The sequence below is a fragment of the Manacus vitellinus genome, unplaced genomic scaffold, assembly GCF_001715985.3.
Source record: "Manacus vitellinus isolate BGI_N305 unplaced genomic scaffold, ASM171598v3 scaffold_30_pilon, whole genome shotgun sequence".
NCBI lineage: Eukaryota > Metazoa > Chordata > Aves > Passeriformes > Pipridae > Manacus > Manacus vitellinus.
The window spans coordinates 1,266,834-1,337,398 of NW_021940291.1; the positions used below are offsets into that span (position 1 = coordinate 1,266,834).

At 45.6% G+C, this 70,565-nt stretch overlaps 2 protein-coding genes across 5 annotated transcripts; both read right to left on the reverse strand.

Moving 5' to 3' along the window:
- Nucleotides 1–17,362: 17,362 nt before the first annotated feature.
- INS (insulin) lies at nt 17,363–28,113 on the reverse strand. 3 transcript variants are annotated; one of them, XM_018076010.1, is made up of 4 exons: nt 28,003–28,110; nt 27,238–27,478; nt 20,470–20,707; nt 17,363–17,554 (listed from the first exon to the last, which is right to left on the reverse strand). In XM_018076010.1, exons 2-4 carry the CDS (start codon nt 27,340–27,342, stop codon nt 17,418–17,420), a joined length of 480 nt encoding a protein of 159 aa, XP_017931499.1. In that variant the 5' UTR covers nt 27,343–27,478; nt 28,003–28,110; the 3' UTR covers nt 17,363–17,417. The 3 variants fall into 3 exon arrangements, with proteins under 3 accessions (XP_017931499.1, XP_017931500.1, XP_008920278.2); XM_018076011.1 differs by having other exon boundaries at nt 27,238–27,458; nt 28,003–28,106; XM_008922030.2 differs by lacking the exon at nt 27,238–27,478 and having other exon boundaries at nt 28,003–28,113.
- Nucleotides 28,114–38,665: 10,552 nt separating this feature from the next.
- TH (tyrosine hydroxylase) lies at nt 38,666–55,937 on the reverse strand. Of its 2 annotated transcripts, XM_008922032.2 has the most exons (13): nt 55,813–55,937; nt 51,040–51,243; nt 47,897–48,071; nt 47,182–47,270; nt 46,898–46,965; nt 45,133–45,183; nt 44,108–44,253; nt 43,583–43,718; nt 43,379–43,448; nt 43,021–43,077; nt 42,333–42,428; nt 42,032–42,165; nt 38,666–39,162 (listed from the first exon to the last, which is right to left on the reverse strand). In XM_008922032.2, the coding sequence occupies exons 1-13, from the start codon at nt 55,900–55,902 to the stop codon at nt 39,003–39,005; spliced, it is 1,476 nt and encodes a 491-aa protein (XP_008920280.1). In that variant the 5' UTR covers nt 55,903–55,937; the 3' UTR covers nt 38,666–39,002. The 2 variants fall into 2 exon arrangements, with proteins under 2 accessions (XP_008920280.1, XP_017931464.1); XM_018075975.1 differs by lacking the exon at nt 42,032–42,165.
- Nucleotides 55,938–70,565: the final 14,628 nt, after the last annotated feature.

Sequence of the window (70,565 nt, forward strand, 5' to 3'; positions counted from 1 at the left end):
AAAGACAGAGGAATGTAAATAGCTGCAGAAATGCAGTGGTCCTGGGCCAGGGTGGATGTTAGCGATGCTACCAGGGAGATGAGCCAAGCGGATACCTTCAGGGAAGGGGACATTTACATGACTTTTCCCTTTCTCTCCACCTATAATCCAAAGAGGGGAAAGGTCACCTAATCCCAGCCAAACTAAGATACCCCGTGGTGTTCATTTGGTCTATTTCAAAATTACACCACAAATGACAAGAATGGGGATTTGTCCAGATCTGGGCACTGCAGTTTGCGATGTCCAAGATGAGACTAAAGGAAGGTGAGGCTGGGCAGTGGGTTTGGGTCTCCTTTGATGATGACTAGAAGTAGTCATTCCTAGTTAGAATGGAGAGTTATTAGCCAGAGTCCTATACACAGCTCTTTAATGGCAGAGGAATAACCATACTTGGCCCAGAGCATCTTTCAGTAGCTTTAAGAAAGCGATACTTTTTGCTTTGTACAACCCAGGAACCTGACAATAACACCGTGTCCTTGCATGCTAAGATATATTGATCTTGGGGCACACTAAACTGTTGGAACAAGAAAGATTCATTGGCAAAAGGGTATGTGGATATATGGAAGGTCTCTGAATAAAATTGAAGTCAAAGAACAAAGAGTGGGAGAAATAATTCACCTGGGGCCTCTGATCAACAAGAAGCAAACAAGAGCAGAGGCTGGGCAGGTCTGTTTAGGACTCCTGGCACTCCTAGGTGGAGAGAACATTTTGAGGTTGTGCTCCTAGCCCAGAAGGTTTCTGCTGCAGGATTGTTATATGGGCAGGAAAAAATGGGGTTGCCCTTAAGCAGGGAACCTTTTTTTGGCATGTTCAGAGAGAAAGAGGGACTCCTATATCAACTCCTGCCCAGGTCTACTGATGCCTTGGAGCACTTGTTGGACTTAGGTGTTCAGGAGAGTTGTTGGCATATGGATCCTAAGGACCTGGAGGACGCTGAGCAAAGCAAAACTGAAATTATTGTACGGTAAGTTATTTCACTGTGCCAGAGGAGTTTGTGACAGTTGTAAAAGGCACAAGTGTAGTGTTTTCATCCCTGTTTATATGGAGGACAAACTATGGATTTTTTTATAGGCTGGACAGACTTGGTACTCTGGTAATGTCTTTTGAAATTATATATCCCCAGCGATTAGAGAAAAGCTCCAGTCTGAGCAGTCTCACATGGCTCAAGAGGCTGCAGGAAGGAAGATGTGGGATAGGGAGATGCCACTGTGGCCAAGTGTGAGGGAGGAATTGAAAAAGTACAAATGCTGTTCAGCAAGTGAAGCTCGGTGGGTCTGCGTGTTGAGATGCTGTCTGCAGCATGGCCCAAAAGAAGGAAGCCAAGGGGTCCCGGGGTCAGATGACCCCAGAAATGGAGAAAAGTTCCTCCTTTCTCCCCGCCATCTGCAGAAAAGCAACCATCTCTTGGTCATCCCTGGTTGCCAAAGAGGACTCCAGCTCAGCTAATGACTTCCCCAAAAGGAGTTTCCAAGAAGGGTGGAATAGGATATATAAGGAGAAATGCCTGCCCTCTCCCCAGCTTCTTTTCATTGCAAAGGGAGCCCAGAAGGCTCCAAGTTTTGTCTGATTATTTTTTTCAAAAATGTGCAACAAATACAGTAGCAGAGAAGAAGATGAGTCTGTGCCTATATTAACAGTAAGCACATCACCATTTCCTGTTTTCCTTATTTTTTTTAAGCATTTCCATCAAAATACCCACTGGAATGTCACGGGAAAGAAGTGGTCCAAGATTGTTTAATGACCAGTAAAAGCTCTAGCAGGTACAATTAGTTCTTCCAAGCACCAGAGGACTAAGTTGGCTCTTTATAGCATTGTGCAAATATGGGTTTGTCTACAGAGCAAGCTCTGAGTCAAAACATCTTGCAAATGAAACACATTACAGGAGACAGTGGGAAATTTGGACTAGAAGCTCTTTTGGATGAAGACAGTGACCCACAACTGTGTTCCAGCAGCGGTGGCCTGACAAGGATGTTCCAGAAAGGTAGTGCTAGTAGCAGACAGCCCAGGGAGGAGCTGAGCAGCAGGAATCTGGTCTACACTTGCCTCTGAGCAGGAGCACACCATGTTCTCTAAGGGTGTCTGTGTGTCATCCTCTGGCAAGGCACCCTCATGCACCCTCGTACCACTTCACTCAGTCTGCACTTGGAAAACTCAGGGTTCACTCTTAGAAATGTCTTATCCTGCTCGCAGGAGTGTCAGTATGAACTGCTCAATCTGGCTGCATATTGCTGGATTCAGGGGGGGAAAAAGGTGAGCTTTTAGTAAGTTATTCTTTCTCAAAAAAAGAGACAGAGCAGATGTTTCTGAGGACCTCTCCAGCAGCTTCAACAGAACAGCCATTCACAGGGTGGCCAGTGGCAATGCCAGTGATGGGCTGTGCCAGAGATGGATGAAGTCCTTTTACTGATATTGCCTTGGTGAAGCTTCTTGGACACCTTTCCCCTTGGCCTCATGCAATCAGTATGCTCAGAAAAGCTGCCCAGGTGATTAGGGTGGTATGTCCAACCCTCTGCTCATGTATTTCAGATGCACACTTTGGAGGCACACGCTTTAAGCACCCATTCAATACTCTGCAGAAAATCAGGCATAAGAACCAGCTGCAAATACCACCATGTGATGGGTTATTTTTCCAAGTGGCCAAGGGAGGTGACGGCATTGAGTACAGAGAGTGACGCGTTTTAGACAATATATGTGGGGCCCTTATTTGCCGCAGAGAGGTGGAGTGGTGCAGATATGTCTCTGTTGTGTAATTAATGGCTTTGAAAAAAAAAAACCCAAGCCTGTTGGCTAAGCCCGAATACCTCTGAGGAGTTCTGGAATCCCAGCTATGTATCTTTCAGGCGTTTCTTCCTCTTTTTTTTTTTTTTTCCCCTTTCTTTTTGCATTGCTGCTGTGCTTCAGTGCGGGTCTTTGTTTGCAGCTCTCATTGTCTTCAGCCAGAGGGTTGGATGGCAGCATCTCCCCCAGGCCAGGGCTTCCCACCTTATCAGGGACCCCTGTCTCCACCTCCAGTTGCCATCACTTCTTCAGGTTGGGGCTTTTTGGGCAGGATAAATGTGCTGTCAGGCCTAGCAGTTAGAGTCCTCAGGTCTGATCTGAGCAGTGAAGACCCCAAAGGAGGATGTGGGGCTGGGGTCCCATAGGCAGGCAGCTGTGGGCATGGGGATCAGGGGCATCATGGGGCTCGTATAGAGCCTTCCTCTGCCACTGCATCCACACATCACCTTGGGCAAATCACTTAATTTCCCTCTGGTTTTCATCCTCATCCGCCAACTCATGACGGGAATAAGTCTATCCCCCAATGCCTTGTTGCCTTAGAGGCTGGAACTTTCGAAACCTACAGCTGGCAGGGGCTGTTTGCATTAAGGTCCCCACTCTTCGCACCTTCACCTTGTTCCCATTGCTGAAGCAGGTGACAAAGGGACACTGTACCCACCCATACTGCCAGCATGCCCTCCAGACTACACTGCCCTTGCCATGGATGATGACAAGGAAGGAGGTGCAGGCAGTTTGTTTTCTTGCTTAAACAAAACTCTGTCTCATAATCATAATGAAGGAGGGGAGGCAACAGCACTTGGCAAAGCAACTTACATTAAGTGCACTTCACTAGAAATGTTTATACTCAGCTGCTGAAAAATTCACCGAGCGTGGCAATAATGTGGCGTGGTGCTGGCAGAGCCAAGCTGGGGATTGCACCCTGAGCCAGGTCCCAGCCAGGGTGGGCTTGAGGATGTCACCAGCTTATAGAGCTATTTCACCTTCAAGGACAGCTGTATAGATGAGGGTAGCATCTCCAAGTAGTGTCACAGGGCAAGTAGCTATAACGCAATCCTGTGTGATGGGGAGGAGGATTTTTTATGGTGACAGCTGTGCTTCAGAAAGGCTCTGGTAAGAGAAGTAAGGATTTTTTAGAGATATCAGCACTTCTGGAGCAGGAGACGTCACACAGGGTAGGACCGTTGGGACTGCAAAGCTAATTACTAATTACTTGGAAGGTAACCCTCACCAAAAGACCATGCATGTAGTTTTTCAAAACAGCAGGTGGTATGCTTGCATAGCACGTGCAGGCGTGTGTGTGTGTATGTGTGTGTGTGTATGAGTGTGTGTGTGTGTGTGTGTCCAAATGTATTTTTGTGCTGAGGGGGAAGTGAGTGCTTGACTAAGTAGGTATAGCCAAATGGCAGGTGATTCAGATGCTACCCCCTATTTCCGGCACCACTTTGGTTGTGTCACTTGAGTCCTCATCTCTTCATCAGCCAAAGATAACAGGCTCCAAAAAGGCCCTCTGTGCAAGCCCTGAAGTCAACAGGCAAAGGGTTAACTGAATTCCCAAGGCAGGTGGGAGCTTAAGTCAGAGTGGGTGATATTGTAGACATGTTATTTGAAAAGCTAAGAAATTGTGGAATTCCTCACCTAATCCAACTTCCCCACAGTTTAAAGAAAACTGCAGTGCTAGATATCACCACAGCCAAGGGAGACCCCCCACGAACCTTTCCCTGCATAATCCATGTGTGGGTATAGGCACGGTCAGCTGCCTCCCGTAGCGCTAGGCTTCTAACCCTCGGTGAGTGTGTTCTGGGGAAGCTAATGGGATGCAGCCTTCTAGTGCCTTGACCTATATGAGTTGGAGGTATCTCCTCCATCCCTGTGACATTGCTGTGTGTGATGCAAGGCCCTTCCTAACCCTGCAACTGACCCCCTGCCTTTATCTGAGCCATTTGCGAGGACATGCTGCCGAGGCAATGGTAGCCAGAGAGTGATTGAAACACCTGTATGAGCAAATGTTCAATGAGACAACAAAAAAATAATTGGAAATAGTGCTTTCGACTTCATCTGGCTGCAGTTTAGGGCATCCCAAGTTATCAGATGTGTCTGCAGTGAGCCTCTGTAGCTATACAAGTACCTGGACGTAATTAATTATCAGCAAGTGTAATAACAGTAATGGAAATAGCATCCTAGGTTCAAATCTGCCTGCCTCTCTTCCATTTATTTTTCCAGGTGAGTCTCTTGCTGATCCACCTCAGTCCACTGGGTAGATCTTCCTGCAGAAGAAGACTTTTTTTTTTGCCTAGAAGTAAGTTGCATAGATTTTTGTTTAGAGTTTTTTGCATTAAAGGCAACCATTTCAAATATGTACAGATCACACGGGTGTTTTTTAGTCAAAACAAGCACAGTAACCACAGGAGGTGCCAGACTGGAACAACCTCTTCTCCACTAACCTAATCCAAAGGGGAAAAAAAAAAGATATTTTACAGAGATAGAATGAATTCCTTTGTATCTACATGTGATACGAGGAGAGAGAAAAATCTGGCAGTGGATAGCAGGCATCCCCTTTCCTTTTAGAGGAAAGTTGCTCTCCCTCCAAGAAACCTTAGTGTCAGAGGTGGGGAGTTATTTCAGGCCAGACCTGCTGGGTCCCACTCCGGAGCTCCTGTCATCGGAGACAATGAGTGCCTGCAACTGCTGATTCTTAGAAGCTGCTTTGGTTTCCCTTTCTGGGTGAACCTCGCTGTTTCCAGTGAGTCAGCCCAGGGGCTTCAGTTTCAGTTGGCCAGGCTGAGTACTACCCTCGCTCCCTAATTATCTCACATGAGCATCATCTTATATTTGTCTGAGTCATTGGGGTGTTTCAAGAGCTCCCATCCCAATCCCATGTTGAAACCCCACTTCGGTAGGGCAGCGGGTCCTGCCTGCCCCAAGCCAGAACAATTTTGGGGAGGGCAGTATTTCTGGGGATGCCTCACTGATCCCCCCACAGGGGGCACAAACCCCCTCCAGTAGCTGATGTTTCATGGCCGCTTTCTCCCACTCACCGCCACCCTCGCCGTTCCCAGAGACCCACATGAGAGCAGTAATAGCACTGTTGGGGTATACAAAGTGAAAGATGACTCACTGCTAAGCCTTTGCTCCCACCTTCGGGAGGCAAACAGATAGGGAGTAATCTCCTGGGGAAGGGGGGTGGAATTTAAGTCAGACTGATTTTTTTTTCTGAAAACCTTTCATTTAGTCTAAACAACCAGCTTGGGATGTTGGCACTTGCATTTTAAATTAAGCATGCTTTTTTGGGCACGATTCTGCCAGAATAGCAATGGTTGGAGCCAGGTTCTGGTCAGCAGAGTGGAAACAGCCCTGGATCTCTGCAATAAAATGGAATGCCAGTCCTTGAGCTTCAGTAATTGTCCTGGCTAATGGGTAGCATGGGAGGTGAGAACTAGGGAAGGGTGCTAGTTTGCAAGTGAGCTACATGGTCTGCATGAGGCCACTTCAAAAAGTTGGGACACTGGAAGTGATTTCTGCCATGCTTGGAGGGTTTTGAGGGTGGTTCTCATCATCTGGGCTTCTCCCTGCCACTACCATGTGGCCTCCAGCTACCAAAAATGCTGGCCCCCTGTGGCTTACCACTCTCTGCCCACCAGTTTCCAGCACCAGGATTGATTCTATGATGCTTTTGCAAGACCACCTGATGGGGGCAAGAGCCTCGTACGCTCTTAAACTCAGAGGGTGGATGGAGCTCCCTTACAGGTGGCAGCATCTCTGCATCCCAAACCCAGCTGCCCCAGGCACTGGGACTCCCACAGCTGTGGGGTGGGAGCTGGAGGTACAGGAGGCTGCAAGACCCACTCTGATCAAACACAGTGGGCTGTGGAGTGTGAGCACTTCACTTGGTTCAACCCGGCTGAGCTCTACCTGGCTTCAGCGTTCGATGCCTGCCTGGGAAGACACTGCTGCCATGTGCTTACCCAAACAGCGGCTGCTTTCCCACCTGCTTCTTGTCTGGCTTGGCCACAGCACAGGCTGTGGGGAACCAACCTCCCAGTCACAGTCATTTTTTTATAACATGAGCTGCTCCAGGGCTCTCTGACAGACAGCCCCCTCTCTCAAAGGCTATTTCTGAACTCTGCTGCCATGCTGCCATTTGTGACTTTGTCAGGAAGGTAAAGCAAAGCATGCAAGCCAGGATCCCACAGATGGAGAGGGGAAGGACAGTGCTATGATGAAGTTGGGGGACCCACTGCCCTGAGGTTTTCCTGCATGAAAGCACTGGTGTATTGAACATTGCTGTGCCCTGGCGAGTGCCCAAGCAGGGTGGAGCGCTGGAGCCCATGTCTCTGCTGGGCTGCCCAGAGGATACGCTCTCTGACATTCAGATATAGTCAAATAGCACAGTTTGGAGCACAGGTTACAAAGGCATAATGTGGTAGTCAAGGGGAAAGGCACCGCACCAGAACTCCCACTAGCCTGGGTGATGAAGTTTTCTCCTGCTTCTGCACCAGCCATCAGGTGTTGTCAAAAAGGGAATTTGTATTAGCACATGTGAAGGATATTATAGGCTAAAATTGACTTTAGAGGGCAGCTTATGTCTAAAATGGATTTGCTGACAGCTTGGTTGTTCTTGCTGATTTGGAGCTAATAATAAAAGAAATCCAGATGAATCACTGCTTGAGCCATTTTGCATTGACTTTTTCCCCCTCTTGCTTCACCCATCACAGGTTTTGCCATCCCATCTTCCTAAAGGCTTCTCAGTCCTATTTTGCTGTGAATGAGACAGGCTCAGGTTTTGAAGGAGTCACCCACATCTCAAGCAAGTGCTGCCTCTCCTCTCAGATTTATTTTGAGTAACTATAAACTGGAAATACCAGGCTGTCTTGGGTCAAGGCATCTCCATCTAAAAGCTGGGACCAACAAACAGCATATGACATAGTTGGCAGGACAGAGAGTGTCTTCTGCTGCAGAGCTGCATGAGATTTCTCTGGACCAGGGACGAAGATTTAGTTGGAAAGTGAGTGCAGGGAGGAGGGAACAATTCCTTCCTATGAATTTATTCTCTTCATTTGATCTTGGCTTTGGGAAGGGAACAGTAAGATCAGCAGGCTGCCTGGGCTGGTGGCAGGGTTCACTGCCACATCTCAGCTGTAAGGGAGTATGGCTGCAAAAAAGGTTGTTTTCTAACAGAGGTCTTTGCTGCCCATGGCTGTGCCCTCATCCATGCCCTGCAGAGGAGCCCCTCGCAGCAATTGCACCACTCCCCACTGACTCCCACATGCTCTTTTTGTAGGGTGTAAATACTCACCGCCACCCCACTGACACCCCTACATGTTCCCATTTCACCTCAGGGGCTGAAACGAAAAGAGAGACAATGGGTCTGAGGTGCCAGCAAGAGCATCAGGCATATGGGAAACCTCAGACACAGGTTTTGAGTGGACAAAGGGGGACTTTCTACACACCGTGGCCAAAGAACTGTACCCAGCTGCTCCTAGAGTAAGCACCTGATGTTGGGGTGAGCAACCAGGTCCCAAGGAACAAGTGTCATCTTACATTGATTCAAACTATACAAATCATCTGTGTCAATAGCTGAACTGTCCCACTGAATAATTGCTTCTTGCCCTCCAAACACCACTCCAGTACAGACGGGCTTAATTCCACTTTCTAGACGTTAAATCTTGTAAGGCACTTGGTCGCTGTGCACCATCAGGACTCTTCTCACAACCACCGTCTTGGTTGCAACCAAGTCTCTCTCAACCTTTTTTTCAGATAAATAGAGTGAGCTTCCTTGCTCTCCAGTAGAAAGGCAAGTTTCAGGCAGGTCAGATCATACCTGCTCCTCTTTTCTGCTTCTTCCCCCAGCTCCCTTTCATCCCTGATGTATTTATTAGTGAAAATGTGTCCCATTGTATTTTATCAGGCTTGCAAAAGGCTTCATGTGGGGTGTTAATCAGCCAGTTGTTGTGCTCACCATGTGCAACACCTTCCTAATGCTCAGCACTAGGCTTTCCCTACCTAACCTCACTCTGCAAGTGATTTAATGGTATTATCTCATCCACATCAGAATCCCGTCATGAGCTTCTCCTAACACAATCCCAGAGACACCTGACTTCATTACATTAGTCTCTTTAGTTATTGATCTGCTTAGAGATAAGTTGCAAAATTGCTCATTGGTGCTTGAAGTGCCTTAATTTAAAAACCTGAGGGATCCACACATTTAGGAGGGGACCAGACACCAATCTTTGATGATGTGTATTTGTGAAACTAATCATATTTCTAGTACTGTATGTGAGTGGAGAGGCCCCACCACCACTGAGGCATTTCATAGAGAATAATTTAGACCCTTTTCCTAACATAAGAGACTGTTATAGATATTGCCAGATGTTAAGTCTTTAATTCACTAAAGTTATACAAATTAGCTGTGTGTGCTCTGTTTGGCCTAAATTTAAATGAAACTCTGCCTAAAATGTTCATCTGGCGGGCAGAGCTGAGCCTGAGCTTCCCACAACTCCCAATTCACAGAGTGCTCCCTGACTCCAGCACCAATGTGAGGCACAACAACTGAGCTGGTGTTGTGATGGAGGTACAAATTGCTTTGGAAATAAAATGCTATAGAAGTGATTCCTTACTAATTGAGTTGCAGCAATTATTTCAGTTGGAAAGCCCAAAGCCCAAAGTTAAGAGCCTAAAGCCAGAACTGAATGAATGGGGGAATTTCACTCGGCAGCTTAGAGCAGTCTCTGCAAAATTACCCAAACCTAAGAGGCTTGAGCATGGCCCTCACTGTGGATCCTCATCTCTGGCTCACCCAGTGTGAGAGATCTCCAGAGGGGTTCATGGCACATCGCATTTCCCCATCCTCTCACAGCTGAGCATCACCAGGCTGGCAGCTGAGCCAGGGTGAACCCTTGTTTCAGCACGCTATCACTCTGACCTTGAGTTTAATACATTTTCTCGGCACTTTCCAAGCTGTCCCAATGCATCCCGAAGCTCTGAGCACTCCCTCTGCTGGCAATAGCATAGTTTCATAACCCCCATTAGGGCCTCATCCCTTGGGAGGAGACGCCGGCTGGGGTAATGGCTGTCCCCAACAGCAGAATGGCTGGTCAAAGCTGTGTCACGGCCAAGGAGGAGGGCCGTGATCCCATGAAATGCCTTGTGTGATGTGTGGGAGTGAGAATTTGAACACAAGCCCCGTGGCAATGCTGGGTGGGGAGATGTCTCAGCTTTGAAACAGTAATGTTTCCATTCAGGACATATATCTGAGCTCTTCAGTACTTCAGTGCCAGGGTGAGCGAGAAGAGCCCAGGGTGTTGTTGCACAGCATGGGTTCTTTGCAGCAGGAGGTTACTGCAGACCTAAACCTTGATCTGCTCAAAAGGTGATTTTTGACTTGAAAACACAGGCCCATGTGGCCCCAAACAGGCCATAGGTACCTGCTACATCAGAGGAAATATCAGGTAAGTTAAGTTTCCCCAGAGCATACAGAGAAGAGGTACACTTCAGGGTAACAAGTGAACCCTTGGTGAGGGTACCCTGGGGTGTGATAGCCAGGCTGGCAGTCCCAGCTTCAAGAGTGCAGAGATTCAGAATGGCAACCTAAATCTTCCTTGAAGAAATACCACCTTTAATAAAGAACAGAGCAAGAGCAGCACCAGCTGCAGCAGCAGCAACCCAACTCATCTTCACTGCAGGTCACTGGCCATGCCTTCACTGCAGGTCACAGGCATCATCACTGGGAGCTGCCTGTGAGTCAATGGACAGTTTGCTCTCATTGCTCTGGCCATCTCCCTGCTGCCCCAGCTCTGTTGGTCCCATGGCCTTGGTGCAAAGTCTAACTCCAGCATCACATCTTCAGTCCGTTTTTCTCCAACACCTTGCACGGTCTGTATTTACCAGTCTTTCTCCCTTATTTTTGCAGGTCCCTGGTGGCCGTGCCACCGTGCCCTGCCCTAGACGGTGCTGCCAGCTGTGGGTTGACCTGTGCTCCATCCCCTGGCAGCAGCTGGGACTGCAAGAGAAGGGAATGCCATCGCAGGAATCTGGTTTTAACAGATTCCCAACATTTTTGTGTTTTCCTATATTGGTGACAGAGCCACAGATAATTGCTTTGCTCTGAACAGATATGTGAAACCTCAGGATCTTTTCCAGGTTGTGAGGACTATGAAGCCCAACAGGAGAGGATGAATTCCTCAGGAAAGGTTCCAGAAACTAAAACCACACACAGACTAAAGAAAGAAATCAGGATGTAAAAGCCTTTTTTGGAGATGAAGGTGGCAGTGATGTGAGGTCAGCAAGGTCCAATGCAAATGGCTTGAAAGTTGCTCCCAGTCCTGTATTCCTAAATGGCATGCATGCCAAAATGGGGCAGTCAAAGCAACAGCTCCATGGGGTGAAGAAGTGCAAGCATTTTGAGAATGATATCTGGGCTCTGTAGTCAAAATCATAAAGGAAAAATGGGCATTATGTCAGTGCTCATTGCTGCTTGACGTTCCTGAGGTAAGGTCAGGGATCTTGCAGGAGCAAAGGAGCTGCTGCTGGAGGAGTGCTTACCAAGAGGGACTTCCATCTTTGGTGGTCCTCCCACATGCTTGGCATATGCCCGGCTGAGCCAGGTGCTCCCTCCTGACCCTGGATGCATGAGCTGAAGGGTGTCCTTGGCCCCTTCCTGTCACTGTTTCCACTGCAGAGAAGCACTCATGGTTTGGTCAGCGAAAATGCACATGGATGCACAGGTATGCACACTGGACACTTGCTTTGTAACATCTGCTTTGTCTACATTTCATCAGAATTTTATGGGGTCAGTTTTTTCATCGTTTGGGATTGAAATTCATTATTTCAGGACAAGGTGTCAGCATTTGGAAAAAAGTGGCCAGGTTTAGGTTACAGACATACTGAAAAAGCAACTTCAGAAGTGGGAGAGGAGCACACTGTGGTTTGCAACCTCGGTGTGCTTTTACTAGGTCTCGGTCTGCTTCACTGTGATTTCTTTCTTTTGTCACTGGAATCAGTGTAAGCCCAGGGGCTAAGACACCATTCATTTGGGATAAGTTTTAAAAATCCCCACAAATAGGTAGGAAAAGCTTGAGACTTGGGTGTGCAAGATCTGCTGGCAGGCATGTCTGCAGAACCAGGACCCTACTGGATCCCAACCTCTGAAGTGGAGGAGGTTTCTGATAAGGGGAAAAAAGGGTAGATTTTTTTCCATTGAAACTTCCACAGAATGGTTTATTGTCAGAGTAGGGTGGGTGGTGTCATTTATATTTGATTTCCCATTTTCTGATTAGAAAAGAGGAAGCTGCATTATTTTCTGACAAAAAGTTACGTTTCAGAAGTTGGCAGTTATGTAAAACACCCCCACTGCCAAATACCAGCATTACAAAGCCCAACGACAACAACCTGGAAATCAAAAGCCAAATTTATTTCTCTTATCCATTTGCTTCCAAAATCTGAACACATTCATGGAAAATTTCAGTGTGAGCAAACATACACATCCTGGAGATGCTGGCAATCCTGGCACTTACCAGGCAGGAAAAAAAAAAGCCATATTTTGACTGTCTCTTTCAACAACAGAAAGGAGGCTGAAGGAGCTCAAATGATTTGTCCACCTTTTGTTGACAGTCCTGAAGCCAACTGGGGATGGAGGGAAAGGATTGAGGCTCAGATCATTTTCTTGTGCTCTCTTATGGGTTTGCTTCACTTCCTCTTATTGTCCTGGATCTGATCCTGCCTGCTCTGCCCAACAGGACTGGGAGGGACAGGGGAGGGGGAAGGGAGGGCATGTGAGAGCCAGCCTGGCATTGGGCTCGGAAAAAAAACAGCCTCCTTCCTCCCCATGGCATGCAGGAATAATTCACCCAGGGACAATGTGCTGGCAGTGACTTTCCAGATCAATTTATAGCCTGACCTAAAGCTTTCTTCCTGCCCGGAATGAAAGGAGAAGGAAGAATGGCTAATTTTTGTTCAAAATAGGTGTCTTTGGTGAGGTTGGTCTACATCAGAGTGAATTTGAGGTCTTAACACTGAATCTGCTCAGTGCATGCTTTCCAACTCAAGTCATCACTGCAAGCCAGTTATTAAGGAATCACCCTGCAGACAAGGAGAGAGGCTGTAAGCAGGTTTAAAATTTCCTAAAAAGCTGATAAGATGGTTAAAAAGAAATAAAGCCCAGGGTATAGTCTGACTGTTTCTTAAAGTAAATCTATGAGTTCCCAGAGTAATAGAAAGCACTCTATCTGTGGTTTCCCGGAAAGGAAACAATACAGTGAGATTAACTCCGGGAAAGTGGCAACCTTCCCTTCCTCTCCAGATAAACCGGAGCAGCACAGCCCATCCAGCCACCTCGAGGACATGATCTGCCACCCAGTCACCAGGGACTGTAATGGTCAGTGCCCTGCAATTGCTCCCCTCCATTCCCACTCGTGTGTGCATCACTCCCCTTTCCTCAAATCTGGAGCAGTGCCCTTTTGGGTAAGGGTTCATGCACACGGCAAACAGGGGCAACTTTGGTCCTTTCTTTTCTAGGCAGTGTTAACAACTCAGCAGCTCAAAGAATTTTTCTTGCAATCCCCTCTGCGGCTCAGCTTTCTATTCTCTATTCAAGCAGCATGAATGAACTGAAGCCTCTATTTGCATTCTTTTCAAATTGCCCTCCACCGCTTGCATGAGACCTCTGGAAGTTTGTCGAAAGAGTAGCAGAGCCAAGATATTTTAGCCAGGCATGATGCCCCACCACTACTGCAAAAATCACTTCAAAGCAACTGCTGAGTCAGAGTAAAGGGGACTGAATGAGTTTGCTTCCCAAAGACCACAATGCAAACCCCAGAAAGAGGAGGAGCAGGAAGGCACGTCAATGGATGCAGCATTCCCTGTCCTTGAGTCACTTCTCCTGCAGGAATTCATAAGATGTGGCATCTCCCAAGCACATCTGAGAGAAGCATATGACCTGGGCAAGGACACAGGGCTTTGAGGGAGGCTTTATAAAGAAATCCCGTCCTGGATTACTGATAAGGACTCTGCTTAAGGCACCCATTCTAGAGTTTGGGGGGAGTAGGGGGCTAAAGATGCCTGCCCTGCCACAACACAGGGTCAGCAAGCCAGCAGCATCATGTTTGCAAGCCAAGAAGCCACCTGCTCCAGTGTGGAAAGTGCATAGGGTTGCTTCCAGGCTTCCTTCCCTGAGGTCCCAGAAAAAGGGGGAAAAGTACCTTTGTTCTTCTTTGCCTTCACCTTACTGCAGCTTTGAAAAAGGGAAGAGCTGCCCATTTATGTTATTTTCATTTTTGGAAAGCAAAGTGTAGACAGTTTTTATTTTGAGGCTTTCTACAGTTTTAAAACTGATGCAGTATTTTCCTCTGCACCTACTGGAGAGCAGTGTAGCTCACTGTATGCCATTTGTCTCCAGGACAGCTCATGCTTTGGGGAGGAAAGTCCTTCCCTGACCTTGGTGGTCACCACTCCCTCCTTTTCTTCTCTTCTTCATCTAGGTACTTTCTGATTCTTTTTTCCAAGAGACACAAGGGTAGGGGAATGGTGGGGAATGTCCATCATGGTCCCCTTCTGCTCCTCATCCTCTCTTCTGCTCCAGACCCAGGTAATCATCAGCTGGGCCCACACTGTGTCCAGACCCCTATCTCACCTATCATCCAAATCTGCCAAGAAATCATAATACTGCAACACAAGCTGGGTAAGAGAGGATGCTCCTGCCCCATTTTAAGATTTCAAAACAATTCCCACTCTGTGTTTGCTGAAACCTTCTGGAGTCTTTCAGCAGAAGGAAAAGTGTCCACCCTAGGGTAGCCCAGAGCCTGGTGGTTAGCATGTGAACTTTGGTAATTGCATGCAGAGGAGGAAGAACAGGCACCTGAACCTTCTGTGTCCCTTCATCCCTTCAAATCCTGCCTTGCTAAAACCAGTCTGGTCCTGCAGGCAGTGCTGATCTTGATGAATCAACATTTTCCAGCAGAAAAAGTGACATTTACAATTTCCCAACCAGTTCTAATTGAGAGCATTCAGAAAAAGCAAACAAACAAAAGATCAGACCAAACAATGGCAGAGGACAGGAAATGAGCTGGGCATCTCCGAAGAGCTGTCTTCACCTGAACATCACTGCCAGGGCAGGAATGCCAGCAGATAATCAGGTCTGGGTCAGATGCAAGAACCACCATGGTTGTGTGAGCTTGTTCTTGCTGCAAATGACTGCTGTGTCCTTCAGCTCTGAACACATGTAGGTTCTCTCTGCAATGCAAGATGCATCTCTGACGATTTCTAGACTGCTCTGGTTTGCACCTGTCCTTGGCATGACCCATATGCCCCCTTCCTAGAGAAGCCAGTGGAATCTCCACAGACTTGGATATACCCCTTTTCTTTTATCTGTTTCCATCACCACTGTGCAGCACTTGGAGAAGTGCTAGTACCAGTCCAGCAGTCAAGCACTCAAGGCTCCTCTTACACCACCTCTTTCTCTTCCAGTATTCATACTTCAACCTTTCTCATCAGCAGACCTATACAATTTTGCTAGGTAGATACAGATGGAAGCCTCAGATCTGCACTAGGAAGTCTCAGTCTTGTTTCAGAAGAGCTTCTACCCACTAGCTTTCCATGGAACCCTAACTCTGAGTGCAGGATCTCAATCCTAGGTGATGGAGGGCAAGTCTGTGTGACTCCAGTAAGTCTTGGGTTTTTAGGAACACATCTCTTGGATATGCCTTCCCTCCAGAACATGTTTGGGAGCAGGGTAGCATCTCCATGGGGTGGATGGATGGATGGATAGTTGGGATTGCTGGAACTTTGCTGCATGCCTAAATATATTTGTGGCCTTCTCAGGGGCAATAGCTCTGCCATTTTTACTGTAGAAACACCTGTCCTGATCTCATGGGGCATCAGGACAGGTAGGAGAATTGCTTCTAGTGAGTCCCCTTTAGAAACAACTGGAGCTATACACTGTGAGGTTTGGTGGGTGCCAAGTAGCTCAGAAACAGCAAACACCTTGCCATGCTTTCATAACCATAAGATTTTGACCTGAGGCTGCTTGTCACAGTTGAAAGCTCTGCTGCTGGGAATATTCATTGGGGCCCAGAGGAAAGGGCGATTGAGAGGGACGGAAGAATGGCCAGGAGGAGCAGGACTGACTGAGCAACACTGGTGTGGCACCTGCAGGAGGAGGCCCCTGTCTTGGGCTCTTGGATGCATCAAGGGAACCTGTATGGAAGGTCACAACAGGGAATCAAAAGTGCTTTCTGATTTCGGTTTTTATGTCTGTATCTTCTTTTCAGCAACTCCTTCAGCTGCTCTTCCAGCGTTTCAGTTTGTAGTGGCTGGTCCAGTTTTGTGCTCATGATAGGAGCAGGAGTAATGCATCCTGGCAGGGATGAGATGGCAGCTTCCATCTGTGTAGTTCCACCAGAGGCAGTCAGAACTGGTTTGGGAAAAGAGGCTGTTAAAACCACAGCCTCCTCTCAGACAAGCTTTCAAAATCTGCTACCAGCAAAGTGCAGCCCTGGCCACTGCTGTCACCTCTGCCAGGCTGAGCCCATCCCACAGGGACCTCCTGCATGTCTTTCACTAGACTGGCATGGGAGTCCCTCGGCAGAGGGAACACGCTCCTTCCCTACACTCTGTGACACTCTAGCTAGCTGGCATTGCTGTGGCAGTTTTTCCTCCCAGAAAGTGGTGATTGTGGGGCCAGATACTTGAAAAAGGTTTGCAGCAACAGGAGCAGGAATACTGCCCAATATGTGGCCAACAGACTCAAAACTTCACTCAAAATTCCTTTTGGATTGAATCTGCTTTCAGTACATGGCTTGTCATATACTTATGAACGATAAGCACATCCCACAGCTGGGACTCTGCCTGGGCCTTCCACAAGCAGAATGGGGACCTGGATACATTTTCTGAATTGGCCATGGTGGTCATCCATGGTTTTTCTGAGTACAGTTAATAGGTGATTAATTATTTGCTTAATCTGTACTGTTTCCATTATGTAGCTGAGGAAGTTCAGTCTCCCAGCTGCCTGGCTATACTTGTGCTGTGAACTGCAGGAAGATGATCAGTATGGCATTGTCCCAGATATTCCCCTGTAATGTTTCCCTAGCGAGGGAAGTCTTGTTCAAACCTCTCTGCCTTCTCCTCCTTGTCCCAAGCACTGGGGGTACTACCAGATGCTTGGCGCACCTACTCCGATGCTGCGTAATATCCCTCCTCCCTCATTCCCATGGAGTTCATTTCACACAAACACAGGATATTCTGAGTTGGAATGGTCTCACAAGGATCATCAAGTCCAACTCTTAAGTGAATGGCCCATACAGGAATCCAACCCACGACCATGGTGTTATTTGCACCATGCTCTAACCCCCTGAGCTAACCTCAGGGTTGTATGGCAGAGGGATAGCGTGAAGCGATGCCTGGCTCCAGGACCTTGTAAAACTGCCTTACCCAAGCGTGGACACTGACACCCTAAAGGAGACGCCAGTGGCCCCCTCCCCATGACACAGACACATGAACCAGCACAGTCCTTCCAATAGATCACAACATTTATTCAATTGCTTTGAAGGTGCAGTAGCATAAGTGCGTGTTTCTACCTGTGGCCTGTGAGCTCCCCACTGCCAGCCTCGCCACTAGTTGCAGTAGTTTTCCAGTTGGTAGAGGGAGCATGTGTTGTGGCAGCATTGCTCAACAATCCCTCTCTTCACTTTCTCAAACTCCTCCTGCTGGAAGGGCAGCTCTCCCACCTCACCATGCAAGGGACCGCTCACTGCCAGGGAAGAAAAGGAGAAGCTGAGGGACATCACACAGCATCAGGCCTCACTGCTGAGCCCTGCAGACCCCCCCTTAGCAGACACCAGATTGTTAAGCTTAAGGAAGGACATTGTAAAGGTTTCCCCAGGTTGATGATGGTTGGAGCACCTTCAGGTCCCTGTTTCCTCTTCCAAAATAATCCTGTGGTGTTCAGAATGTGCCAAGATGAATGGATATCAGCAGAGTGAAGGACAAAGGAACACAAGGGCTTTATTGAGGAAGGTGTTTGGAGAAGAAGAGAAAGTCTGCATCTTCCCTGGGGTGAGCAGCTAGTAAATAAGATGATAAAATGGGATGATCTGCTCTACAGGGATGAATTGTTTGGGACTGCAGCCCCCCTTGGGATTGTCCATAGAATTGCTGTGACAGTCCAGTCCTGAACCTGGGTGAATTTCCCAGTTGTTCCTGAACAACCTGCTCCAGTCGGCTGCCTGGATATAGCCCCAAGCCAATGGCAAAAGCATTTGTGTGTGTCCCTGTTCACAGCTGGGGGTAAGTTTTAGGAGCAATGATAAATTAGGGTATTTGGACACAGATAAAACTCAACAGAATGTCTTATTTACTGGAGAGAACTTGAAAACGTGTGCACAGATCTGTTCAGGTTTTAGTTGCACAATGAAAATATGAAAAATGGCAAATAAATCACTGATTTTTTTCCTGCAGGAAGAAAAGAGCCCCTAACAGCAAAGAGAAAATGCCTGGAAAGCAAGAATGAGATGTGGTTTCTAGGGCAATATGAAAGTACAGCACAGGATGCAAAATCCCCAAGCCCCCAAAGCGTGATGCAATGAACAAGGCACAAGAGGAACATGAAATCATTATGCTAGTGTGCTAGGAGGGGAATTTAGAGAAGATTTGGTCCAGCATTAAGCAGAAGAGGAAATAGCTAGTCAATGTTTTGTAATTTACTTGTTTTCATCCTTCAAGCCAGCTGTGAGTAGATTGTAAACACAACCAGTTTGTGTGACAAAGAGGTGGTGGCTCAGGCAAAAGTCCTGGAAAAAGAGGTAGAAAGTCCTCAAATACTTGCAATCTGTTTAGCCTGATCAAATTCTCTGCACAGTATTTAGGGAATTTGGCCAACGAAATTTCCAACCCCTTTGTGATGGTCTTCAGAAATAAATAATCAGAGAACAGAGCAAATAACATCACAACTGGGCATTCTAAACAAATCATGGCAAACCCTCTGCTATGACATTACCTGGTTTCACCTTACAAATACCTCTAAGACTATTTCACAGGATAGTTACATACACAGGAGAAGGAATTGGATACCAATGAAAACAGTATGTGATGAGAAGAGAAATGATGGGAGAGAGGTATTGTAGTGAGGGGAGGTTAAGTAATGGTCCATCTTGAAATGAGAGGGGTGAAATGGATGTGTTTGGCAGGGGTCTCTTCTGCATCTATTCACAGTCTTCATTAGTAGCTTGGAAGACAGAATAAAGATTGTGTTGCCGGGTTTATAGAGGAGCCAGAGCTGAGGAGCCACAGGTACCCATGTCCAGGAGAGATGACCTTTGCATTACAGCTGGACCATTACAGGTCCTGGCCCTATCTAGATACAAACACCATGCTGAAGGGCAGATCTCTGGACTGCCTCATCCCACCTGCATTGCCATACAGACACCATGTGCTCGACCAGGGGCAGTGACCCAGCACTGCTGGGGGGGCTGGCAGGGCTGTCTTCTCCTGACTCCTGGCTCTTGCACTCATCAATGGCTCAGGAATCCTAAGGAGGGGGAACTAAAGCAGCTCCACCAGCATTTTGCCACCATGAAATAAAAGACATGATAAAATGCCTCTTGAAGGGCAAGATTAGTACTCAAATTTACATTTGAAACTATAGAAACACAGAAAAATGACTTCAGTAAGCAACAGGAAAGACACTAAAGGTAGGCAGTGAGACTGTGTTGCACATTCAGGACAGGTACTGTGGTAGCAAACCTTCAAGGACTGCTAAGCCACCGAAGGAAGGGCCAAGATATCCCAGGGAGACAGCAGTCACTATCAATGGAAAATGCAGCGCTACTTTGAAAAAGACAAAGTGCCTGTGTAGACAGGAACAAGGTGTGAAACTTGAAATATTGTTCTTCCAGTCTAATCACTCTACATGGCACTGTCGAAACCTCAGCTGGGATCCAATGTTCTTCTCCAGGCTCCACCAGTCAGTAAGGATGTGGACAAATGCAGAACAACATGCATGGTTAGAGGTCTAGGAAATATGACCTAAGAAGGTAGTAAGGTTGTGTAGCTGAGGACAGGTTAAAACTAGACATGAGAACAGTTTTTAAATATTTTGAAAAGCAGTCATAAAGAAGAAAGGAGTAGACTCTTCCCCATGTCCGCTACTGAGAAGACAAGAAATAATTTATAGCATGGGATGTTCAGGTTAGATATTGGGAAGAAACACTCAAGAAGAAGGTCAGTTAAACTAGGGAACAGGTAGTTTCAGATGCAGAAGAAACTTTCTCTCTGGAGGTTTTTATGAACATACTAGGCAAGCATGGGTAAGGAATAGAATGGGGACAACTGATCCTGTCTTGGGGCAGATGGAGGCCTCTTGAGTTCCTTCCACCTTTATATTCTACGAATACGCCCAGGCCAGTGTAATGGCTGCACAAAGAAATAGATGAGTTTGAGCTATCAGGCACAATTCCTTTTGTCTCATAAATCCTCTTTCCCTGCCTGCCCTCTCATCTGCCTTTTTAGCTTGAAGAGCTTTTCACTGGCAACGTGATGCTGCTGGTATGCTAAAGGTATTCCTGGCATTCCCCACCAAGGACATTCCTGGTGTCACTGTCAAAGACAGGCAGTTGTTGCATTTCACATCACTTAGTATAGATTGCTTTCACAGTCAGCCTGACTTACCCAGAGGCTGCTCAACATCCCGTCGGGCTTTGGGGTAGTAGAAGAAACCCCGCTCTCCACACACCAGGTAGAGAGCCTCCACCAAGTGGGAGCCACAGAGGTGCTGGTTGGCAGCCCCGTGGCTGGTCCCAGGTCCGGAAAGAGCGAGAAGGGCCAGAAGAGGCAGCGATCGGATCCAGAGAGCCATGGTGAGCAGGGTGAGGCCTAAGGTTAAGAGCCAGAGGAGACACAGGGAGGTCTAGGAGGAAAAATTAGGTTGTAATCAAGATCCTTTGGCATGGAAATGAGACCAAAGCAGGAGATGTACCTTCTAAACATGCACTAGCTTGAGAGGAGAGTTTTCTGCATCAGGCTTTGCAAGTCACAGTAAATGACTAATGGTTATAACCATAAATCCATCTCCATCCACATGTTCACATCACTCTTCATCTCCCTGCCGTTTTGTCTCAAAAGGCCAAATTAGGCTGAAGAACCATCCCACCAAGCCCTATAGCATACATACCCAGGAGAGGGAAGATCAGCAGACACTTTCAGAGGAAAAACCCTCTCTGCCAAATCAGAAGGGTTTGTAATTCATGACGGCCCCAAACCAGCACAATGTGCTCAAAGGCCTGAGGAGACCTCATTTTCTTGGGCCAAGGAGCCAGTTACATCAACTTAAGAAAACAGCTCTGCTAAACAGATGGAAGCTAAAAGGGAGGCAATCTGACTTACCCAAAGAGGTGGCAGCAAAAGGTGGAGAGACGTTTGCTCTGAGAGATGATGATTGGTAGTAATATCCCCATTCGCTTGTTCCCATATTTATACTCTTTACGTTAGCCCAAGTGACACAAGAGCTATGAGTCCCACCTCCTTGATGACACTCTAGCCAAAATTTTTGCTACTTGTGCAAATTAACTTCCCTCTGCGTAACATCCATAGGTCTTTATGCATGTTAGGACAGAAGCAAGAGTTTGCAGTTTCCATCTCATTTAGTCCAACCTGTTTTCTCTTCCTGAAGCCATCAGTGACCCTTTTAGCAGGAGATAATGATGCTATTACAGCTGCAATGATTACTGATGACACTAATGCTGGTAATAGACACTGTTGGCATTGAGGTGGCTCAACATCTGTTTCTAAAATGTAAAATTAAAAGCAAACATGTTAATCTGTTTGATTTATATTACCTTGGAAAGTGTGCAGCAATGGGACCAAGTTATTGGTGAAATCATGCTAATGTCAGGTGTTAAAAGAAGGAAAACACATTATTGAGCTGAGGCTATCGGTGTCCCCACTCATTGGCCATGCGGTCCACAGCGAAAAACACGTGTCCACAGCTTGGGCAGGGGGAGGAATGACGTTTGCATTTTGCAGGAGACCTTAGATCATCATTTTGGCTCAGCTCAGGGCCAGAGTTTGAGCATTTGAAATTGTATATGTGGAAAAAAAGTGAGCCTTTCCACCTTCTCCTGTTGAAAGGGAGGTCCCCTCTTTCGCTTGCCCCTTCAAATTTCTGTTTGGGATTAAGCAGAGCAAAGATTCAGTCTCTGTCATTTGCAGGTGAGAGTTCTCAGCATCTTAGCTCTTCTCTCTGGGGCTGTGCCCAAAATGGTGTCTTTACTACAAAGAAATATTTCTGGCAAAGCCCAGTGAAAACCAGAAAATATCTAATTAGTCCATTCTGGCTGGTAAATTTGCTTTTAATAGGAGATGGTGGTCCAGGAGTGGCCCACTGGCTTTTATGGATCTGATTTTGGCAACAGATCTAGCTCTCTCTTTTTCACAACATTATCCAATTTTGGGGTACCTCTGTGCTCAATTTTTCTGCCACAATACCAAGCTTGTACCTCTTTCTGTTTAAAGGATGTTTTCTTTTGCTTTCTTTTTTTTTTTTTTTTTTCTTTCTTCCTGAGAAGGCCCATTTTAAATGCTGGGGATGAGATCATCCTCAAACTTCCCATTGCTCCAAATTTTGAGACAAATGCTCAGCACAACTGAGTAGGAGACATTTTCATTTGTTTGAACTGTGTTGCTTCTTTAACTTAGAATAAGCCTGATTCTTCATACACAGCATAAATCAGAAGGAAGTTCACTGAAATCAGCACAGTGCCTCAAAACTCGAATCAGAGCTTTGATTTCTTGAGTAGCCAAAGAAATTCCATCCATCAGCATCTAGGAGGTAGGAAGTCCCATATGCCCCTTTGAGTGTGAAGTATCATATGTTTGCTAAATGACTGTGACTGCAAAAAGGCTCATGAGAGGCACTAAATCTCTGATGAGCGCTCAGGGAGGGGACCCATTTGCTCAAATGGATGCAAGACAAGGTTATCAGTTACATCCCCTGCCATGTAGGTCTTTCAGCCTCCTGCTAATAAATCCAAGTTGTGATGCCCAACTACAGTTAATAGCACTTCTCCACAATGTGTAACACTATCTCTCTTCCCCTCAAAAAAGATATTGAATGTACTTGAATGACCTAGAGGTATATCCATGAAGAGGGGCTCAGGTTTCAGCAAGATATAAGTTCAGAGAATTCACTTGGACCTTCTTTTTACTGGGAAAAGATGGGGAATTAGCAGTTACAAAGGATAAAACCTGGCATTTTACCCCACTTGAAGTAGGCTGTCATAGCCAGGAGCAGAAGTCTTGTGTGACTCATGCTTTCTCCAGAGGAGGGACTCTGCAGCTGGCATCTCACACGAAGAGGACAACTTGAAGAATTGCCCTACAGATCCCCTTGGCGATCATTTTCCTGCAGTCATCACACGGTGTGAGGCCCAATGGACCTCAGTCCAGTGATTGCTTTGGAAAGGCTCCAGAGCAGGGTGTTCCCCAGGTTAATCACATGCCGAGATTTGCAATTTAGGGTTTTCCTTCTTGCGCTTTTGAATGTTACCTGAGGTCACTTGAAAGCACATTTTATTGACAGAGGGACTTTGTAAGAAGGCTCCTCTATTCACTATTGTCTCCCTTCTAGGCAACTTCCCTGCTGGACTCTTCCCTTTTCCTGAGGCTTACACCACTGATGTAGCAAAAAAAGCTGTGTTATTTTGTTTTGTAAGTGCCATGCTATCAGTCTGTTACTTCTCTTACTCTTGGTTAACCAAATCCTGGAGTTAGTTTCAAAAAGCTTGTGGCATTTCTGCAGCGTGCCGCAGCAGGGGAAGGGCTGACTGTACCCGAGCGTTGAGGAATTCCTCTTGTCTCCTTGTAGTTTGGGTACAGAAATAAGCCAGAAGATTTATTGCAGGGCAAAAAGATATCATGCTGGCTCAGTCCTCAGCACAGGCCAAATTTTTTTTGCAGAAGTTTTCTACTTTGATTTTTTTCCTCTTCCAAAATACGATCACTTTGATTATTTATTGGAAAATGTATTTTCTTACCATAAATGGTCCTTTGGAATAAGAAAAATGCTAGTAGTGATATAAATGGATATAAAATGGATATAAACTGTGGAAAGTTTTGTCTTAGAGAGAAAGCTCCCATGTCAGCAGTGAAGTGAGAGAGGGGGCCAAGAGGGGAGCCCATTTTTCTTCCTGAGAAGGCCCATTTTAAATGCTGGGGATGAGATCATCCTCAAACTTCCCATTGCTCCAAATTTTGAGACAAATGCTCAGCACAACTGAGTAGGAGACATTTTCATTTGTTTGAACTGTGTTGCTTCTTTAACTTAGAATAAGCCTGATTCTTCATACACAGCATAAATCAGAAGGAAGTTCACTGAAATCAGCACAGTGCCTCAAAACTCGAATCAGAGCTTTGATTTCTTGAGTAGCCAAAGAAATTCCATCCATCAGCATCTAGGAGGTAGGAAGTCCCATATGCCCCTTTGAGTGTGAAGTATCATATGTTTGCTAAATGACTGTGACTGCAAAAAGGCTCATGAGAGGCACTAAATCTCTGATGAGCGCTCAGGGAGGGGACCCATTTGCTCAAATGGATGCAAGACAAGGTTATCAGTTACATCCCCTGCCATGTAGGTCTTTCAGCCTCCTGCTAATAAATCCAAGTTGTGATGCCCAACTACAGTTAATAGCACTTCTCCACAATGTGTAACACTATCTCTCTTCCCCTCAAAAAAGATATTGAATGTACTTGAATGACCTAGAGGTATATCCATGAAGAGGGGCTCAGGTTTCAGCAAGATATAAGTTCAGAGAATTTTGGACCTTCTTTTTACTGGGAAAAGATGGGGAATTAGCAGTTACAAAGGATAAAACCTGGCATTTTACCCCACTTGAAGTAGGCTGTCATAGCCAGGAGCAGAAGTCTTGTGTGACTCATGCTTTCTCCAGAGGAGGGACTCTGCAGCTGGCATCTCACACGAAGAGGACAACTTGAAGAATTGCCCTACAGATCCCCTTGGCGATCATTTTCCTGCAGTCATCACACGGTGTGAGGCCCAATGGACCTCAGTCCAGTGATTGCTTTGGAAAGGCTCCAGAGCAGGGTGTTCCCCAGGTTAATCACATGCCGAGATTTGCAATTTAGGGTTTTCCTTCTTGCGCTTTTGAATGTTACCTGAGGTCACTTGAAAGCACATTTTATTGACAGAGGGACTTTGTAAGAAGGCTCCTCTATTCACTATTGTCTCCCTTCTAGGCAACTTCCCTGCTGGACTCTTCCCTTTTCCTGAGGCTTACACCACTGATGTAGCAAAAAAAGCTGTGTTATTTTGTTTTGTAAGTGCCATGCTATCAGTCTGTTACTTCTCTTACTCTTGGTTAACCAAATCCTGGAGTTAGTTTCAAAAAGCTTGTGGCATTTCTGCAGCGTGCCGCAGCAGGGGAAGGGCTGACTGTACCCGAGCGTTGAGGAATTCCTCTTGTCTCCTTGTAGTTTGGGTACAGAAATAAGCCAGAAGATTTATTGCAGGGCAAAAAGATATCATGCTGGCTCAGTCCTCAGCACAGGCCAAATTTTTTTTGCAGAAGTTTTCTACTTTGATTTTTTTCCTCTTCCAAAATACGATCACTTTGATTATTTATTGGAAAATGTATTTTCTTACCATAAATGGTCCTTTGGAATAAGAAAAATGCTAGTAGTGATATAAATGGATATAAAATGGATATAAACTGTGGAAAGTTTTGTCTTAGAGAGAAAGCTCCCATGTCAGCAGTGAAGTGAGAGAGGGGGCCAAGAGGGGAGCCCATTTCTAGATGGAAAAGCTTTTTCTCCTGAAAAATCTCAGCTTACTCTTTCCAGGCTGGGCTTCCCCATGATTTTCATGTGATTAGGCAATGATGAGCCAAGCACTCACCCATTGTTTCAGCTATGCATGCCTCCTGCGACCTCCCCAGATCCTCAGGTCCACATCGGGCTCATTTGGCTGAAGGGTGGGAGCATCCGGGTGGGAGTGGGTTGCTCCTGCCCTTCATGCTAAACCACCTCCAGACGTGACTTGAAGCCACCTCCTTCCCCCACATACCCCCGACCCCAAGTAGTTGCATCAGTGGGAACAAGATTTAGGCAATCCCCAGTGTCATGGAATCAAGTTTTACAGTCTGTTGAGAGCACAATAAAATCTTTACTACTGTAGATGTCTCACATTTTCAAACCCTGTCCTGAAAAAATAACAAGCCCATTACGGGAGAAATAGTTAACTATTACAAGTTTGTGAAAGTTTTAGTGACAGCAAAGGTCAGGAGGCAAGCAAGTTCTCGGAGAGCACCCAGGGACCCCAAAATGCCACCCACATCCCCATTGCTGCTCTGGTACTCAGCAGCCACCACCAGGACTGTTCTTCCCATGCCTGCTATGTGTTGCCCCAAAAGATTAGCAGAGAGCCACACAGCAATGACTGCATGGCTTCTCTTCCCTGAATGGTGAATTCAGTGGGTTGTGAAGCAAACAGCCCCAATTCACAGCTGTGCTGTGCCATCAGCCTGCCAAAGCGTGGCCCCAAGTCACCCTGAGGGATCTGCATTCCCAAGAGCAGCTTTTGGGGGTGACCAGCCCCTGGGCTGGGCATCTCAGTATGGCCACTGGTAGCAGTGGGGGTGTGTAGCTGGGACAATGCATCCAAGTACATGGGCCATTTTAGCTACAGCCTTTCACTCAGCACAGGGAAAAGGGACCAGCAGTTGTGCCCTCCAGGCTTTGTTCCCCTCCCTATGCAGGATGCATCCACAGCTGGTGACATGGTGGGGAGAGGTGGTTTCCAGATGCTCTGCTCCCATCAGTGTGTCCAAGCACATGTGCAGCAGCAGAGTGCAGCCACCCCATCAGTGGCACTGGTGCAAGATGAAGGGTAGGAAGGTGAACGTGGCGCCAAAGAGGGTGATTAATCCTGGGAATACTTGCAACCAAATCCTGCATTAATCCTGGGAATACTTGCAACCAAATCCTGAGATATCTGCAAAGTTATGCAGCAGTGGAGGCAGCCAACATGGCCTCAGGGGGAGAGGAAGCTGCTACAGCAAAGGGTGAGGTTTGGCTTATCTGGAGTCACACAATGAGAGATGCCCTTGCTTCAAACAGGGCATTGTGCAAGCAGACAAGGGGGATGCTCACTGGGATACACGTAATCTCTGCTGCTTCTATAAACTAATCTGGGTGGATGCCTGGGTGCAAGGCATGTGAGATGTCCCCATTGCCCCACCAGCCACCAGGGTCAAGGGAGATGCTCCCGCCAGACTGGATTTCACAATTGTCCAGGCTCTTACAGACTAGGGACATTATCCTGCTGCTTAGAGCAAAAGGGATGGATTCATAATACAAAGGGTGTATCCTGAAGCCCAGTGTAACCAACCAGGTCTGACCCATCAGTTTCCATCACCTTTGGGTTATCTGTGAAGTGCAGAGAGGGTTGTGAGTACAGTCCCACCTCTGGAGATACAGCTCATTGGTAGAAGATGCTTCAGGGAGCAATTCCAAAGAGCCCGTAGCTCTCATCAGAGAACAAGGGAGATTACCAGGTGTGCTGCAGCCTGCTGTGACTCAAACCCCCTGGCTACCCTCTGGCACATCAAGCCTCTTGGTAGGGAAATGATGATCTTTGGCAATCCCAGCTCACCAGACACCACAGAACCTGCAAATGAGTTTGGCTGCACCTCGCTGAAGCCCCCCTGGCCTCTGCAGGCTCAAACCTCTACACAAATACCCAAGCAAACTAGACCAAATTAAATGAAATCTAAAGTAAAGCTCCCGAAATCTTTCCTTGGACAAGCATATGCAAGGTTATAAATAGAGATGGAAAAAACAGCTAAGCTCCTTTTAACCCCACGAAAATATTACCAGACACATATTTTCTGAGAAGGTAAAGAAGGAAATAGCACCTAAGAGCTGTTAATAGTTCCTAGACACAGCTATTAGCAGACGCAGCAGAACAAATTAGTTTGTTTATCAATGATGAGAAGATGAAAACTGTGGCTATTAATGGCCCAAAAGTAATACTTGGCATAGATGGAGAAACATTAGAAGAGGTGATGACACCCTGCTAGAGGACAAGTACTGAGCAACAAAAGTAACAAATAACTTCTACAGAGTGGAGAAGCACTGGAAAAGTAGCCTGATCAGCACCAATCTAAAAATACACATTTTCAGCACTGATACCATGTCTGTCCTTTGTGTCATCAAGTCCCTGGGCACAACCAGAGAGGATCTTGACCCAGTTCTCAAGAAACAACCATGAAAGGGGCTGTTGAGTCCATCAGGGAGTTTTCTCCAGTGTCCACAATTGTAGGCACTAAAATCTCATGGTGCCACTGCCATAGCTTCAATGGAGGTGACATCACAGGTACACCTCGGCCCTGGAAAGCCTTTGGTAGAAGAGAGGAAAGAATGACCTGGTCCTTGGTCACAATGCTGGAAAGCACGGGCAGGCCACCAGAGACCAGCAGGCATAGCAGAAAGTGATGGGTGCTATAACTGAGTGCTGTGAGCAGCTGAGGTGGCAAGCAGACAAGGAGAGAAAGGCAAAAAAATGAAGGAATGGCTGGCTCAGACTGTACGTGTCCCTGCCGTAAAGTGGTCTCATGGATTGAAAATAAATTATTGTGTCACATACTTCTGTGGTTTTTTCCACTGCTCATCTCTGCAGCTGGACATATGCCACAGTTTCCCCAGTGATAAAATTGGGGTCTGCAAATGATACCGTAGGAGGACATTGAGGAGTGACGTAGTCATTCTCGCACCACGCTTTCTGCTGAGTTTAAATGTGAAGCTTTGAGACCCCATTTTCTAGAAGAAACTGTACTTTAAAAAACCCTGTTCTGCTATTAGGGTGCTCTTGGAGATTTTGGCTAGGGCTGCCCTGATGCCGCTGCCCTGAAGACCCACTTTTCTCCAGGATATCTGGAGGTGCCGCTTGTTCCTTTACCTTTAACACTTTAGGTTCCTCCAGCTGGACTGGGACGTGAGACAAGAAATGTGGGTTTTTTCCTCCTTTTCCCTCACTCTCACAGTGTCATCCATGTGGGAGTTGGTGTTTCACCAACCAGCACAGCTCTGTGCCAAAGGACCTTTCCTAGCATGGCATCTGGCAGTGAATAAAACTCAGCTCACTATTGGTTGCTCCCAGGCATCCATCTTCCTGGCATTATAGTCAGCTACACTGGTCATTCCTCACTCCTGGGATTCTCTGCTGGGGCCACGAGGTGCCAAGCACTTGAAGAAGGGCTGCCCCCTTTTGTGCTTGTGGTTGGTCAGGCCCCGCTGTAGAGTGGTCTGGTCTGCCCTGCCAAGGCATATGGGGACTCCCAGGTCTGATATAATTAATTATCTCTGGGTAAGTGGATTGTTTTGAGCACTTAAAGCTACTTTAAGGATTTGGATGCACATCGGTAACTAGTCCGTAGGCTTTCCTACGGGTTCCTAGACAAGGAGGTGTAAATCCTACTGATAAGGCTTGTTAGTGATAGGGGGCTGGGGAGGGGAAGGAGGGGGGCTGTTTGGAGCCAGGCACAGCGATCTCCGGGGGCCGGGAGGGTTAAGCCCACCTCTGCAGCCCCCCCCTGCTGCTGGGGGAGCCCCTGGCCGGGGGGAGGCACTGGGGTGCTGCGGGCAGTCAGGGTCAGGCTGATTTACAGCAGCAGAGGAACCGGAGCTGTTAATTCAAAGTTGCCGCTTATCGGTGTTTAGAAAGCAAGCTCCGATCTGTTGGTTAGCGATTTGGCCTTTGCTGTAAATAGAGGGGCCCCATGCTTTACTTGACATTTTTGTCCTTATTATCTTGTCTCAGCCTCTGAGGGAGGTGGGAGAGTTATTTAAGGCTGACCTTAGTGGAAGGAAAATGAACAACTCCCTTACCCCACCCTGTTTTTCTCTGGTAGTCCTGGATAACAATTGTTGCATTGAAGTATCTGTGCAAGACAATCCTCCACCATCCCTAAAAATATTTTGTAGATCAATTCACCCTGCTGTGCCCAGAGAAAATAATCACAAAGAGATCAAGTAGAACTAATGTCAGGAGTAAAAAAAATGGGGTTTGCATCATTATCCCTCCAAGATGGGCCTTGCACCCATCAGGCACTGGAGTTCATCACTTATCTTGTCCAGTCTTGCATTGTTGTAGTTCAGGTCTAATTCAAATCTATGTATTATGAGTTTGAAAAGCAGTTGCTTCGTCCCAAGCTAAATCTCTGAACATCAAATGTTCACAGAAACATGTGACAGTGGCTGGTTGGAGCTGGAGAGTTTTGTGGATTTGCGGAAATTTAGATTGAGACCCAAACCCTCTGCAGCTCTGGAGTAGAGCATCTCCCCCTCTGGAGGGGATGCACAAGGAATCTTTGAGGGTCCCATCCCTCTTGGGATGAGCATGGGTTTGGGAGGTTTGCTGTGCAGAAGGCAGTAAGTGCATGTGCTACAGCTGCTCCTGAGTGATACACACCTTATACAAGATGTTCAGAATGAACTGGTTAAGAGAGACACAAAGAATCCCTCATTCATTTGGAGCACAGCACTTGTTAGACTCAAAAACATCTAATCTCAAAATTCTTATTTTATTGACCTGCCACCACCAACCCTATCAGCTGCACAATGAGAGTACTGCAAGGCTACAGTAGCACCTCCGGGGTGGAGACACATAGGGTTTTTAATCCCTTACCTAATCTTTGCAAACATCTCTATTCAGTTAAAAACAACAACAAAACTAGAACAAAACAAAACAAAAATCACCACCAAAACCAAACCAAACCAAAACAAAACAAACAACCCCCAAACAAACTTCCTGATCAGTTTTCAAGGCATTTCAGATACTTTCTGCTTTCAGCTGTGCCAGAAAAATGTCAAAGATCATCTTTCCCCCTAGAAAACCTAGTATTTTTGCAAACATTGTAATGAACAAGTATTGGAAAACTGAAAACAAACTCCTTGCAGTGGAAAGTGCAGTACCCTTTCTGGTCCCTGGGGAAAAAAACAAGCCTGATTTGAGCCGGATTAGCAGTACGAATGACAGCTCAGGTCAGACGTAGCCTTATCCGAATCAATTCCCCTCTCCGGGGAGGCGGTGCGTGTGTGCGCGCATACCTGCAGCTACAGGATTTGTAAATAATTGAGTTCTTCTGATCCGTACCACCACAGCACAAGAAGAAAGATTTGGTCCTGAGGGGGCTGACAGAGGTTCAAGCCCCAGATCTGCCACTTAGACACTTCTTCCCAAAGCTGTTTAGGCATGTAATTACTTTTCCGGCTCTGTGCCTGGTCTGAGTCTCTGGTTCTCTACCTCCTTTTATCTGTCAGCTTTTTACAGGGACAAGAGCACTCTTCTACCTCCGAAACATGTCATGAAGTTGAATTCATTACAGCTGTAACATTTTAATGAGCACTGTGAAGATACAGGGTATCCTTACAAGTCCTAAATTAGGCAACTCCCTCTCAGAGTACGCTGGGGTGCCTGGGTGCATGGTCCAGATGTGTGTTGGCAATATATTAATCCACCTCTGTCCATGATTCTGGAAAGAATTTTAAGCAGAGGAAGAACAGGGTTTCCATGTAAAAACAAAGCTTGCAGTAGTGACTGGAATTAGTTTCCTTAAACATAACTCTGGAGTAGCACACAAGGAATACACCAGCACCCCTACTTGACTGGCACCGCTGGAACTGAACAGGAATAGTGAGAAATGCTGGGAGAGAATGCACGTAGTGAAGGCGAGTCCCCTGGAGTTTTACTGTTTAAAAGAGACATCCCAACTACTGTTTCATGCATAATTGTGCAATTGGTAATATCCTGCCAAAGAAAGGCTTAGATCATCTCATCTGCAAAGATGGGAGCATGTTCCACCCCCAAGTAAACATTTTGCCTGAGTGCAAGTTGAAGGTCTTCCACCATAACATTCCCCAAGTTCGATTTTGCACACTGCCCGTAGGCAAGGCAGCTGACTTGAATCTGGACAGAAGAAGGATGCAAGAGCCAAACTCAGGATGCTAGGCCAGAAATATATTTCTTTATTCTCAATATCGTGTCAGCAGCAGCACAATTCCAAAATGAAAAATAATTCTGTTTCATATTTCTTTACACAGACAGACAGACCCACGGCAGCAGCAGCAACAACAGCGAGACCGCTCAGCGAGGCACTGCGACACGCACACACCAGAGAGTACGGTGGGGCCTGGCTCTGAGGAAGGCTTCTTTCCTTTCTTCCTCCCTCACCAGCCCGTGCTTCATTTATGGGAGCGTTCAACTCGGGCTGACCCATCACATTGGCTTTGCCCAGTCACTTTTTATAGAGCTTGCAGTTGTGTTTGGTGAGTTCTGGGGAAATGGCATGAAGGTTTCAGTGACCTGCCAAAGGACTTGAGCTCGTGCTTAACTCTAAGCAGCCACATAGTCCTACAAATCTGCTCCACTGTCAGGAAAAGGGAATTCATAACATCTTTTGGTGGAGGGTGTGACTGGGTAGATCCTCAGAGTCTTTTTCTCTGAGCAATCTAAAGGCCAGGCTGGATAGAGCTCGGAGCAACCTGATCTAGTGAAAACTGTCCCTGCCCATGGCAGAGGGGTTGGAACTAAAATGATGTTTAGGGTCCTTTCCAACTCAAACCATTCTATGATTCTATGATCTTGTTCAAGGCAAGTCTACAAATCTAACCAGCCTTGTGCACAATACTTAAGGGATACCTTAAGACAAAATTGAAAGCATGGGAAAAATCCAAGACAACTCAGGAAAAAGCCTGAAAACAGGAATACTGGAGGGTTACAGGAAATCCCAACAATATCAGAGATTACAGCAAGGGCTGTGGGCGCCTCTCCAGCCCACAGGAAGCTGATGGGTGATAGAGACCAAATGTTCCCTGATATGGGAGAGTGGATGAAGAGACTCAGGGATGCACCGCCTCTAATAGTGGGACTGCTATGGGAAGCAGCAATAATCTGTACCAAGGCAACATTTGTGTTTTAAAAGAGTCTATCGAGTGACTTTAAGTAAGTTTGTCTTTAGAAAAGGAATACCATCTAGTGGCCCAAAAAGGCAATAAGGATGTGCAATGGCAGTTAAAGAATCAGAGGAATTTAGAAAAAGAGAAAGAAAAACTACAGAAGTAAAGAGAGATATTAACATATATAGTGCAGCGATTTGCCCTGGAGCAAGGGAGAGCTCGAAAGGGACCTGATCATAGTAAAACGCAAAGTTAAATTAGGCACTTGCAAGAGCAGATTGGGATGCAAAAATTAAAAATAACTGCTGGAGTAGCAGAAAGTGGTGGAGAGAACTGGATCAGGAGTCATCACAGGAATATGATTTCAGGGATGATATTGGCAAATGGGAAAAGAAAGAAAAGTTGAGAATAGCACATATCCCACAAAGACTACAAGTGCTGTCCGGGGGTAGATGGGTACAGCAAATTAAACTGCTGTAGCTGCTAAAATGAAAAAAAAAGTGACCCTAAGGTAGGTAAGCTAAAGCCACTGAAAGAAAGCACAACAGTAGAGAAACTGCTTCATATTTGGAATTATGAGGGGATTAAGTGGTAAATTGATTAGACCATGTGCTCCACTAGCTTTTATCCATTGTATGTCAGGCATTCAATTTTACCATGATGGGCATTTAATCAAATTCCCCAGCAGAATGGTAAGACAAGGACACAATTGGCAGCATTACTACCAGTCCATAAGCTTGAGGAAGATGGAGACTCTTTAGTAAACTGATAGGGAGCTGCTTGAATGTCAGAAGGGCCTGATACTGTGTACCAACCACCCACTCCCAGCGGAGCACAGGTATCTCCATTGTCCCTGGCAGTCCTGAGGCTGAGTCAGGCTCCTTGGACAGCAGATGAATTAGGAGAGCTAGTGGCACAAACGCACCTCCATGATTCACACTATGCTCCCATATGGCAAGATGCAGGGGAAGAAGCAATTTACGGAGTTGCTTTCACATTAAGAGACAAACAATACACTTTTACTTGCATCCCACAGGGCCGAGCACCTGCCCCGCTGCACATGCTTGTGTTAGTAAGTGTTTGACTGATGTATGCGGGGGACAAAGAAAAGAAATTACCTTATGTGATGACACTTGGGGAACTGCAGCTACAGAAGAAGAGGTACAAGAGAGAAGTAGCTGAGTTTTAAAATTAATAGACCAAATAGGATTTAAAGTCAATTTGAATATGGCACAAACCCAAGTTAAATGCTTGGCTACGGGAACTGGTGAAACAAGAAGATGGATAAATGCTAGAAAGGTTAAGCTTTCTGTGATATAAAGATTCCCACTAATCAATCCCAACTCTGAAGAGTGCTGGGAGGATTTAATTTCTTATGGTAGCATATCTATAACTGTGCTAGTATCTTATGGCAGCATATCCATCTTTGCTAGTAGCAGCAGAGCATTAGGGAGATGACAGAAAAAGAATCAGGAATGGAGCTGGAGCAAAGATCTAGACAGTGCTTTATCTGGCATGAAAGAAGATGCTTGAAAAGCTTCTGCACTAAAATTCTCAGTCAAAGGAAAATTATTCATAATAAGAATTTTAACATGAGCTGATACTGTCTAAGCAGTGCTGTTACAGAGAAATAGTGAAGGAAAATGGATTCCAGTAGTGTATGAGTCTTCTCCTCTCCATTGGCTGGACCAAACTTTCCCTGGCCATGAGAAAACCTGGTTAGAGGCACTCTGGACTATGATGGTGTTTGAGGCTTTCCTGCTCAGTAGTGAAGTTGTACCCCAGTCTACTCCTACTCTACTTTAAGCATGAAGAGAATAAATGGCTATCAGTGTGGATACCCTTTTAAAGGAAACCACAAATAAACCAAAGGTATTGCACACTCATGGGAGAGCTTCATTTGAACAAAGTGGAAGAATAATCCAAGATAGTGCTATCAGTGGAATAAGGGAACAAGTAGTGGGGAAACTAGAGAAAGGATCATGCCAAGGAGCTTACAGGCTATCAGTAGAAGACAAACCTTTCTACACAGTATCTCTCTACAGATAGCTACTATGCTGATAATAGAACAAAATAATGAGTGCATGATAGGGAGAACGGCAATGGCAAGCACATAATGGGACACCTATGAAGAAAAGAGGAGGTTTATTTTAAAAGCTTAGATGGAGACTGGAAATCAAATATATGTAAAGGATGTTAAAGTAATGGGAAGACTAAAAGCAATACTGAGAAATGGATTTTGTTTTCTGCAGCCCCAACAAAGTATCAGCTAAAAAAAGGAAGATGGGACGGATACTGTGGCCAGCTGAATGAGAGCAAACTATCTGAGACTGACATAGTGAGTTACATTAAGGAGTGCAAGGTATTCTGAAAAGAGTGCAAAGAATTTATATTTACCCCCAAAATGAAGCAAGAAACAGAGGACATAAATAAAAATTGTATGAGGTGTGCAATGATGCAAAAGTGGATTACTAAAAGAAAGCTGCCAGCACTACTGCATTGCCTAAACCAAGGACTGTGACAAATACTGCAAAGGGATCACCCAGATAAACTGTCACAAACTAGAGCATCAGTATCTCTTTGTCACAATTAGTATCTTTCCTGGATAGATTGAGGCTCTTCACCTAAAAAGAAATACAACTACTGGAACTGTAACAATGTTGTGGCAGAAAATTGTTTGTAGAATGGGACAGCAGCTGAAACAGGATGAGATAAACAGTGGGGTGGGAGCAGGGAGGTTGCAAATGAAGTAACTCAAGCCTTAATAAGTAACCTGGGGATTAAGCAAGGACTGTATATACCCTACCACCTGCAATCCTCCAGACTGGTAGAAAGAAATGAATCAGACTATTAAAAATATACTAAAGAAAATTGTAGGACAATATCCAAAATGATGGGTTGAAAAGTTAACCGCTCTATTAGTAGCATTAAGGAGCAGTGACAGATTAGGGACTGGTTTATAACTCTACCATATTTTGTTTGGATAGCCTGTCCCGTAGTGGTCCTATGTCTAAGACCCTGAAATACTACAGCAGGATAAAGAAGAAAACAATGCTTGGATAGAAGAAACAAAATGAGAAAAATGGGTAAAATGAGAAAGCAAGGATACAATTCATATATGGCTTATAAAATAAGGGGTCGAGTACTGTATTTGAAATCAGATAAAGACGAGCAAGCCTTAGAGACAAAATGAAAGGGGACCTATTAAGTTACTAATAGGATAAATTCTCTAAGATATTAAATAGATGAGGGCAATAGTAAATACAAACTGGTTCATGTTTCTCAGATGTCCCCCTAAGGGGCCAAAAAATTCTGGAATCTGTCATGAATTTGTCAAGAACACAGACATAGAAAATGTCCCAAAGAGGAACCTCTGGCGCCTGTGCAGCCTGAGCCCCTGCACTCACAGCCCACCCCAGTGCAACTTCATCTCCCACAAGCAAGGGGGTGCAGCCTGCCTGGTGTTCACCTCCCACCTGGCTCCAGCAGATCTGTTTATATGCTTGCATACTAATGGGGCTGGTTTATGCTGCAAGTTTTGCTTATTTTCTATTTTTGTAGGACAACAGATTTTACTACAGCTCCTCAAACAAGCAACAGCTGACAGAGTCAGGGACCAGCAACGCAAACTCCAAGGCAAGGCGGAGGAGCTGAGGTCTCCTGAAGTTACAAGGATTTCTAAATTGGCTTTTCACTTCATATTAATAACTTTGGTCTTTTTACAAATTGCATTAATTTCAGATATTTAACAAGGCAGATAATGACCATGAAGTGCTTTGGAGACCTAGAGATGATCACCTTCAGTTCTGGAGGCCAGACCAGAAAGCAAATGCCTCCGCAGGGACTCCCTGCTCTGTCCTGATCAGGAGCCTGGCATTGCTGCAGGGTTTGAAGCATCCTTACTGCACTCATGGGCAGCAGTCCAGAAGCTGGTGACAACCAAAGGAGAGGAGAAACAGTGACCTGCAGACCAGTAAAGTGGCATTGCTATAACCTGTGCATTAACTTTATAGAGTTCATTGTTACATCTTGCCTGTTTGGAGCTTTATTTATTTTTTTTTTTAGTCTGTTTTACTGGAGTTGCCAATAAGATTTTCATGGCTAGATAGCTAACCTATGACCTAGCCTGCCTTAATCTTGCATAGCTTGGTCCAGCTACTTAATCTGATAGTAATAACTGAAGAACCGAAATGAAAAATTGTTATGGCTCTTAAGGGAGCCTTGAGAGTTACAGCTCATGATCCGGATCCACCCAGATTGGGAAATTGTAGCTGAAGCTTTGGAAAAAGTGCTCTAAAATTGCAATAACTGAATGAACTCAGTAGTTTTATTCGTTTACAGGAAAATCCGAGGAGGAGGAACAACTTGAGGAAAAGCAGCTAGCCCTGGTGTTGAGCTGCTGATTTCAGTAATGGCCTTTTAAGCAATTTAGGAGGAGTTTAGGAGCGAGGGTCAAATAAGAAAGGAAGCAGAAAGGGGGGATTGAGGCAGGCGGGAGACTAAATGCTGGCAGTAGCTAAGGAGTTAAAAATTGAGAGAACTGGGGGTTCTGTGTAGGTCTGAAATGGGATAAAGTGTAATGGATTGTAAACTACTATGACTGAGCCACAGTGGAAGTAACACTGGAGAGCAATGTTAGCCATGTTAATAGCCAAAACTTAACTGCTAAGCCTTGCAGTCCTTTAAAGAGGAAATTATAAAAATCATATATCATGGGTAAGGATGGTAAAAGTCTGCACAGAATGTTATAACTGATCACAAACCACTCTGCGTAATTCTCCCCTTCACTGTTCCCCACAGCTGTTTAGCTGCCTCCACACAATCCCAAGCCCAGCTCTGATACTGCACAGCTGCATAACCTTGGGCCAAACTTCTGAGCAAACCGCTAAGTTATGAGACAGCCTGCAAGAAGATAAGAAGGGCAAAAGCAGGGGGAGGAAAAACTGAGAGCTTTGGGTCAGATCAAGCCATTAATATCTACAGTGAAAACTGGATAGAACTGGGTTTGAGCATCCCAACCATATGTTTACCTTCCTCACAAATGGCCAGCAATAGCATTAGTCACACACCTGAGCTACATCAGGTGATAGTGATATCAGAATAACTAAGAAAAAGACTGTGCTGTGTAATAGACTGGAAAAGCGAAAGCTTGTGAAATTCTCACAAGGACTGGCAAACTCGGGGCACCAGTGGATCCACTCAGTCTGCAATAACCAATAAACTCAGAGGTTGCTGAGGTTGCCCAGGGCCACCAGCACGAATGAACATCAATAGCTGTGATTACTACCTGCTGTGAAGGATGGCAGCTGGGCTCTTCAGCACTGCATGCTGTGGGAGCTTCTAAAAGAGAGCCTGAAGGGTGTGTCCATGCTCTGCTCTGGAGTGGCCAGGGATTGCTCAGTGGTGTTTGTGCTGGGGGGATACAGGTAGGTCAGAGCTGCTCTGTGCCAGAGAAAACTCCTGGCTTAGATCAGTTTAGAGGTTCAAGGAAGCAACAATGCTGATTGCAGCTGGGTGGGGCACAGCCCAGGGGTTTGTGCCTAAGCATCCCCCTGTGCAAGAAGCTGAGGAGAGACTGGGAGCTGAAATTTCAGAACTCACAGAGTTGGTTCAGGTTCTGGAGCAGCTCTGCATTTCACAAATGTATGAGGCTATAAGAGGCGGGAGATGGTGGGGACTGAGGGTCATTCATGAAGTTGCTTTGGGGATAAAAAGAAAGCAGATTAATTTATTCTCTCAAATTGGAAAAAAAAAAAAAACACAAAAGAAACAAACAAACAAAAAACCAAAATGAAAACCCAAAACCAACCAAACAAAAACCCCCAAAAAACTCAAAATCAGTAAACCAACAAAACATGTCTCTCTCTCCTTTTTTTTTCTTTTCTTTTTTTTTTTTTTTATAAAGATTTTTTCCTCTTCCTTGCACTCAAAAGCCCACCACACAGCTCTTGACTTCAGCTGTTTAGCTTGGCCATGCTTTCTGTCTCTGCTAAGATTCTTCCAGCAGTCAACAGAAAAGCTACTGAAAAAGCCAGCAAGCCTTGGGTCCATCCCGCTGCCCTCCTCCGAGCTGGCCCTACATACAAAAGTGGAAAGCTGTTGGGGTTGCATGGTGACAGGCAGCAGTGCAAATGTTTGGAGAAGACAGGAATTATCAGATGGGAACTGGGTGAAGGCAGAGTGGGCATGTTTGGGGCTGAGAGGGAAGAAGAGACGGAAATAGCTCAGTTCTTGTATTAACTGATAACATTGAGCGCATTAATCAGCGAGTGAAGCTCGTCCCTTACGCTCTCCAGGGAGTGACAGATCGTCTGAGGGCTGTCCAGGAGCTCGATGCTGTGGGTGTAGGGCTCGTATTTCACCGAGAAGGGCCGCTTGATGTGCGCTGCATAGCTCCTGCAAGAGAAGGGTGCAGACAGCTGGGTACAAGAGATGGATCCTGAGTCTCCCTCCTACCCACCACCAATTACCCAGGAAGATCACAACAGGTTAATGCCTCCTTTAGGCAGAGTTTCCAAGTTAGCACAAAAGCTCTGGTTTCCCACCTTTCCAGCTCCACAGGACTATAGCAGTAGTTGAAATCCTTTCTGTTCATCAAGGAAAACCATGATTGTGCCTGTGAGTTTCTGTGGGCTGAATACATGTGCTTGTACCAAACTAGAGGGTACGCTGAAGTGGTCACCTCCACATCCATTGCCAGGCATCCTCTGCTTCAATTTCTTTTTCAAAAAATGCCAAGGAGATTTAGTAGCTAATTGCATGGAAAGCCCATGGTATTATAGCATTATATTACTAAATCCTTTCTGACATTCATTTATTGACTAATCTCTACTTGGGGAGGGGGAAACTAGCTGTGTGCCATCTTAAGGATAGATTTGACAGGCAGTGCCTCAGACCTGAGCTAGAGGATGAGAATAGCATCACCAGAGACTTTGTTTGAGCAAAGCTGCACTACCATACAAAAAGCTAATTGCAGCCTAGATCTCAGTGACGAACTTGACTTCACCTGATATCTCTCAAGAGCAAGACCTTGTTGGTACTTTTCTAATGGAGAATTACGTGGTCAAGTGAAAGCAAGTCAAGGATAAGGTTTCCCCAAAGTTGCCCACATTCACTTCCAATGCTAAGATTTGCATACTTGACAAGGTAGGGTTTTTTAATTTTGGGGCTATGTAAATATGGAGCTGGGAGTTTATATTTAGGTACTCATGGCTACAATCTCATGCTGGAAAGGCCTGGGAAGATGAGGGAACAAACAGCAATAGCAACAGGCATGATCCTTGCCTCTGCAGAGGCTTCAACCTTTCGCTCCTGAATTGCTTAGCTTAGGCTACCCTCTTGTGGCTACCACAGGTCTGCTCTGGCACAGGGCTCGGGAAAGTACAACCCCTTCCCAGACGGAGGCAGATGTTCCTCTAGCTGGTACTTCGTGCTTAGTATGGAATTGCAAGGGGTTGGGGGAAAACACAACAGATAGGGCCAAGGGGCAACAAGGTCCGAGGTGCAGGCTAACGCTGGCAGGGAGCTGCCATTCTTGCAGAAAAACAGCAAAAATGTGCGAATGAAGGGGTTTCCTGCACGCTTGCGTTGTCCATCTCCTGAAAGATGTGGTTTATCTCAGTTCTACCAGGTAAGATCCAGCTCACCTCTCTTCTTAATGCCATCAGCCACAACCATGACTGCTAATGGCTAGAAACTTGCCTTCCAAAGTGAGTGTGATCACTTGACACCTTTTGAAGCATATAAATATGATATAGGTGCTTGGAAGGGCACTGGGGGAGTGTACCCTTTCTGAGAAAAGAGGCTTTTCTTGAGGGATAGCATTGATAGTCAGGTCCATGGTGGCAGCTGCCAGTAATGCAAAAGATACAGATGCTTTAATGTTTTCACCCCAGAGGGAAACATCTGTGTGGTCTCTGAGCTCTTTAAAGAGGATCGTTTACAGTCACAGTCAAGCTTGCCACAGTCAAGACCCTCTAGCCTAATCTTGGCTGTGTATGTGGTGTATATTTCCTTTTTAAATGCAAGGAAATGACTCATTAGGCAGCAGTTGGTTTTTTTTAAAGCAGCCTAGTGTGTGCTTGCTTTGGAGCAGCTGGACCCCAGGTTGTGTGAACAGTGCAAGTGAGGGTAATAAAAGCAGAAGTTAAAATATAGCAGTCCTCTTAATTTACATTAAATACCGCTCTTGAAGGAACTGCAAGGTCATGTACATCATGTTTACCTCATTCTGTCTCTTTCCTAAGCTAAGATAAAAATGGTATAGGCAAAGTTTTCCTCTGTCAATCGAATGTTAAAGGACTGAGCTTTTCTCCTGTAGGCAATTCTCAGTATGACCAAGAAAATGCTCTTTTAAAGAGATCACCATGGGTAGAGCTGGCTTTTACCATCCTGTTCACAGTCCCATGGGATGGGGAAACACATTTACATGGGTGAGATGCTGTCTGGTGTTTGCTAATCCTAGGAGGCAAAAGTTCCTTTTTTCCCCCTGGATAAATCTATTCACTCCAAGCAAATCTTTTTTGTTTGTGTATGAGCTACTAATGATGCCTGGGTTTGGTTGTTTTTCTGGGATTGTATTTTCTCCTTCCTGTTTAGGTCTTTTTCCTGGTTGAATAATAAATGGGTAAGTTGCACAGCAGCTGCTCAGAAAGACAACATCTTTCTGCATCCAAAATTCAGAGAATGCCACCATTTTGAGCAGCTCTTCACCACTTTCCTTAAACTTTCACCCACAGAGCAAATTTTGCATAATGCAGAAGCCCATGTTTCAGAAGAACACATGCTGGCAAGATGCTCCCACAAAGGACAGCCAGTACCTGACCTATACCACTTGGCCTTTCTGCAGCAAGGTAGCAGAGGGAGTCCTGGTGGGTGGTTTGGGTCTCCAATTTCTGGACCACCAGCCCTCTGTTATGTTGCTTGGCCTCCTCTGGCAACTGGAGATAGTCTGTAACTGCTGCCTGTGAGAACCAGGCAGACTAGCTAGATCTGTCCCTTCTCTTGCTCCCTCGATCTTATCCCCAAGAATACCTTCCATTCCATCCCACTGCTCCACATGCAAGACCTTGAGTCCAGCAGATTTTGTAGGGGTTCTTTGGACCCCATAGGAACTGGAGAATCACTTAACCTTTAAAGACCTGACAAGAGTTTCCGGAGTACTTCTGAGAACTTGAACGGAAAGTAGCCATACTGTCAACTGCTATCTCAATATATTATATTTTAATTTCCTTCTATTTGGGTCTCTCTCACTGCCCAGTCCTACCTCAATTTACTTTTGGCATCACTGAAGCTTTCAGACACAAAATAAACAGGCTGGTAGTTCTGGTCCTGGTAGGGCTGAACAGCAGCAGCATCTGGGTCAAAATCCCGCACCTCTGGTTCGTCTGACAAGGAGTGCTATGAACACAGCAGAAAAGTGGCAGCATGAAACTAAGGGGATTGGAGGGCACATATGGGGTAAACAAAGGTGGAGAACAGATTGGGTAAAGTCGCTGTAGAGGTGCTGAAACAGATGTTTTGCTCTATAAGTCTAGAGCAGAGAGGCAAATTATGCTGGGACTTACTATGAGCTCCCCGTAGGAAGACAGGAGCCCGGCTCCGTAGGCTTTGACTATTCCGTTCTGTCTGCAGAGCCCAAATTCCACTGTAAACCAGTAAAGCTGTGAAAGGAAAAGGGAAAACTCCTGGAGGATACAGCTTGTCATCTTCATCTCCCTGTCACGTCTGAGCCCTTACATCATGGCCGAGGTCTGTGGCTATTTAAAGGAACACTTTGTCCCCTCTCCATACCCTGCACCCTTTGCTGCCAGAGAAAAGTGCTAAACTAAGTTGCTGCTACACCAGGACAGATGGAGTCTGCATCCCTGGGCTTGTCCCCTGTGCATCCAGCTGCTGTGTGATGCTGCTGTTTGGTACCCTTGGAGCAGAATAGGTCACCTTGCTGAGGGAGAGCCAAAGGAAGTGGATGTCATTTAATCCCATCCCAAAGAGTTCCAGCAATGCTGCTGTTAGAAATACGATGCTTGGTGATACTACTGGTGCCCGAGAAAATTGGGTTAATGTGCAAGCAAGCTCTGCTGTTAAACTGATCTCTGCTCTGCACAGACATTGTGAAAAGAGCAGGGCTGGGGCAGCTCAGGTGGGGGCTCTGAGCTTGCAAATCTTGGAGCATCAGGCTGAACCTGTCCCCTTGATACCACAGAAGTGCTGCTGGAGGGGTTGGGCCGCCATCCAGCAAAGATGTAAACTTACTGTTGCTAGTTTCTCAATTTCTTCATCAGTGGCTCCCAGAGATGCCAGCCCAATGTCCTAGGAAAAGAAGGGAAGGGGCAAATATCAGATTTGGTCTGCGGGCCTTACACATTTATTTCTCTGTTTTATTGCTTTGAGATAACAGATATTGCTGTCCTGCTGTGCCATGCATCTGATGGGACTTCATTGTGCTCAGACTAAAAACGCTTTGCTGCAGAGTTAGCATTAGAGTTCTCAGTCCATCACTGGAACATCATGTTCAATAAGAACAAGAAGGGTTTAGGTGGCGACACTGGGGTTTGGGATCCCACTTTGTGCCCTGCTCTCTCAGGGGTGAGAAAGTAGATGACCACCTTACCTGAGAGAACTGGGCAAATGTCTTGTCAGCCAGCATCGGGACGTGCCCCAGCAGCTCGTGACAGCAATCCCTGCCAGTGTCAGGGCGGAAAGGAGGAAAACACAGTCAGCAGCCGACAGAGTGTGTCCGATGGGGAGAAAGAGTAATTGCTGGCCAGGTGGGAGATGCAGGAGGGGGAGGCCATGGGGGCCAGGCAATACTCACGGCTCAGGGGAGTGCATGGGCGAGGAGGCGTGGCGGATGTACTGCGTGCACTGGAAGACACGGAAGGCCAGGCTGGCGAGGAAGTCCCGTGCCGACAACAAGCCAGCCACCGGCCGGAGCTGGAAGCCAGTCCTCTCTGAAACAGCACATACCATCTCTGTGAGGAGCATGGCCCGTGGGCTGTGCTGATGTCCTGTGTTCCCAGCACTGGAAACTAAAGGGCTTCTTTTATGCCAAATCTAATTTATTTGCTCCTTCTAGGGAACAACATCTGCTCTTTAGTTGCTCAGTGGGATCATTTGGCTATGAGCTTGACCTTCAATTGAAGCCCACTGTGTTTAGCTGCAATCTCCACCACTTGGGCTCTACCTCTGTCCTCTGTGGGCAATGCACAAACCACCAGCCCTCCTCCGAAATCTCAGCTCACACTCTCCTCCTTTGGGTTCAGGCTGTCATCCGTAGCTGCCACCACCGTGCTGGAGCCCTGGCACACCCTGAACCTGGGTCCCCCAGGCTCATACCCACCTTTCAGGAAGCGGGAAACCTCCTCCAGCTGAGGGATGTTGTTCTCATTGTAGCCACAGAATTTCTCCAGTAGACTGAAAGCTTCAAGGTACTCCTTGCAGGCATGGGTAGGGTACAAGCTCTTCAGGGTGCTGTACACCTCCTTCCTTCAGGACAAGAGGTGGCATTCATTCAGTGGCTTGATGTGTCTAGTCCTCTCCTGTCATAGCGTTATGCACTACCAGGGACCCAGACCTCTAGGCTCCTTGTTCTTTTGCCTTTCTCCACCACTAAGGCTATATCTCTGCACATTGATAGAGGTATGTAAACATATAGATACATATTCAAACAAGCCTGCAAAGGCAGCAGCTGTATCTGCACAGACTTATTTCTGACTTGAAGGTCAGGAAATTGTATAAAAGGTATTAACTGGAATTAAAATATTCCCAGTAGGTAAACTTCTGAAGTTGCACTGTGAAGACAGTCAATAGAACCAGGAGATGACCTTGTTGAGAAGCTTGTGTACTCAGCTCATATGAGTTGGCCTTGTTTTCAGAGACACTCCTGCAGCAACACTCCTGGAAAAAATCATCCTCAAAGGAAGTGTTTTCCTAAGTGAGTCCAGGGAGGTACCACGCAGATACTCACCACTGGCCTTTTTTTCTGCACCTGTGATAACTGCTCTTTGTTTGGAGGCTGCTACTAAGTCAGGACTCTTAGAGAAGTGGGACTCTAAATTATCTACCTTGCTCTCTGTGGAGGCTCCTTTGGAGGCTCCTGGGGGCTGCAGTGTGAAAGGGCTGTTGATGCAGCCCCAAGAAAGGAGGAGAAAGAGCATCACTGTTTCGGACGTAGCTTGCTCTCCTGGATGTGGCCCTACCATAAAATGCCATGCAATATGTTACTGGCTTTTGGAACAAGCTATTAAGTAGGATGCTTGCGCTCCTGATACATTTTTCAAGAGGTCACGCCTTAACCGTTTGGGTTTTGATTCCCAACTTCTAATGGCAAAGCCAATAAATATCCTCGATCAAATCAGCACTCACCAGGTAGCGATCTCCTCTGCTGTGTACTCCACGTGAGGGATTGGGTCCCCACTGCAAGGCAAATACACCATTACTGAGCAGAGCACATGCCAGGCTCCTCTTCCCTTCGAGAAGGAAGCACTTTGGAGAAGCTCTGCATGATGTTCATCAATCTTCTTTAAACCAAACAAGGGGGTGACAGGAAAGACAAAGCCTTAGTACTGGGTCGTTTGTACAGGTGCAACAAGTACATAGACACGAAGAAAAGCGTTAGTCTAGTCAGATTATAAATGATCAAGGGATGAGCAAGGGTTTAGCAGGAACAACATTTACCAGAAAAAAAAAAAGAAACTTTGTATGAAAATAAATTCATTTCATGTGCCTGAAATTCAGGGAGCTGGTGGCTTCAAGAAAGAACCACCAGCTGGGAAATAAAATGAGATGAGAAGGAAAGCTAAATGCATTTGAACTGCAGAAAAATATATTGTCAGTAATATTAAGGATGGCAAGAATGGAAAATCTTAATGTTGATGTAAGTGGGCACTAAAGAAGACTGACAATTTTGCTTTTTCTCATCATAGTTAGCAATTGTATTTCCTGAGTCTTTCTATTCTCTATTTGAACAAGTGAGGTATTCATATATTACAGTGTAAAAGCATAGTTCCTTTTCCATTAACAGCCTGAAGAGACACCACACAGTGGCTCATAAATATTAACCTGCAGGTGAGATGTAAGAGAAGACATTGCAAATTGGTGCATCATCTTAGGACAGTGTTTATTCCTGTGTCATTTGTTGGCACAGTGACTTTCTGTGCACCTAGTATTCATACAGGATAAAACCTTCAGTGTCCATATTCTGGGCTTCTAATCAGCAAAGAACATGAAACCTAACAGCAGAAAACTGTACTGGCATCTCACCAATTGCAGGGGTAGCTGAAGAAAGTGATCCATATAATTTCTGTAGTCTGCTTTCAGCACAGCTCACTACAGTGAGCACAGCTCATCTGCACCTGAAGTCCTGCTCAGAGAGAATGCTACTGTGAAAGGCAGTGTCACTGAATAGGATCTAGGGAATATTTTACAAACCTAACTGAATATTAGAGCTCTGTTTGATGTTGTAGCGAACAGACTGAGTCCTATCACTGCATATATCAGAAGTATTAAGTAGGAATAGTCTTAAATCTATATAAGACAATGTTGAAAATGTTACTGGAATCTGTTTAATTTATCAGACAGAGTTTGGAGGTGAACCATTTAGTCTATAAATACCCTCATAGCAGAAAAAAATAAAATCTCTGATAGCAGTGTTTTATCTAGCAGATGAAAGGCATGTGTAAAAGCTAAAGCTATCAAAGTACAGTTTAGAAAGAAAACCCACATTTTTTCACATTGTTCATTGGAACAATGGTTCCAATAAAGCATTGGAACAAATTTTCTGAGCATGTGATAGTTTTCCAGTAGTTGAAACACTGAAGTCAAAACTAGGTGCCATTCTAACAGAGATGCTACATTTCAAAATTAAGTTTGAGATCTGATGGATGTAGCTTTTTTATGCAGGAAGTTTATTCTAATTATATCTGTATCGATGTATGAATTAATGAAAACAGATATTTTTTAATTAAGAAGAGATTGGAATGAATAGAGAGAAGAGAGACACAAAATGAGCTGGAAAGGCTGAATGGGGAGACAAAACATGAAAGAAGTGTCAAAAATGTAGTACAATGACTTCCCAACAGGTTTATTGACATGTTGTTATCCCTTCATGAATGTTAGGAAAGAGACTTACTGCTTATAGTGAAAAGCAATCTCTGCTATTGATTTCCTTCTCTGGCGATATACTGGGTCAGAGTAGCCCTGCGACGGCAAATAGGAACAGAGATAGGATTTTTAATCAGTTACTAAAATTTCTCATGCAAGAAAGATCATTGCTGGCTGGAGAAACTTCTCTCAAGGTGTCATTCTCACTGTAGTTGACTGATCAGCTGCACTAATAGGTGTTCTCCAACTCCCTGCTTCTGTGGGACAACTCAAGAGTTCAGTATGAGGGTGTGCCCATACAGACTAACTCACCGGGTGATCCAGATCCAAGTCAGGGTCAAACTTGGTGACCAAATGGTGGCACTTGTCCAATTCACAGATTTTTCTGGGAAACCAGTGAACTGTGGGGAGAGAGAAAGTGACAATCTGTCTGTGGAAGTGAAGATGGAGCACTCTCTAATAAAGAAGGGGTTGTGAGGCTGAGTAAGATACATCTGATTTCATGTGCCAAATGCACACACACAACAAACAGCACATGGCACAGCTGTGCCTTCTGGGCAGTAATTCCACAATCTAAATGGTCTTTGTTCTAGAGTCATGTCTAGTGTCATGATCTGCATCTCACGACTTCCCTGCCCGTCTCTCAGCAGAGTATTTGTGACAAAAATAAAGAAGGAGATGAAAATTGGATTTTACTGAAAGATTCTAGACTTCACATTACACTGGAGTAGGGATGGAGAGCTCATTAGGAGAGGTGTGAACAAGCAAGAAATTCAATCTCCTATTGCTATTTTTTTTTATCTGTTACCAGAAGAATGGGCTATGAACAATGGAGTCTGTTGAGAAACGGACAGGGAGGGAAGTGGCTTTCAGGATTCAGGTGTCCCAGAGGTAGTCTTTTCTGGTTTACTGAAATTTAGCATAGAGTAGCCCTTTCCCTTTAGTGGGAATAATGAAATCTCCACCCTTTTTCAACAGGGAGAGCTCAGCCTCTCCTCACAAGTGAAACAGTTTGTAAGTTCCTTACATTTGTCTTCCTTAGTGGTCCTCACATCTTCTGCTACCCTCTTGATGGAGCTAATGAAAGTGTTGAGGTCAGAGCTGTGGACCTCACAGCGCACAAAGTATTCCAGTTCAGCAGTTCCTTCACGGGGCTTTCGGCTAAGCCTGGTCTCCAGGTGGTGAATTTTAGCTTCAAATGTCTTTTGGGACATGGAAAGAAAGAACAAAACCATGAAGCAACACTTGAGACACCTCCTGCAGCTACCCAAAGATGTATCCATTCTATGGATACATAGAATCAGAAGAGTTTGAGTTGGAAGGAACCTTAAAGATCAACTAGTTGCAAACCCCCTGTCGTAGGCAGGGGCAGCTTTCACTGGGCCAGGTTACTCAGAGTTCCATCCAACTTGACCTTTAACACCCCCAGGGATTGGGCATCCACAACTTCTCCAGGCAACCTGTTCCAGTGCCTCACCATGCTTACAGTAATTTTTTTCCCTAGTATCCAACCTAAACCTACTCTCTTTAAGTTTGAAGACATTCATCCTTGTCCTGACACTACATACTCTTTTAAATAGTTCCCATCCATCTTTCTTGTAGGCCCCCTTCAGATACTGGAAGGTTGCAATTAGGTCATGTCAAAGCCTTCTCTTTTCCAGGCTTAACAATCCCAGTCTGGGATGGATTCCCTCTTGTCGTTTAGTTCGTGCCCCCTCTGTACCTCCAGTATAAATGCACTTACCCATTAATTCCACAGTTTTTCCTTCTGCACAGGCAGCCACTTGGGCTGGTCATAGGTACCAACAGAAGACTTCCACAATGGCAAAGAAGACCACATCAAGCGAGAAAGTTGATGTGGCAAAGTGCCACTTCTCATGGCCCCCTTTCCTTCCACCTCCCACCCAAGACCAAGGTGGCGTTTGGAGGGGTGTGGTGGGGGGCGAAGGGGCTGCCCGGGCGCGGCCGGCGGCGCGGCGCTGGCCGTGGTGCTGAACGGCGGGGATGGCATGACCCGCCCTCAGCAGCTTCGGTTTGGGCTCACTGTCAGAACTGATGTCCTTTGGGCTCGTTATTCCTTCATGGAATAAGAGCGAGACAAAATGGAGTCTACAGTCTTTCAAAGGGCCCTGGTAGATTTGTGGATATTTTCTTTAGCTCAGTGAAAACTGGCAGTACAAGCCCAAGTCCCTGGGCAATGACCCAACCTTTCCAAAGTCCCTGGAAGACCTTTGATAGAGGAAGGGACATGATCTCTTTTGTTAATCAGAGGCAAAAAGATGAGAAAGAACAGATGCAATGCCACAGGTAAATTAAATTTAGGACTGTGTTTTTTAATGTACCTACCAACTTCACTATTACATTGTCCCCTCAACAATCAATACCTTTGCATTAATCTGACAGCTATGATTGCATTACCTATGCTTTAGCTGCATGTAACACATAGAGAAGAGTGAAACCAGCTTCCCTGAAGCCTGGCTCATGATGAGGCAAATGTCATTATGCCTGTCTGCTTTCATGTCTTGTACCTGCATTGCCAGAGGGATCTGGGAAATGAATCTTCCTCTGTTGGGGCTTGACATGCTTGTCTTTTTATTATATTTAAAGCTCTCTCTGTGACAAGCTCAAAGAGCTTTTTTGCTCCAGGATGAAATAAACAATATTTGAACATAAGCTGCCCCAGCTTCTCTCTTGATGTTTTGAAAATACTTAAACTACAGAGTTTAAATGCAAAGTAACATAAAATCTACCAAGTACGAGAGCCCACACATCTGTTTCATACCCACTGAGCAGCCTGTTGAACGTTACACTGATAGATTTTTCGTGTTTTATCTGGTGTCTGTGTACTTCTGGGAAGGAGACCCCAGTCATGGCAGCACTAAGAGTTTTGTCAGTTAAGTTTTTCATAGAGATTCTTTCAGTCTTGAGACAAGAACCATATGTTTCCCAGAAAATAGCTTTTCTTGCAACAGTCTTCTTAGAGGCGATGCAAGACTTTTTGTAATTGCTGAAGAACTTAAACATTTTTCATAAGAGTATCAGAGATAATACTACATGGGCAATGAATAACTAGAATGCCCTACAATTTCAGGGAAATATCCCCCAAAGAATAAGTATACTTTTTGTAGGTTAACAGCTGTTAAGTAGTGGGTTTACTGTGCAGTGCATAAAGCCCTGAACAACCTGTTGTGACCAGATCTGCTCTGAGCAGGAGGTTGGACTAGAGACCTCCAGAGGCCCCTTACAAGTCACATAACAGATTATCAGGAACAAATTGTCCTCTCCCATCACCGCTGAAGGCAGTGAAATTAAATTACCATAGATAAAACACATCTCAGAACCTCAGTTTGCAAAACACTTTTGAATCATTCTGGATGAAAATGTAGTACATATATGCAAGTTTTGATTACTGTTTGAATAGATAGCAACTATTTCCAATGGAAAGACCACCAGTCTTTCCATTCATGGTACCGAGATCCTATATAATGCAACAGTATATTGCTGGCTAGGGGGAAAAAACCTCAGTTAGCAGTTTGCCTTGGTATTAAAGGCATATACAGGATGCATCTCAGGGGGGAGGAATCAAACAGAACCTTTAACATGTGAATCAAATCAATCCTTGAAGTAGAGAGAAAATTTTGAAATCAAGATACCAGTTTTACACCCAGGGTGAAGTATAGTTCCTGTAACTATTTGGCCAAGGACCAGTGTGTCAATGCCATTCAGAGACTGTTAAAGCCTTAACCCACAAGGAAGGTGAGTTTAGTCTGTAGGCAGGCAGGGTGCACAGCTTGCTTTGAATGTGGAATTAGAGCCCTTCACACGAAGTTGAAGTGCTGAACAGTGGAGAGAGTTGTCAGAGTATGCTATAAGGCACAAGGATGTGGACTGGAAGTGTGAACCTGTGTGGCTGGATCCAATAATTAAGCAAAATTAAGCCCAGAGTTTAACAGCACTGCAAGACAGAGATATGCCTCATTCTTAGTGATGGCAAGTGAGGGCACACTGGGGTATGAGCAAAGTGTAACTGTGGGGACATCAGACTGATCATTTGCAGTAGGCAGACCTAGTCTAATTCTTCTTTATTAGGCTCAAGTGATATTTCTCACAGAACAGTCATGAAACCTGAAGTGTATTCCTTGACTACCATACGACAGGTTCGGTACTCACCTCAAATACTTTAAGTACACGGGACAGCGGTGAAGTCTTGGCTCCCTTGAGCATGAAGAAGAGATTCAGCATGGCTCTCCCATCCTTCTCCTCAAATACAATGGTCTCTGTAGACTCTGCAGCATCAGTAGCTGCAGCTGCAGCTTCTCTTTCCTTCCTGGCATCTTCAATGAGGCTTTGACGTCTTCCAATGAACCGTGGAGACTGAAGGCAGAACAGAAGGGGAGATCAGAGACATCCCCAGTAGCTGGATCAGATATGACTAATACCTCTCAGCAGAGGAAGCAGGGAAAAGTTGTATTGACTTGCCTGACTTTGTAGAGGAAGATTTGGTGATGAGGACTGAGGTTTCAGAACTGAACTTTCAGAAATGTGCAGCTTTTGGAAAAAATCAGTGTAAAATATCTTTTTAGCATGACTGGAGAGTGGGTTTCTCCCCTCACCTTCCCTAGCAACAGTTTTCAATATCCTTCAAAAAACAAAAATCATAAAAAATCTTACATAGCTTTCATGTGTCTGATGAACTCAAGTGGAGAGGCATCAGACAAACCTGAAGTCATCTGTGAAAACACACTTTGTGAGGGACAGCTGAAGCCCACAGCTGTGGCCTGACCAGGAAACATGAATTGTTTGCAGGTGTATTAGCAGGGCAGCTTAACTAAACAGCTCCCAGGATCCAATGTGACATTTTCTTTTGATATTAAGTGGATGCTTGCCCACTGAAGTGTAATTGGAACCACATCCATATACTCCAGAAAATAAATTCCTCCCACTCATCTATAGATTTGTTTTGTCCAAACAAACTCCTGCAGATTTCTGTTATTTGGAATTGAATCTAAAACGCTGCAACTCTGTGCCTGAAGTCATGTTAGGTCACTCGTTTATATTTATAGTGAACTACACACTATTTCAATCACCACTATTTCTTTTGTTATACAAATAGCTCATATACCAACTTACTTGCTCTTTGTCTTTTTACAACCAGTTTTCCATTTAGAGGCAGCTCAGCTGGTTCCAATTTTCTGTGTTCAATACACAAACCAGATGACAAAGCCCCAGAACTTGCTAAAAGAAACCTGGGTAAGCACTGAAGAAGGACCAGAGTGGGACTGGCTGCAGTTTTCCCTCTGGTCACATTGAAAATGTTCTGAAAGGATAGAGATGCCAACCAAGCAGTGCTTTCCCTACCTTGTGAAAATTTAGAGAGTGTTTTCCTTTTAAAAAGACAGCCTGATTGACTACTAAGCTCATTTTCTCTCTGATTTTCAAAGCTCACTATCAGTAAGTAATGTTTCCTGTAAAAATCATCTTGGATGCTTTAGCAGTGTAAAGCCAACATTTTAAGTGCAACCTCAAAACTGCAGCACATCGAGGCACCAGCCGCTGCATTTCTATCTGGTCCTTTTTTAGTAAAGGTACCTCTCTGAAATTATGTTTGCTGATCCACCTTTTACTCCTCATGGCACAGAAAATCACCTTCTAACAAATAAGCATAGACTGCTGCTTGTCTAAATTGGTGGTATTCATGCCCAAAGAGAGCAGACATCTAACAAGTAACCTCAGCCATAACTTTCAAAACCTTGTGAGCATGTGCTCAGCTTCAAGTGTGTGTTTTGCATCACTACAGTGTTTAAAGCTAAGCCAGTATTTACTTTAAAGTGCTGCAATAAGCAGGGCAAACAGCCCTGTGCCAGGCACAGAAAATGGTCTCTGCAGCGACTCGAAGCCAGGCAGTGATGATACCTCAGGATGCTTTGTCACACTGTGCCCTGAGGCACAGGATTTTACTTATGGGGTGGAGAAGAGGAGAGGAGGGAAATTATAACCCCGTATTTAGGTTGCAAATCAGGTTGAAATCCAACTTGGAGGAGTTTAAAAGGCAAGGCTGGAAAGCTGCACCATGAGAGGGAGCCTCAACCACTCAGACACATGTGCTGAGACTGGGTGGCCCCAGGCAGGTAGGACTGGGGGACTTCAGTCCCTGTATAGGAGTCCTGTAAGTTCCTTAGCTCCATGGTGTTTTAGGTGGTAAATTAAAAAAACCAACCAACCAACACCAAAAAACCACAAACAAACAAAACCCCAAACAAATAAAACAAAAACCACTGGTAAAAGGCTGATTTCTGAATTTTGCTTGGAAGAAGAGGGCTGGAAGGGATCTGACTGCCTGCTGCCTCCTCTGCCAGGTGGAAGCTGCCTGGCTGCACGCTCCCCATCTCATCTTTCTCTCCTCTGCCCCTCACATTTATGCTCATTGGGGTATTACCTTCTTTTGCTGGAAATTAGGAATGTGGCATGTATAATAGCCAAACTGATAAATGTCTTTCTTTCTTCTGAAGGCGCCATTGTATGGTATTTCCAAATTGCCTTGCAAACTAGCTCCCTGAGTGCATATCTGGCTACAGTGAGAACTGTAATTTGATTTTACAAAGCATTTATTTGCCCAAGCAGGGCTCGAGTCTGATATGGTCATTCACCTCTTTTGAAGGGTTAGTTTGTGCCTCTTATGAAGGGTTTGTTCATTTTTCCATCTTTGAGTTTACTGAAACTCAGAGTGCCCAGCCTGCATAATTAAAGCACTGCGTTCGAAGTTACTTTGCTTTGGTTTTTGTCCCCTGGCTCATTATTTGCAGCAAGCAGGAAGGATTGTAAAGACTGTTTCCCTCTTGTCAACATGGGGACAGTAACATCCTACTCCTGCTTCCCTGGGCACTCTTTCATGCTGGTTTGGCTCCAGTGGCTGTCTCCTGCCTGCCTCTGTTTGTGTGCTCTGTAACCAAACCCAGCTCCAGCTCCAGTCCCAGGGTCTCTTGCAAAAACTATTAGCAGCAGAAAAACTTGATACATAACAAAAGATTTTTCTACGATGTGCGTTTGATGTTTGGCTGGCTCAGCTGACACATAAAATACCTGCTGCTGTGGACGAGTTCTGGGATTGCAAAGGTCTGTTCCTCCCCCCCCCCACCATTTTGCACAATTTCCCCTGGAGCACAGTGCTAGTCCCTTGGGGAAAATGGCAAGGGAACCCCTCAGACCTGCTGGAGGTGGTGTGATGATGGGCAAGAGTTGTGTGGCTGATATCCATTGTCCCACTGAAAACACGAGGGCCAGGAAAGTACACTGTCACATGCAAATGCAGAGTCATACTTCTTGCCTGGTGGAAGCCAGTAAAATAAGTGACAGGGTTGTGGAAATCTGTGCTAGGTGAGAGCAAAGGGCAAAGTTTTTCATGCATCCCACTCTCAAAATAATCCTCACATGTTAAAGTTTTAATTTTAGTTTGGGGTTTTTTTTCTGAACATTTCCATTTAAAGAAGGGACAAAAAACACAGGCTGAAGTTTTATGTACCCCCCAGGCTGGAGGAGCTGCTCACCCCAAGCAGGTTGCCACACTCCTGTCAGCCCATCTGTTAAACCTGAATTCCTCTGGCACCTCTGTTCAGTGGCCCATTTCCCATAAAACACGGAGCAGCACCCCAGAGGGCGTAATAACCGAACGCTCTTCCCTTTTCCAGATGAGCATTTCAACGAGCATCTCAAATACTGATTTTACAGGCTGCTTGAAAGATACCAGGTTTTCAAGAACCACTTATGTGTTCATTATTTTGCTGAAATGAAAATGACTGTTAGCGGGAAGCCTTCCCTGATTTCCATTTATTAGAGAAGGCAACTTTATGTCCCTGTTTCCTAGATGTTTCACTTCCTTCTCAGCAAACTCCACTCTCCAAAATACCTGTCTGTCAATGTAGTGGCTGATTTTAGCAAGGCAGAGCATTGCACAGGGTTAAGAGAAGGATGGACGTGAAAGGCAGCAAGCATAGGGGAAGGAACTGGGGAGCTCTATAACTGACCTGTTGGAGTCATGCTGCAGACATCTGCCAAACACATCTGCTACCTAACACATCTCTATTCCTGAGTTTTCTCCTGCCCAGCATCCCCAGGTGGTCCCCTCCTGGTGCTCCCATTGCCACTGGCTGCTCTGGCTCCCTCAGCATCACCTGCAGCCTGCACACAACTCAGACCCACAAGACTGTCCCATGCTGGGCGTCTTCAGGTTTGTCCTGCCTGCTGAGGCTTTGGGGTTAGGAGGTGAAATGTTCCTGTCCCTACAGTCAGCCCAATGGGTTGGCTAGACTTGGCTTTTTAAAGGCACTTGAGAGTTCATTGGGAAGTTTTTCTCTCCTTTCCCTGACAGATGCAGATTTGGTGCGTGCAGAAGCATTCCCCTGGCTAACCATAGGGCTGAGACCACATCAGGGAAGACTGGGAACAGAAATGGGGAAAGGATGTTCTGAGAGAGAAACTTGACACAGCAGCAGTGAACAAACTAGTTAAACTGCCTGTGCCTTGTGTGCAGTCTAAAACAAGAGCCCCATTTTTTTATTATGCTAGAACAGGTGAAATCTCTGCAGTATAATGTCTTGAAACTAGGAGATCATTAAGATTTTCAAATTGCCTTTCACACTGGGGATTCCTTGCTATTCTTGCCTTAAGTCTGTGGGTTATTCACCTTACTTTTGGCTGAGGCGGTGGGCGTTGTATTAGTTCAAGTTTTCACCCCCCTAAATGTTTGCATTTCACATGTACCAATATGTAGAGAGAACTGCTTGAGTAATTTTCCTTTCCCAGCCAAGAGCCAGGAGGTGCCCATGTCAGCGAACTCCCACAGAGGCAATGTTGGTCCATCTATTCCTGCCTCTCTCTGCCTATAACTATGGGAGAAGTTGTGGGGTTTGGAGGGTGAGGGAAAGAAGTGGGGTAGAGTTGTCTTACCATGATGGCCTCAGCTTGCTTGGAGTCCAGCTCTGACACCGCCCTGCGGAAGCCTTTGGCTGCAGAGGTGGAGATGTTCGGGGTTGGCATCTTTGCTCTTCCACAAGCTCTGCTGTCTGCTTTCCAGCTCCTTGCTAGCTTTTTATAGGGCAGGGCTGACGTCAAAGACTCTTTCAAATCTTCTCTTCCCCTGCCACCTCCCCATCACCACCTCCCTCCTTTCTCCCCCTCGGGCTGAGAGGAGGAGGGGATGCAAAGGAGAGAAACGTGTCTGTCCCATTAAATCTAATCGCTACAAAGATTGCAGACACCCTGCCTTCACAGACCAGACAACCCCCCACCTGTTTGCCTGCATCCAAAAGATTTCTACTCTAATTTACCCCTCTCTTGCTCTCCCTCCCATTTCTGGATAGAGCTCATTCTCATTACATGTTTCTCTTCTACACATTTTCTTCCCCAGCTTGGGAGTTGCACGAAAGGATTTTGATCTGTGAAAGGAATGAAATAAAAGGAAGAGATTTAGCCCTCTCCAGCCCTTTTTCCCCCTTGTTTGCCTTGTCATCGAGGCAGTAAAGTAATAGGAAAATAACACTGATTCCCCTAAGGCAACTCAGGACTGGATCCTATTCTCACGTATGCACCTCCCAACGCCCAGCTCCTGACAACGCTGCGCATTTCAGGGCTCCCCCATCACCTCAGATCTTGATTTGGCCATGTAACTCTGACAGCAGGACAGCAGAATTTGAGTCTTCAGAGACGAAAAAGGCTTTAGAGGAAACAACCTGGAAAAACCCTCTCAGTCCTGCCTTCCCAAGGGTTTTGCTCCTCTTGCAGTAATTCCTAACAGACCAAATGCCCACGTACAGTGGGGGCTGTGACAGTGGGTGACAGCTCAGGACCCATCCTAGGACTCTGTTTGCTGCAAGTAAAACTGGCATTTTTCTCCCAAAACTGGGATTTGCAGCAGCTGTCCCAACCAAACAAGCACTGTGGGAATGCGTGGCAGTGCTTTGTGTGAGCCACCACCATCCTGGTGACAGGCTGCTGACTGGCACAAATCCCTGTGGATTGGAAGCTGGTGGCATTTCACCAGCTGACTGCCAGAGAGCTCACCCCCAACCTTGCTGACCACAGCATTGACATCTGGTTATGGCTGGTGGCTCGTCCTTCACGTGGTAGGATAGCTGAGTTCATGCCAGCATGCCAATGATTTTTGCAGTGCCAAAAGCCCTGAAGGATCAACAACCCATTGACCTCCTTGAGGATGCAAAGCCCTTGATGTTTGCCATTTACTGCAAACACCAGGAAGCAGGCAGTGTGACCAACACTGCCAGCCCCAGCAAGGCAGCTTGGGAAGCTGGTTGGTAGTTGAAGTAAGCAGTTGGCAGCAGCTAAAGATTGATACAGTAGTGAGCCAAAATGGATTTTAAGTCATGTAGAACATCTCTTATTGCAGGTGCTGACAGCACTGCTGTTCAGTACAGTGAAAACCAGAAGAATGAGTTAAGCAACCATCAGGGCTCCCCTCTCCCCAACTTCTGCATCCTCCCACATGGTATCACCTTACACACTAAGACCAACCCTTGCTTTTGCTTTAATTTCATCCCTAATCCCCTCTGAGTCTCCTAAACTGTCTATTTGCCCTCTGCTAAACTCTGGATGCTCAAAACACAAGACAAAACCCTACTAAACTGATGGAGGGTAGTGCTGCCTGGTGTTTCAGGATCTTCTTGGAAAACATTTTAGGGGCAGGTCCCGAGACACCCCACTGTCCACTTCTACCCAGCAGCTGGTCAAGGAGCAGCATGTCAGGCTCAGTCACCTCCTAGTTGCTGGAGTGGTCTTGGACACTCTTACTGGGGTGTGTGAATTAGCACAGTCCCATGGTTGATTTATTTTTGTGCTGCTGGCTGAGGTGAACCATGGTACAGGACAGGTTGGAGTGTGGGGAGCACAGCTCTGAGGTAGCGGTAATCGGTCCCATTCTGCTGCTTTACTCGGGTGTCCTGGCTGTGCTTGCTATCACTGCACCTGTTCACAGCCCTTTAGAGACCATTTTTTCCATCAGGTGCACAGAACAGAAGATCTTCATCTTTGCTTCACGTTGCCACTAAGAGACAGCTGTCACCTAAGGAGTGAGAGCTATCTTCCACAGCCAGGCTCTCTGACCTGCTGAGGATTTGATTGCATACTGGTTAAAGGGAACAAAGGGTCTTCTGGATAACTGTAGGTCAGCAATCATTTTAAACATAACCCAGCTCCTGCTGAAGTTAATCTTTCCATGAAACATTAGAAGATTAGGATCTCATGCAGGTTGCTGCCCATGCTCTCTCATGTTTCCACATTCTGACTTTTTTTAAGCAAGGTTTTCTCAGGAATCTCATAGACAGGACTTACAAGCAGTATGATGCTCATTCCCATGCTGGAACATTTCTGTCTTACCCCAATCACAGACACAGAGTGTGAAGAGGAATGCCCATCCCAGACAGTCCCATAGAAGTGAATCACAGCAATTCATCCTGATTTTTACTCCTGAAGAGAGCTAGTCCTCTCCGGAGACTAAGAGTAAAAGTTCTTGGGGGTTTTTGTGGGTTTTAAGTTTATCTTTAGTACCCTTTCTGATACTGGGGGAATTAAAAACAAGCAGTAAGTCAGTGAATGGTCAGACACAGCTCCTTCGAACAAGCAGGTATCTATCCTAGGTTTCACCACTGTCTTGCCCTAGGGAGACTGAATCCACTCAGCTGTTAGTGCTTCCTAGTATGTTGGAAGTAGACCTCATATATGAGGTAAAAGTAAACTAAGATCATATTGGTCATCTGAAGATAATCTATGAAGACCATCAGGAAGAAGAATCAACTACAAAGGAGGCCACAAAAACAAAGCTTACCTATCTTTAATGCTGGACATCAGTGAAGAGACCTCAGTCAGGATCCTGTTATTCCATTAATGCCAGTAAATTTAACCTATCAAAAAAGGCAAAGGAGAGTGCTCTTGCAGACATTGCCTGTTTGCTTTGCTGAAGAAGTTTCCTATGCAGCCTTACAGCATGTGAGGTCATGTCTGCAGTGGTGGTTTTTGACAGTGTAGGATGAAGATGCAAAGGTATTAAGGGTGGAAAGCTGTAGTTAGGCTAACTACTCCAGAATATTTAGTTAAAACTATTCAGATACTTTGTTAGTGTGATACATTAAAATGTGAGCATTGTCAATGAAGGGCCTTGCCAAGACTAGGCCAATTTCACTGGGATTTAATTTGGGGGGTAAAAAAGGGACTTTAGGAGGAGAGTTATAAGAATTGTATTTGAATATATTTATCAAAAGCAGTTTAAATTGTGCATGAATTCTTCTGGCTTGCACTACCTTTAAAACAGCATGTAGGCTATAGAATTGCAGCACTTTTTGTTTGAGGTTTTCACTTAAATTTTAGAACAAAGACAAATTTCAAATTATTTGATTAGTTTAATCTCTTTTCCTTCATTTTGTTTTCTTATGTGAAATCAGAAGGAGAAACCATTTTGCTAGACCTATGATTTTTGCTGACTTAGTTGAAAGATTTCTTTAGACCAGCATTTGCCAGCGATGATAAACCTAAAATCCACCATCAAAACAAGTTCCACTTAACCAAATTGTAATCAATTTGCTGAAAGGGTAGCTTTAAAATGTCAGTTCATGTAAAGAACTGAGAAAATTGTAAAATAATAAATATGTGAACAGAGCAAGCCACTCAGCCTTCCTGCAGGCTATAACATATTCAGAGATCACATATGAAAGCTCTTCTGACAAACAAAGGCTTTAAAATGTGCCAGTAACATCAGACAAGTTTTCAAGATTATTACATGAATAGATGGAATTTCTTTTAATACATTTTCTGTTTTGCTTTTGTCTCATTACATATTGTTTCTTCCCTTGTGAAATCCAGTACTTTATTTAAGCTCATCAGTGCTTGTACTTAGTTATCTCATCCCAAAGCCCTTAATTTTTAATCCCTTGTCTTCATACTGGCGACAAATTAGTCATACAACTCTCTTCTTCTTTAAGACCTGCTAATCTGCCACTCCCATCCCTGTCTGGTGATGAGAGTTCTGCATTGTACAGAAACAATCCTCCGGCATGGAGGCTCCACAGAGCCAAAGTCCTGCTTTCCATGCAACCAAGGGCAAAACTTCCAGATTGCCATGAGGGATGGTAAGAATTTTTCTTTCTGAAAAGAATGGAAAATCAAGTTGGTTCTCCTGTCTGGAAGGAGCTAACAGAGGAGGGGAGGTGGGAGAAACCATGTGGCAGCAGGTTCTCCTTTTGGGCAGGAAAGTGGTCAGCAGGTGGATGTCCTTCTGAGCAGTTATCAGCACAGCTGCAAAAGGACAGGTATTACTTTTTCCCAAACGGTCCAGAGCAAAGCTGCTCAGAATATTTTTCACCTGTGTCCTTCCCAGGCAAAGTCCCACCTTTTTGGACAACACCCACAGTTTGGACATTTCCATCTCTTTGTGCATCTCTATAAACCACCTGTTTGGGTCCATGTTTAAGTTCTGCTGATATCAGACTTCTGGGGGGTGTAAATCTATTTGATTAAACCAAGCCAGGTTTGTCTCAGCTTTTGTCATGTTTAATAAATTACCAGATTTGCTAATGAGGAAGAGGAGCCTTAGGAAGCTTTATGAAGGAAATACAACAGACGGATGGGTTTTCATCACTGCTTTGTTTCTCACACTCCAACCATGTGACCATCCTTGAATGTGTGTGGGTGCCATGTGTATCCAGCTGTGCATTTTAAGGGATTAATCTGACATAAATAGGAAACAGCAAACACTGTTTGACACTGTTTCACTGCACTAGCCCCCAGACAGAAAAGCCCAAAAACTGGGATGCTCTAAATGTGCTTTCCTCAAGGGTGAAGCAGACCCAAAAATAATTCAGGTATGGTCTTAAGGTTTAAAGCACTGCTGGTCCACTGGAGGCTTATTTCACCTGCCACTGGATGCAGGATTGGTGGTGCAGAGATAAAAACAAGATATTAATGTCTTTGGCTGGATCCATGTGGTCAGTCTGTGCATCCTCAAGCACTGTTCACAATGATCACCATTCCTGAGCACCTCAGGTTTGGGGACCAAGAGAAAATCCCCATCTGCCCAACTACCATCCCTCATTGTGGGAGTTGAAGAGATATCCATGAAGCAGCCTGTAGTCTTAATGCAAGTCCCAGGGTGAATCAGTGACAAAGGTACTTGCAGCTTGCTAAGGGTTGAGGTTCTCTCTGGTGGCCCAGGGATCTGCAGGGACAGGGTTTGCACCGTGAGGGTGCCCCACCAAGGCTCAAAGAAGGGGACGGTGTATTCTGATGTGAGGGTGAGTTGCCATCACCCATCACAACCAAGGCAACCGTGACAGCCATGTGGGGTGCCCAGGCCCCCTCACTGCTCTTTCTTCCACCCACCCACCCTCTCTCCTTCTTCCCCTCCACAGCATGAATAATTACAGTCTGCCGTAATTTTGAAGCAATTATAGAGGGGTTAGCCAGCTCCATCAAGAGATGTTTTTTTCTCTTCTCCCTTCACAGCTCCATTCAACATCTCCAAGTGCCACAAAGGAGTTTAATAACCCATAATGACACCCCAGGCCTTCACATCATTGCAGCCTCCCTAGGACTGGGGCAGCAGCAGGAGGGAAAAAAAAGAGATAATTAAAATCCTCACCTCCCTCTTAACTTCACAGCCTCCTATTATCTATAAAACACAGACTTCTGTGCTCACGCTCTCTCACGACTGATGAGCTCTGGGGAAGGGGGGCTGCAAGCAGCAGAGATGGGTTAGCTCTTCAGTCAGGGCAGCGAGATGCTTTGTGCCACTATGGGAGAAAAGCTCTGCCATTCCCTCCACTGCAGAGGCAACCACTGGGGCATGATGAGTCCCACTGCAGGGGTTGCTCTTCCAAGGCAAAGTCAAAACAGCCACCAATTAAAAAAAAAAAAAAACAACAACAAAAATCCAACACAGAACATACACTTTCCTAGAGAAGATGGAGTAGGGCTTTGCAACCTCCTCCAATGATTTTTTTGCCTCAGTGTGTCACTACATTTTCACAACATTCTATACAGGATAGATTTGCTCCACAGATGCAAACCAATGGCTTAAGGATCAAGGCCAATACCCTCAGCAGCTAAGTGCAAACATCTGTGTCAGAGATTTTGCATTTCAGAAGGCCAGATTAGCCTTTAGCTAAACCTGAGCATATTCCTATAACCCAAAAAAAATGTCCTTCCACTCCCAGTTTTGAAGCAAGGGGCTGGCTGGTCTCACAACTCTGTTTTAATCTCCAGATTCAGATACCCATTTAGCACTCATGCTGCTTAAATTTTGCCTCAAAACCCATGAATTTCCACATATTGGTCAACAGTAAAAATGGAATTCTGGGAAGCTTTTACAGCAATAAACTTTCACAGGAAAATAACCCAGTTTCCAGCAAAACAGTGAATTGTTTGGTGAAAGGGTTTTCAGAGGGAACAGAGGCTGCTTAGATGGAGGGGAAAACCAGCATTTCTCCAGAAACTGAGAATTTAGCCCTGAGTTTTCAGAAGCAAAACCAGCATCAATCCCTCTCTCTTTCAGGAAATGGACCTGGAACAGACAAGTGAAAATTCAGAAATATTGCATTGATGATTCACCTACTGCTGCAGAATCCAAAACAACCATCTTGTCTCAGATCAATGGGGAAGCACTTAGGAGCAATTTTCTCTTTGGAAATGTGGGCAGCAAGCAAAGAGTCAGGAGCAGGTGGCAGAATAAAATGCACCATCTCTTGGAACGTGCCATTTTGTGGTGCTGTAAAATTAACTGCTGACACCTCTGGCCCGCTGTATTTCAACTTGTGGACAATTTCTTTAACAAGATCATCAGGGAATGTCACCTGTGTGCAGAAAGGTAGCCTACATGTATTGCAACAGGTCTTTTCCTGCACTACCAATGCGTGGCACCACATATTTTACTCCTAGTTCCTGGAGTTGGCTTCCTTTAAAAAAAAATTAATTAAATGCAGCCATTTTGAGAAGGAAGGAAAGATTGAAGAGGATTCTGGGAGCTCCCAGAGAGGTGGAGAAACCTTCAAGAAATGTAATTATCATATGGAGATCTGGCAAAGAATTTTTGAACATTGAGTTTGACACTGAATTTGCTTTTCTTGGAAAAAAAAAAAAACAAACGTTGTGCAGGTAAATAACAGCCTGAACACATCAGAAACATTATGACAAGAATCAAATGTCCACCACTTATCCTATTGCCAACAATGAACACAGAAAACACGGGCTGCCTTTCTGACAGCTCACCTCATGGCCGTGGGCAAGTCGTTTGACTCACTGCTTTGTTTCCTGCCTTCTGCCACCAGGCTGGTAATTGCTGTGACCTTCAGCCGTGAAGAACCAGCTAATAGTGGGCAGCAGATGCAGAAATTGATAGAAATATTTGGCTCTTGCCTCCTTTCATTCCTCTTGCCTGTACTCTGATCGTCCATCAGGTCTCTGCATTGCTGAATACAAGTGGAAAAGGGACTCATGCTAATGCTTATTATTCTCCTGACCCTCGGAATTCCCAGTACTAAGAGGTTTGCAGTGACCTCAATCCTCCCACTTTTCCTGTAGATGAAAAGAGAAAGTTAAGGACATGTCCCCATTTTGTTGCCAAGTTCATTAAGTTCCAGTCCTGCTGTATTAAGTCATTCTTGAAAGCTGGCTTTGGGGAACTTAGTCTCTTCACTGTCAGTGACCATGGTGTATGACATGTTTAACCCTCTTGCTTATTCACCCACACCACAGAGTAACATAGAATTTATGTAACTCATAGCAGCACCGGAAAGGAGAAAGACAAGCCTTGGTGAGGGACCCAAAGCAAGTTCCCAGAACTTTTTCAGAAGGACTGGAAACACTTCACTGTGTGTTGGCATGGTCTTAGCATGGCCAAAGCTGTTGACATGGGACTAGAATGGACTTCACCCCCCAGTCACCTCTGCCTGTTGGGACCTGCACTGCAAGGCTGCACAGTGCGGCTGGGATGGGTCTTCACCTGCTCTTGGTCCATTACCCAGAGTGTTGTTTTCCCCTTAGCTTCCTGGCCACCCACCCCTTGATGCTCCAGCTGTGGAAGCTAATGATGCTAGAAAAAAGCCAAGAGATTTCCATCAGTGCTTTCTCAGTGTTTTCCCAAAACACTCCTTTTTTATGAACACGTTACTTCTTTGACATAGATACGTCTTCTCTCCCCTCCTCTTACCCCTTTTCTCATCTTCTGTAACAGCAGCTCCAGGTCAGCAAGGTGGACCAGAAAAACGAAGCTCAGTGCTACTTCGATGTTAACAGAAAATTGTCCACTTCTTACCCACTTGTTCCCTCTCTCCTCAGGCACTAGAAGATAAAAAACATCCCCCTGTCAAACAAAAGGTCTGATGTGATTTTAGCATTAGGAGTCGCACAAAGGGTCTCAGACCTATGAAAATGTCACCATATTGACTTCATACAAATGTTTCTTCCTTGTTCTGTTTATACATGGAAAGACATTTTGCATTCAGCATTGAATGGATGTGATTTATTGTGGAGACACAACCAGTTCTGCACTGGAAATTATCACCATCATTTCACAGTGAAGTCAGGGCTTTCCTACTGATTCCCATCTGCTTGGGATCTCATCTGTTATTCCTAACAGGTAGTCATCAAGTAAATAAATACATGGAAAAGACCATGAGAAAATATTTTCCTCTCCTTTTTAGAGGATGAATGTAAATGTATCACCCATGGCAAGGTTCATTCCACCCAGCAGGCTTAAGAGAATGACTCATCAAAGCCCTGTGCTTCTCCTCTGGATCTTCAAGGTGTATCAACAATGTTTTATTGATTCACAGTCATGGAAAGTAAAGAAAGAAAAGAGTGTAGAATCTGTACTGGTACAATATGCCTGACTTCAGTAGTTCTGCAATTAAGCTACTGAGATGATGCAATGGAAAAGCAGCATCTGTGAGATTACCTTTCCTATCTTCCTTAATGATAGGACTGTCTGATACACATAAGGATCCTTATGGATCCTTAGATCCATACAGATCTTAGTGGAGAAGAGAACAAAAAGATCAATAGCTGAAAGTTAGGCCAAAAAGAGAAGTTCAAGTCCGCAAGTAGGACATACATTTTTCCTAGTGATGGTAAGCAAGGCAAATGGGCATTGGGAATGCCATGTTCTCCTTTGCCTTAAGTGTCCTAACCAGAACAGGCACCTCACTTGAAGAGTGTGTCTGTCAGTCACAGAGACAGGACAGGGTAAAACTAACAGGCATGGCACACATGTTGTGCAGGAGGAGATATGGCTGTGATGATCCATGGCCACAAAGCACAAAGCTGGAACAGGGGTACCTACTGTCTCCAGCCAGGAAATCCCAGGAAGGCAAGGTAGACCCCTCCAGCACCTGCCAGCACAGCATGGCTCAGATCCTTCTCCCTTTGCACCCAGCCAAGACTGGTCTTGGAAACCTGAGTGAGAAAAGACGGGTAAGAATATGTCATCCCTGCAGAGGAAGTCTTTTGCCTTTTTATTGCTTACCAGCTAGGAAAATTCATCTCTCTGCATCACTTAATGTGGTGGGAATTACGTGGTTTGAGTGTTCATCCTTTTCCTTTCACCCTGTTGGTGCTGGCAATGCTTCCATCAGGAGGTTTAATAGTACTTTCACTTATTTAATTTACATCAGGGACGTGCTAGATGGCAACAAGATGGGATGGTCCAGAAGGAAAAGCACGACAGAGAAGAGGCTAAAAACTGCCAGGATTTTCATTATTCTGTCTCCTTTCTCATTTCTACCTCCAAAACATCACCAGAAGCAAATAAATGCTTTTCTAGGGGGAGCTAGGATGTGATTTTCTCCTCTTTCTCATATTGCTTCCCTGCCTCTCCTGTGAGTTTGCCTTCCCCCACCTCCCCGTTCCCTTCCTCCCTACCTACTTCTGACCTGAACAGCAGCAGAAGCCCGACCATAGCCTGAAGGGATTTGCCTTATGCCTTTAGTGGGATGGAGTTCAGTTTCCCTTATCTGTCCCCGGTAGGGCCATGTGTTTTTTCTCTGCTCCCCCTCCCTGCAGATGCATGGTTCAGGGCAACAAGAGACAAGGGGTCCTTGTAAGTGCCTTATGATAATTGCAGAGCAGCAACTGCTCTGAAAATCTAAATTCTTCCCTGACATTTCCAGTCTAAAGCTCCCACTGACTCAGCTGCTGCTTGTGATATTTAAACAAGGATTATCTCCTTTTTTATTCTTTTCTCTTTTGATAACAGGATGGCAGAAGGTTATTTTAACACTTTCCTGTGGTTGGTTTGGCTGTTACAGATCCCATGCTCTTCAGAACTGTAACCAAATCTCCAATTCCAAAGTCACACATTTGGCATAACCAGGATGAATAAAGGCTTCTGAGATAAAGAACAAGGACCTTTTCCTGGATTGTCATCTTTTCCAAATTTTTCTTCAGCATGAGCTTTAGCATACTGGAAAATTCATTGCTTTAGGTGTAAAAGGACTCATCCCATTGGCTTCAGCACAACTGCACCTGACATCCCTCCAGGTCCCTAAGTATTCCATCTTACAGTAATTTTCTGTACACTAGATAAACTTCATTTTGTAGGGTGAGTAGCATCTCCACAAAGGAACCTTAAAGATATTCCAGGGCACTTTTTGACCCCCAAAGACACAAGCACAACATCATTAGGGGAGAATATGCACTAATGAGAGCTTTTCATCAATTCAGAAATTACCTGGCAGGCAAGGGACAGCACAAGAAGTAAGTAATATCCCATCAAGCCCCCCATTTCAGTGCTTCAAAAGGGTGTCCAAAATGCCAATCATTCCTCCAGCCCCAAGTCTTGGATCATCCTGAGCACCCTCCAAGACCTAAAGGATGACCTGGGATACATAGGCTCTAGAAGGCTGCCATGGGGATCCTTCTCTGGGGGCTGCAGAGCACTGAAGCCTCCTCTCCAACAGAAATGGGAGCAGGATCAATGTGCCTGATAACCTGTTATTATGGCACGCACTGAGCCAGATCAGCCCTTCTAATGCCCTGCCATTAGCCAGCCATTTACTCCTGAAATTGGCCAAAGAACCGGTGAGGGTGAGTGAGGGGGACTGAAGGGGAGAAGATGAGGGGGCCCAGACTGGGATGCAATCCCAGCACTACGTGCAGGACCAGTTTCTCCCCATTACACTGGAGTTTTGCAAATGACTGAGTAAAATATGAGCAGTCATCTCTGCTTTTCAAAGAGATTAAAGGGTTAGGAGATGGTAAGGGGGCTTTCCCATATGCCATCGTGGAGATTAGGATAGGGTGAACTGGACAAATTTAGGCAGTGCAGACGCATCTGAAAGCGTGGAGAGGGTAGGCACGCGGACATGGGCTGGACCCAGTAGAGGTTTAGGGTGGGAGTGCGGGTCTGCCTTTGCACGCAGGTGTCTGTAGCACTGACAATGGCAGTGGGAAGTGGCAGGGGCCCTGATGTCTCACCATGTTCCCTATCAGGCTGCCACAGTCGGGCAAAGCAAACATCCCTAAATGGAGATGCTCCCGCTGCGCTGCCGATAAGCAGCATGGGGTGGGTGCAGGGACAGCTGCCTGTTTTTCCCTGTGCCTCATGACACAGGGCTGTTTTTCATCCCTGGCAGTTCCTGGAGAAGGCCTCCATTAAGCTCCTGTTTGATCAGAACCAGCATGGTTCTGACTGCATCCCTGCTGGGGGAGGAAGATACATTTGGTCACCTGAAATGAGCAAATGGTGCAGAGCTGGTGTGGCTCCACTGTCTGTTTTGGGTCACCATCCCCCCCTTGCCATCTCCCCATCCAGTGCCAGACTTTTCTTGCGTTGACTTGGGGACATCATCCAGGTCAGGGGCAATACAGGTTGTGCCACACCTTGGATGGGCAGAACAACTGGTCTCCTTATCGTGGTCCCCCCTAGCTTAGACACCCGTTTCCTCTTGTGGGGTCTCTGCATGGCAATTGCAGCTGCCAGGCAGCAGAGACTAAGGCTGAAATGCAACTCTACTCAGTGGTTTACTCTTTGAGAATAAAGTTTTGGAGAAAGAGTGTGGTCTTCTCTTCCAGCACAACTGCCAGGGAGCCAGCAGTGGGGTATGGCTGTGCACTGGTTGTGCACAAAACCTCCTCTCCTGCCACTACTCTCAACTAGAGAACATCAGGCAGCTGCCAAAGCACAGTCAAAGCAGTGAAGCCTAGGCACAGAGAGATAATCGGGGCTTGGGAGAAAGGGAGAGACCGTTTATCCTTAGAACATCCTTCCTGTGATATTATTTTCACAAATTAACATCTCCACCTGGTCCAGATCTATTTGAAAGGCCTTCTGTGCAAACAGCTCTTACAGCATGTTTGGGGCTAGTCAAGTGTGAAGGTGTTTAGAACTACTCTATCAGGGAAGTCCACACTCCAAGACGGAAAATACCTTGCATGTAGTTCCCACTGGTCTCTTTTTGGCCTGTAGTCAACTCTACAGTACCAAAAAGGACGAAAGGGACTTCTCATTCCCAGGCAGGGCTTAAAAGTTAGAATTTAAAGGGAGGTTATCCTCCATCCCCCAGGTGATGTGTGACACACTGGGTGGCCAGATGGTCATGGTGCTCTTCCAAAGGACCTTGGCAGCCTGAAAAAGTGGTCAGCTGCATCAAATGACAATGTAAATTCCTGCCCCTGCAGGGGAATAATCCAATGCACCAGCACATACTGGGAGGCAATGGGCTGGAAAGTTGCTTTGCATATAAGGCCCTGGAGGTACTGGCAGACCCAGCTGAACCCAGTCCCATGCAGCTGCTCTGCCTGAGCAGGGAACTGGACCAGGCGATCTCTGCCATTCTGGGATCATCAATGGAGAGAATAGAAAAGAAAAAAATATAGCAACTCCTGAAAAAGATCCTCTTCAAAAGCCAACTCTCTCCCCCCACTCCTCCCTCTCCCCCCCTCCCAAAAAAAGGTAAACAAAATAAAAGAAAGAAAAAAAAAGTCTCTCCTTCCCTCTAGCTGTTATCTGGCCAACGCACTTTTCAGTTTGCTGGGAAAATTTTTATATAGGAACTACTTAGCGCTCTTGTCAATAATATGACACCTCACTACCTTCTTCTGATTGCCATGGCACATAGCAGTTACAACCAGATCAAGCACAGGGCTCCTTGCTCCGTGTCATCGGGTCCCATACGCCTGTGGGGCAGTCATGAGCCGTGGAGATGGACTGCTGGCAGGGCCAAGCACGCACGGGAACAGGTGACTGGCTGCTGCTTGTGACGTGCCTGGTAGCCTGTTATCTCCACTGGCAGTGGCACAGAGTGACTCAGTGCTCCAGGCTGGGCCCCTCGCTGAGTCATGGCCATGGAGCCTTCCCCCCCATCCTCCAGCCATTGTGGCTCACATGTCTGATGCTACCTCTGGAGAAGGAGCTCCCTCTCCTTCCAGAGACTCTTCAGAAGATGACTGTTAATTGTCTTTATAAGGTGCTTTGGAGGTCCTAAAACAGGAAAGCTCTGCTTTTCTGTTCAATAGTAGCGTGAAAAGTCGTATTCACATACTTTCTAAGTAATCATGACAGCATGTGCTGGTCCCTTCCCTCTCTCCCATAATGGTTATTCCATCAGGCCTCCAATACATGGTAAGCAAAACAGGCTGTGTTTCCCAATGATGCCTCACGAGCTCTCATGATCCCTCTGTTATTCTTCTGTCTCACTGTAGGTGGTAGGATTGACCATGGGTAGGTCAGTTTCTGTGTTTCTACTCTTGCTCTTGAAAAGCAGACCACCTTCTCCCAGAGTCCACAGCTGTGCAAGTCATTTGTTTCTGGCCACATCCCCACATGCATAGCTGAAGAAACTCCATTCTCATGTTTCTTGAGAATTGGTGGGCTGGAGATGTCTGCAAGATGGCCCTGAACCTGAAATCTCCTTCTGAGGGCCAACTTGCCTTAAAGTAGGAGCTAAAGCTGACCTAGAAACCTACTGTGTTTATTTTGTGTGCAAATCAGATATAAAGTCCCATAACCATCCCCACCCTGCCTTTTGGTCAGCGCTATCAAAACTCTGTTAGGTCTCAAAAAACTGTAATCAGAGATGCGTCCGGGAAGAAGTGAAATCCAAACCATCCTCTCAGCTCCCTTCTCCACTGTGACTCACCATCCGCAAAATGAATTGGCCAAAAATGTGTCTGATGTCGCAAGTTTCTCCTTACCCTTTCTCTGAAGCCTTCCCTCTGTCCCAGGTTTCTGGTGGTCAGCCAGGGGTTGAACTGTGAGGCAGAAAACCAGAGCTGCTCCCATGGGCCCTCACGCCAGGCAAGCCAGGCAAGCTCTGCCTTGGTGGGGGGACACATCAAAGGAGGATTGCAAAACTTTGGCAGTACTCAGGTCTGCTCCTCTCCTCCATTCCACTGACAGACGCTTCTACCAGAAGGTAGAAGAAGTGGTTTCCTGAAACAAGAGGGACTTGGAACAGATTTCTGCCTTTCAGTAAACACTCATTTGTTTAATGGGTGGAGATGGGCATGAGGGAGCCTGAAATCTCATTCCCCTGTCAAATTTCCAGGAAGCCAAGCATCCTGAGTCCAGCTGGATGCACAGCCCCAGCCCACAGAGATGTCCTGTCCCTTGTCTGCGCATGACAACATGTTTGCTCACCCTCTTTCTCTGTTGTTTTTACTCTTTCATTCAGATCCTGCTTCACTTCAGGGTGACTGCCAATAAT

What these genes read in the sequence shown, in the direction of transcription:
- INS (XM_018076010.1), bottom strand. Translation starts at nt 27,342, where the DNA reads ATGAGAGCTACGGGCTCTTTGGAATTGCTCCCTGAAGCATCTTCTACC. An exon ending in ACCCTCTCTGCACTTCACAG is followed by an intron (nt 20,708 to 27,237) that starts ATAACCCAAAGG and finishes TTTTCCTCCTAG; the next exon opens with ACCTCCCTGTGTCTCCTCTG. An exon ending in GGATGTTGAGCAGCCTCTGG is followed by an intron (nt 17,555 to 20,469) that starts GTAAGTCAGGCT and finishes CTTCCCTGGCAG; the next exon opens with TGAGCGGTCCCTTGCATGGT.
- TH (XM_008922032.2), bottom strand. Translation starts at nt 55,902, where the DNA reads ATGCCAACCCCGAACATCTCCACCTCTGCAGCCAAAGGCTTCCGCAGG. An exon ending in GTGTACTTAAAGTATTTGAG is followed by an intron (nt 48,072 to 51,039) that starts GTGAGTACCGAA and finishes ATGTCCCAAAAG; the next exon opens with ACATTTGAAGCTAAAATTCA. An exon ending in AAATTGAGAAACTAGCAACA is followed by an intron (nt 42,429 to 43,020) that starts GTAAGTTTACAT and finishes TTCCTTTCACAG; the next exon opens with CTTTACTGGTTTACAGTGGA.